The sequence below is a fragment of the Lactuca serriola genome, chromosome 5 (assembly GCF_051521515.1).
Source record: "Lactuca serriola cultivar US96UC23 chromosome 5, Lser_US96UC23_V15, whole genome shotgun sequence".
Taxonomy (NCBI): Eukaryota; Viridiplantae; Streptophyta; class Magnoliopsida; order Asterales; family Asteraceae; genus Lactuca; species Lactuca serriola.
The window spans coordinates 345,135,953-345,208,041 of NC_136412.1; the positions used below are offsets into that span (position 1 = coordinate 345,135,953).

The following is a 72,089-nucleotide window of genomic DNA, read 5'->3' on the forward strand; positions in this document are numbered from 1 at the left end:
TTATTTCTTAAAGATTTATCCTAAGAACCGATTACCCTTCTCCCATTCATTCCTAAGAATTGCCCTAAGGAACTGGCACAAAGTCTAGTGCTGCCAAGGTTCTTAGATTACCTCTGGTGAACATGCATTTCACAATAATTAATGAACACCTAGTTCAAGAACACCTAATGAACACTTAGTTCCAATATTACCCACTGAACACCTAGTTCACAAACACTTAATGAACACTAAGTTCAAATATTCCTGATGAACACTAAGTTCAAATATCTAACGAACACTTAGTTCGAATATCCCTGGTGAACCAAATCACCTAAGGAACACAGAGAATGAAAGCTCTTAGTTCAAACAACACGATAATAAAGTATATCTCGATCCTGCTAAACCACTAATGTTATAAACACATATAAATTATATTTCTAAAACAATATATCCCATCCTGTCGATCCCCACATACTGACCCTATACAATGATCTTACGAGATCTAGCCTAAGGAATTGATATGAACCACAAACTGACGAAGTTGCTTCGGAAATTCCCTGGCAGCAAACGAGGATCAATAAAGACATTAATTGAGGGGAATGGAATAAGTTTCACCACGGACCTTCGTTCGTAAAAGAAAGAACCACAAGACATTTTAAGTCAGGGGTAGTTATCTAGATAACAATGCCTAGGCGTGGTCTGACTATCATGCGGTATTATACCCCCAGACTTTACCTATCCCAACATCGAACTTTGCCTAGCAGTGGCCTGAATACATGAGGTATTTCACCCCTAGACGCACCCTATCCAGCAATATAACATCAGACATACCTATCAGTGGTCTATAACCGACACACTTTATTAGGCAGTCTACGAAGTTCCCTTAATTACTTCGTGAAAGAAGACGCTGACATATGAAGCTTGGTCGATCACTTCATAAAAGAAACGCTGACTCCAAAGCTCTCTCCAAAATAAAAGTGTGGGGAAATACTACTAGAGTACTCCCGTACGTTCCCGTAGCCGACACACAAGATTTGTCAAAAAGACTTTGTACATGATAGTACTTCTGGCACATTATAGTACTCTGGTATGCGAAAGAATCGTACCCGAGAACATAATAGTACCCTGGCACAAGCAGCACCCAAGACACAGAGCTTTGAAAAAGACTTTGTACATAAAATGTACTTCTATACGTAGGATGTACTCCACCGATCATCAATCAAACAACACATGTACTCTTAATAAGAGGCTACCCAATGTCCAAACTTAATTGAACTAAACATCCCTATTTAAGTCTTAATCCATCACTAGGCAAGCCTATAATGCTTATAATCAATTTTCTATATTAACTCCGTTTAGGCAAAGCTAACTAGTGTATACTTAACACAGAGTTTTAAGTAATAATATCATATATTCACATCTTAACACATATTGAACCATAACTGATTTGCACGTTGTATATCATCAAATATATCTAACCTGTATTTCGGACAATAACAAATACTTTACATACATATGTATATTCCATACTTTAGTCAATACACGTATAAAATTCACGTTCCTAAAAGGGACTATACGCATGATACCTTATCGTATGAACACATAATTCAAAAATACATAATCCGTACTCTCGGATCTAAAATTTACCTCCTTACCTAATCCATATTCCCGGATCTAAAACTAACCTCTTGATTTGATCCATACTCTCAGATCTAAAACTAACCTCTAGATTTGATCCATACTCTCAGATCTAAAACTAACCTCCTGATTTGATCCATACTCTCAGATCTAAAACTAACCTCCTGACCTGATCCATACATCCAGATCTAAAACAAGTTTATCTCTTTACCTTTTTATCTCCTGGTCCAACCCATCTTTTATCACCTACCAACAACCTCATCTACTCATATTCTACCCAACATTTTTTTTGATACAAAATACATATATAGTTTAATCATTAAACTTATATAATTTATCCATTCCACAATCATCTCGAATAAACAACGATATATTATACACATAGCACGTATTTCATAGCAAATACTTAATATTTATGCGTAAGAAGAAAGTGACTACACACTCACATGATTAGAAGATGATCGGATAGCACTACGACTTGTAGAAGTAGTATTCTTCGGTAGATCTGGAAGATCTTCACAAAAACCGGGCTCCTCGCGGGCAGAGCTTCGGCTCGAGAATAACGCTCTTCGGGATCCTCGGGGCTTCGGATCTTGCTTCGGGGCTCGAGAATGATACCGGGGCTTCGGGATATGATTCGCACGCAAATCGAGGCAAACACTAAAGAGAAGAAAGAGTTTGAACAAGAGAAAATGGTTGATCTCGGTTTCTATTTATAGGCTGCTGGGTCTGGGATTACGTTGGGCGTAATTTCCAATTACGCTGGGCATAACATGGTTACGCTGGGCATACTTCGACGTCACTTCATGCGTCATTTGGTGGCACTCGAGTATTGGTCAGGCAACTTGCACCCTTCTGAGTATGCTGGGCGTACTCAAATTACGTTCGGCGTAATTTGACTCGTCAAACTTCTAAATTGCGTAACTTTCGCATACGAGCTCCATTTTTGACGTTCTTTATATCCATGCGTAGGTCAGACCATACTCTACAACTTTCATTTAGACTCCGTCGGCTAATTTTGACTTTTATTTTTATTATTTATATTTAGTAGGTCGGGACAGAAAAACTTCGTTAAAAATTCATAACTTCTTCATCCGATGTCCGTTTTCGCTTATCTTTTTATAGTTTCACTACAATTGACGAGATCTTCGATCTCGTTTAGATTGTTTCGGCTAAAAACCGCTCGATCTCAAATCGAGTATTTGGGTTGCATACTGCTAAGCTGAAACTTAGAAAAATCATAACTTCCTCATACAAAGTCAGATTTGGACGTTCTTTTTATGCACACTCACGGTTTAACGAACCCTATGACTTTCATTTAGATCGCTAAGGTTAAATATCACTCTAACATAAATTCACTATTTACGTCGCACTGCGTCGTGCCTGTTCTGTTGCAAAACTTCGACAGGTCATAACTTCTTCGTTATAACTCGGATTTCGGCGTTCTTTATATGCACGGAAACCTTGTAATATATACTATAACTTAGTTGCGATTATTCATTCTAAATAATATTTCATCAAAAATCCATTTTTGACGCCTATCGTCTCTAAATTGACTAGCCCGGATCTACGGGCGTTACAGTTAGTGAGAGTTCCTTCTGCAACTAATAGCAGAGAGTGGTGAGGAAAGGAACGCTGGGAAGTTCCTGGAATATATATATATATATATATATATATATATATATATTGGTATGTAGGATGCCTTATAGTATGAGGAGAGTATTAGATAAGAAGGAGTGAGTTGGAGGAGTAAAGGTAATCCTTGAGGAGGCTATAGATAGGTGTGGAAGTTAGTATAGGGCTCGTACTACTAGAAGCACAAGATTTATACTCAAGACCAGGAAGACCACGATGAATTTAGGAAGTTCGACAATGTGAACCTATTTGTGTGTTTAATGATTGTTATGTGGTTATGTTTCAGCATGGTGTTGACACTCAATGGAGCAGAGGATTCAGGATCTGGATCTTGTTCGGGCACGATCACCGAACCAATTGATGAAGGATTATGTGAATTCATTGCGTTGGAGGTTACTAGAGGCATCCTTGATGTGACCCTGGTGATTTTTAGGTTGATCAAGGAGGGTATCATCAAGCTGATGGAGGATCGTCATCGAATCTTCAGGGCCGATTTGGCTACTAGCCAGTTTAGGGCCTACACTCTCTCCTTCAAGGATTTCAAGGGATGTGGGGCACTAAAATTCTTTGGAGTGAAGGACTCTATTGCCACCAGGCATTGGCTAGCAGATATTGAGTCTGCCCAGATGACGAGCTTCTGCCCCGAAGGGTCGATGGCGAGGTTCGTTGCAGGATGTCTGAGGGAGCAAGCTCATGATTGGTGGGAGGAGGTTGGCTATAATCTGGTAGCCCCATCCATTGAGGCCATGACCTGGTTAGATTTTATAACCCGATTTTGAGTGGAGTTTGCACCAGCTGTTGAGGTGTGTATGAAACAGTGATGATTGTAGACAATTTAGGTAATAGTGTTTTTCAATTGATTCGTATAATGTTATAGACAAAGCGTGCTTGTGGCATTGTCGTCTTGGACACGTTAACAAGAAACGCATGACCCAATTCCAAAAGGATGGAGTGTTGGAATCATTTGACTTAAGTTTAGATGATACATGCGAGTCTTGTTTATTGGGAAAGATGACAAAATCACATTTCACTGCTTCTCGTGAAAGAGGTGAAGGATTGTTGGATCTCGTCACACATGTGTGTGTTGGCCTTTCAGATCTACAATAAGGGATGAAAATTGATTCTATGTGACTTTTACTGATGATTATAGCAGATATGGCTATATCTACTTAATCAAACACAAGTCAGAAACCTTTGAGAATTTCAAAGAGTTTAAACATTAATTTGAGAATCAATTGGGAAGGAAGATAAAGATGCTTAGATATGATAGAGGTGGTGAGTATTGTAGTATCGAGTTCCACAACTACCTCAAGCAATGTGGAATAGTTTTGCAATTGACACCTCGTAGGACACCACAACTTAATGGTGTGGCTGAGAGGTGTAATCAGACCTTGTTAAACATGGTTCGTTCCATGATAAGTCGAGCTTCACTTCCATCTCTTTTTGGGGATATGCCTTAGAGACTGCCGCCCACATTCTTAATATTGTCCCTACAAAGAAATTTTCCAAAGCACCTCACAAAATGTGGACAGGGAAGGTTCCCTCGTTAGCACATATGAAGGTTTGGGGTTGTGAAGTTTTCGTTAGATGAGAGACTCACGACAAGCTTAAACCTCAAAGTGAGAGATGTATTTTTATCGGCTACCCACAAAAGTCCTTTGGACATTTGTTCTATAGACCTAGTGAGAACGTGGTCTTCGTAACACGAAGGGGAGTCTTTCGAGAGAGGGAGAGACAGAAAACTCATATGCAAAAAGGACAGTAAGAGTACAATTGATATTGAATAGATTCAAGAGTCAAACGATGAAGGAACTTCTGAAAATGCTAGGGCTCAAACCGAGGAAGAAATTCCAGTTGAACCAATTACGAGTCATTATGAAACATTCCAAAAATACAAGCAAAAAATTTTTGTTTTAACACATTACTAAAACAATAATTTCAAAATATCATATATAAAACCATAAGTCGTGTGTCTCAAAATATCATAAAATTTGTCTCATATCACAACTGATGTCAAATCATGACAAAATATCAGAGTCTAACTCCCAGGCTAAAACTGTGGTGGGTGTCATGCCATCATCCCGAGCCCTTCCCCTTACTAGCTGAAGTACCTGAAACCAAAACTGAAACCGTAAGCACGAAGCTTAGTGAGCTCCCCCAAACTACCACATACCATATAATAACATATAAAGCACATATTGGGCCTTGCACACTGCATCGAACCGAAGTCCGGAAACTAACCAGGGCCTTGCCCTCTGCATCGGACCGAAGTCCGGAAACTACATCGGATCGAAGTCCGGAACTAACCAGGGCCTTGCCCTCTGCATCGGACCGAAATCCGGAAACTACATCGGACCGTAGTCTGGAAATTAACCAAGGCCTTGCCCTCTGCATCGGACCGAAGTCCGAAACTAACCAGGGCCTTGCCCTCTGCATCAGACCGAAGTCCGGAAACTACATGAACATATCATAACATAATCATATAACTCATATACTGCATACTGCATCGGACCGAAGTCCGGAACACATAACACAAAGACATACTTGAATCACAAAGACATCAAGCACACTGAACTACTGCATCGGACCGAAGTCGGCCGACATTGTGGCCGTAGACCCGTTCCTACTGGAAGGAAAACTCACCTTGTAACGCTGGCTGCTGAGATGCTAAATCTGAAACAGTCTGACTGCTGCTCCGGAACTCCCCGGCTATAAATCCCATAAACACTAAATCAAATACTGATAGTTAATCTCAGGGTAAAATGACTATTTACCCTTGGTCAAGTCAACTTCCTGGTCAAAGTCAACTTTCAGTTGATCGGACTCGCTGAGTTGGGCTGCCAACTCGCCGAGTCCTTATCATCCATTCTAATCCTCTACCCGCTTCTACTCGTCGAGTTTCGCAAAGACTCGACGAGTTCTTCTTCGATACTAACATCGAGTCTAACTTCATCCGACTCGCCGAGTTGTATGAACGACTCGTCGAGTTCTCCTTCATCATATGAACACGTCCAGTCTGTGACTCGCCGAGTCGTATTAACAACTCGTCGAGTCTTTTCTTGAGCATGAACCAACTCGCCGAGTCCTAAGAACGGCTCGTCGAGTCTCATGCATGCTAATACTATACAATTGATTCTAGTCGATTTCAGTGCTTCCAAATCATAGATTTGAGCTTCTAGGGATGGATTTACACGTAAACTTTCCAACTTTATGTGCATGCACAAGAGAATGGGGCTTAAATACCAAAATCCTCCAACAATAAACACTTAGGGTTTGGAACAAGGCTATGTTTGCATAAAGGTGGCTATATTGAGCTCCTGGAGTCCAATAACGTCTAGATCTAAGGTTTCCATCCAAAGGAGAGTTCAAAATTCGAGTTTGACACAAACCAACATTCCAAGAGAAGCATAAAAAGACATGAAAGATGGTTTAAAGGAATAATAAGCAAGGTGATAACTATATTACCAAAATTTGCAGCAAATGGAGACTAGAATCTGAACCTCCTTTCCCTTCTCTTGATCTTCTTTCCTTCCTTTTTTCCAAAGCTTCCAAGCTAGCACAAACACACTCAAACTCAACAATGGGGGCTAGGGTTTACAGGGGAAATACTCTAAAGGTGCAGGAGGCTGGGGTGGGAGCCTATAATGATGTTTAAATAGGGTACAAACCCTGGGATTGAGGGTTTCACCCAGACGAGCGGACTCGCCAAGTCCGAAATATGGACTTGTTGAGTCGCCAACTAAAAACGCATGCAAGTCCCGACTCTACTCGACGATTTCGGTTTCTGACTCGCCGAGTGCCTCTTAAGAAAGGAAAAATACTATATTTAAATCACATAACAGAAATGGGGCGTTACAATTGTCCCCCACTTATCTTAGACTTCGTCCTCGAAGTCTGCTGCTACTGAATCCAAAAATAACTCTAGATAATGCTCCCTCATCTCCTCCTCGGTCTCCCACGTCCACTCCAAACCCTTCCGGAGCTGCCACTGCACCTTCACTAGTTGAACTACCTTGTTCCTCAAGGTATTCGTCTTCCGATCTAAGATCGCAACTGGTCTCTCAATATAATTCAGGCTGCTATCAACCTGAATATCCTCCAATGGCACGATTGCTGACTCGTCCACCAAACACTTCCTCAACTGGGAAACATGGAAAGTGTTTTGGATCTGGCTAAGCTCTACTGGAAGATCCGACCGATAAGCCACCCGACCCACCTGGGCTGAAACCCTAAAAGGACCAATAAACCTGGGGCCCAACTTGCCCCACTTTCGGAACCTGATATCACCCTTCCAGGGTGATACTTTTAGGAGGACCATATCGCCCACCTGAAACTCCAAGTCCGAACGCCTCCTGTCGGCGTAACTCTTCTTCCGACTGTACGCAGTCTGCAGCCTGCTACGGAGCTGTTGGATCAACTCTGTGGTCTTGAGTACCACCTCCGTACTCCCGATGACTCTCTGACCGACCTCACCCCAACAAATCGGGGTCCTACACTTCCTTCCGTAAAGCATCTCGAAAGGAGGACGGTCAATGCTGGTGTGGTAACTGTTGTTATACGAAAATTCTGCTAATGGAAGATACGTATCCCAACTGCCACCAAAATCTAGAACACATGCCCGTAGCATGTCCTCGAGAGTCTGAATCATCCTCTCGCTCTGCCCGTCCGTCTGAGGGTGGAAGGCGGTGCTGAAGTGAAGACGAGTCCCCATCTCGTCGTGAAACCACTTCCAAAACCTGGAAGCGAACCGAACGTCTCAATCTGATACTACTGATATAGGAGCTCCATGTCATGCCACTACCTCGCGCATATAAATATTGGCTAGCTTTTCGGCCGAAATGCTCTCCTGAATCGGTATGAAATGCGCGCTCTTGGTTAGCCGATCCACTATGACCCAAATCAAATCAACTCCACGTGCGGTCCTGGGAAGCTTAGTGATGAAATCCATGGTGATATCCTCCCATTTCCACACGGGAATGTCTAACGACTGCATCTTGTTGTGGGGTATCTGATGCTCCGCCTTGACCTTCCTGCAGGTCAGGCATCTCTCCACGTACCATGCTACGTTCCGCTTCATGCAGGGCCACCAATAATCGAGTCGAAGATCTCTGTACATCTTCGTCGCCCTGGGTGGATGGAAAAACGAGACTTATGGGCCTCATCCATCAACACTTGCCGTACTCCACCTCAGTAAGGTACCCAAACTCTCCCATGAAGGGTCAACAATCCTCGACTGTCATAGTCAAAGGAAGCTACTCGGCCCCCACTCCTCTCACACTTCTGCCTCTCCTCCTTCAGGCCCTCAACCTGTGCCTCTCTAATCTGCTCCAACAAGGGAGTAATCACTATCATCCTCAGACAAATATCCCTGATCGGGGCTGCTACCGCCTTGCGGCTCATGGCGTCGGCCACTATGTTGGCCTTACCCAGATGATAAAGGATCTCACAATCATAATCCTTTACCACGTCTAACCATCGGCGCTGCCTCAAGTTCAAATTCGGTTGATCCATGAGGTACCTCAAACTTTTGTGATCCGTGTAAATGGTACAACGGACCCCAGAGAGGTAATGTCTCCAAATCTTAAGGGCGAACACCACTGCCCCAAGCTCTGAATCGTGCGTCGGATAGTTAGCCTCGTGAGGCTTCAACTATCTAGAGGCGTAAGCTATCAAATGCCCCCGATGCATCAACATTTCTCCCATACCTGTGATTGAAGCATCACAGTAGACTCCAAAATACTCTACACCCTCTGGAAGGGTAAGAATCGGCGCCTCGCACAATCTCTGTCTAAGGGTCTCAAATGTTGCTTGCTGCTCAGGCCCCCAACGAAACACTACCGACTTCTTGGTCAGTCGGGTGAGTGGAACTGCTATCTTGGAGAAATCTTGGATGAATCTCCTGTAGTACCTTGCCAATCCCAGGAAGCTCCGAATCTCAGATGGAGACCTCGGGACCTCCCACTGCATCACAACCTCTATCTTGGCCGGATCTACTAGTGTACCTTTCTGGTTGATGAGGTGTCCAAGGAACTGCACCTCACATAACCAGAACTCGCATTTGGAGAACTTCGCAAAAAGTCTCTCCCTCCTCAGCGTCTCTAGCACCTCTCTCAGGTGCTCCTCGTGCTGCTCCTGAGTCTTGGAATAAACCAAGGTGTCATCAATGAATACTATCACAGACCAATCCAACATCTGTCTGCATACGCGGTTCATGAGATCCATGAATGCGGCTAGGGCGTTCGTGAGCCCGAACGGCATCACCACAAACTCATAATGACCATAGCGGGTCCTAAAAGCGGTCTTCTGCACATCCTCCTCCCTGACCCGCATCTGGTGATATCCTGACCACAGATCAATCTTGGAGAACCAAGATGCTCCCTAAAGCTAGTCAAACAAGTCATCTATCCTCGGGAGTGGGTAACAGTTCTTCACCGTTACCTTATTCAGCTCCCGGTAATCTATGCACATACGATGCGACCCATCCTTCTTCCTTACGAATAGGATCGGGGATCCCCGTGGTGAAATACTCGACCTGATGAAACCCTTGTCTAGCAGCTCCTGCACCTATGTAGACAACTCCTGCATCTCTGGAGGAGCCAACCGATACAGTGCCTTGGCTATCGGGGCTGCACCCGGAACCAGGTCAATCCGAAACTCAACCTGTCTTTCCGAAGGTATCCCAGGCGAGTCCTCTGTGAATACGTCCGGATACTCTCGCACTACTGGTACATCATCAAATGTCGCCTTACCCTTCTCCCGGGCATCTATAACATAGGCGATGTACCCTGCGCAACCCTGTTGAACGTAGCATCTCGTCCTCGTTGGTGAACACAATACTGGTCCGCGTTGTGGCCTCTCGCCCTAAATCACTAACTCTCCCCCACTGGGAGTGCGAACCCTCACAATCTATAGCTCACAATCAATCACTGCCCCATTGGGGCTCAGCCAATACATACCCACTATAACATTATTCCCTCGAAGGGGAATAGGAACCAAATCCACTGAAAACTGCTCATCAAATAACTGCAGCGAACACCCCCTATGTACTCTCATGACCCTGACGGTCCTGTCGTCCGCTATCTCAACCTCAAGTGGATAATCCAGCTCCCCTGGAGCTCTGCTAAACCTCTTGCTAAGCGCAAGTGAGACAATGATCGGGTAGCCCCCGAGTCAAACAATATTGTAGCTGAAATGTCGTTCTCTAAGAACGACCCTATACGAAAACATATAATCATGAGAAACAATCAATATCAATAAAGAGATAAGAGAAAGATACATACCTGCCACCACGTCAGGAGTCGCTCGCGCCTCCTTAGTCGTCATCTGAAAAGCTCTACTCTTCGCCACTGGCTTTTTGCCCGAACTCCCTGTGCCAGATGCCGTCTGTAGCTTCCTCTTCTTCTCCATCTCCAAATCTATCTCTCTCTCTCTCTCTCACGAGCCCTCTCAATCACATCATCTAGCGTTTTACAGCTGGACCGGCTCACAAACTGGCGGATATCACTCCGCAACATCTCATGATAACGGGTCTTGTTTATTTCCTCATCAGTTGCGTACTGAGGAACGAGAAGAGCCCTCTCCCTGAACTTGGCGGTAATCTCCGCCACTGTCTCTGTAGTTTGGGTGAGATCCTGAAACTCCCTGGCTAACTGCTGCATCTCAATAACCGGTGCAAACTCGTCTCTGGACCTGGTAGTAAAATCAGCCCAAGTAATCGCATCAAGTGTTGTGCCATCCCCGATGACATGCCCGAGCTCCTCCCACCAATCACGTGCCCTGTCCTTTAGAAGACAGGATGCTAGTCTGACATTGTCCCTTTCGGGACATCTGCTGGTGCGAAATACGTTGGCGACATCTGCTAACCACCTAGTACTCGCTATGGGGTCCCGTGCCCCATGATAGTCTGGAGCTCCACAAGCTCGGAACTCCCTGAAGGTGAGTGTGCGCGACCCCATCATGGCCACCACCTCAGCACGAAATGTGCTCAACCTCTCGTCCATCAGCTCTAGAATACCCTCCTTGATCGAACCAAATATCACAGGAGTCTGCTCAAGTATGGTGCGAGTAACCTCTAAGGTGAGGAACTCTATGGTTTGCTCATCTAGATGCTCGGCCCCCGAGCCTGATCCTGATCCCTCGTCGGCTCCTGAACTGCCGACTGCTGGCCTAGGACGTAAAACCACCATTCTGAAAACACGCCATGATAAACGTCAGAAACACTGATATATCTCGAGGGATCACTATTACTACAAGTTTCTTGGTCTCATCTCAACCTTCCTTGATTCAAGTACGAATCCTCTTCTTTTAGTAGTACGGGCCCATACTACCTTCCTCATCTATCCGTACTTTCCTCAAGAATTGCCTCGACTCCACCAAGTCACTGCTACTGCTACTGATCTCTGCTACTCTCATCCTAGGCTTGCCCTAGGGAAATCTCTGACTCCGCCCAAACCAGTCCTCAGCTGCTAAAGGCCTCCTTATAATTCCAATTAGCCATCACCTGAATACCATCACATGTGACGAGGCTCAGATAATCCTTCGAGTAAAAGACTCGTCCCTACAACGGTTAGACTCAGACAAGAGCTGCGCAATAGGGCCAAATCCAACACTCTAAGATTATTCAACCCTGATCACATGTGACGTGACGTATTCACCTAATGGCTAACTCTCATCACTCAGAGTCCTACAAAGCACAAAGTAAGTAGCATTCGGACACAGGAAACTACTCAAGCAAATCTATTCTCATAACGAGAAACTGTACTAGCATACAATGCTAAACTCATACTATCATGCATAACCTAAACAGGCTATCCTACTACTGTCTACTCAATACTTAGCATGCAATTCTCATAAAGCTGAAACACATATAGCAGACACATAAGGCATCCTCCTAGATCTTTAGTCCTATTCTAGCATGTTGTTCTACTGAAACTGAAATTGATAATCATAACATAAACTTGTATGGGTAATTTGGGAGTACTTACTTGAGCTCGACTGATCGCATGCACCACACCCTTTTCTCTTTCTCAAAAACTCTTTTCTTTTAAGTTTCTTTTTCAAAAATTCTTTTGGAAACATCTTTCTTTCTGAAAAACTTTTACCATTTCCTTAGTTTGAGTCCAGTCATACCCGAAAGTGTGCCTGAATCCCTCAAACCAAGGCTCTGATACCAACTTGAAACATTCCAAAAATACAAGCAAAATTTTTTTGTTTTAACACATTACTAAAACCATAATATCAAAATATCATATAATAAAACCATAAGTCGTGTGTCTCAAAATATCATAAAATATGTCTCATATCACAACTGATGTCAAATCATGACAAAATATCAGAGTCTAACTCCCAGGCTAAAACTGTGGTGGGTGTCATGCCATCATCCCGAGCCCTTCCCCTTACTAGCTGAAGTACCTGAGACCAAAACTGAAACCGTAAGCACGAAGCTTAGTGAGCTCCCCCAAACTACCACATACCATACAATAACATATAAAGCACATATTGGGCCTCGCCCATTGCATCAGACCAAAGTCCGGAAACTGCATCGGACTGTAGTCCGGAAACTAACCAGGGCCCGTATAACGACAGTATCGGGTAGATTACCCCGTTACCGTTAACGGAATATTCCATTTTATAAAAGTTCCGTTAATTAGAGGTCGCCAAATAAATAAATGTTTTATTTATTTATATTTTTTTATGTCGTTATAGTCGTAATAAAGAAAATAAAAAAACACTTAAAATTACATTTCCATTTAATTGGAAAAAGTTAGTTTTTATTATTACGACCACTAAATCGGGTGCGACCAAAAGCCCCGTATAACGACAGTATCGGGTAGATTTCCACTAAGCTTCAACTCCAACCCCTATATAAGGGAGAGTAAACTCCATTTCCACCTTTTTACTCTCTCTCTACAAATTTTTCCCGAGCCAAAAATCGTCTATTTCGAGCCCCAAACGAGTAGGTAAACTATCCTAACTCGTTGTATAACTTATCTAGCCTGCAAATTCGAGTTTAAAACATAAAATAGGGACAAAATGATGTGTTTACAGCCCAAGAACACTCTTGGACCGTAAACACCATTTAATGGGGTTTTTAAGCCCCAAAACCCTTCCAAATTGCCCCTAAGGCTTAGATATGACTTTTAGGCTTACATATTCGGACTTAGAACACCTTGAAACGAGTTTTTGAAGAGTAAACATGTGTTTACTGTCCAAGAACATGCTTGGGCCGTCCTCTTCATGGGGAGTAAACTCATGTTTGTGTGTTAAAAATGCCCTTAAACACACCAATGGCCTTGGATTAAATTCTAGAATCGACCACCAACAAGCTAGGGACCTTAAACTCAATTAAAACAACTCCATAAGGAGCTTACGGCCGTAAACCCCTCATGAAAGGGTAACTGGGCCGTAAACTCCTATAAAGGGTTTAAATGGTGCCCTAAACTCCCCATTTGGCTTGGAAAAATACATAAGATTTATTCTCAATCACTTAAGCCCTTAAAACACCCAAGAAAGATGTCCTAGGGAGCTTACGGCCGTAAACTCCCTTGGTTGGGGCCGTAAACTCCCGTTTGGTCCATTTAAGTGCCTAAATCCATTCATACATTATATATTTGGATCTAGCAAATTCCACGATTGATATAAGGCCTTCAAACATCCTAGAACACCCTCACCATGAGTTTACGGCCGTAAACTCATGGGGAGTTGTCCCAGGGCCGTAAACTAAGTGTATAGAGTTTACTCTTGAAGATTAAACTCCATTCCTAAGTCATTCACACCCTTAAATGTTACCCGGGACACCCCAAACACTTAACCAAAGTGTTTTCCGCTCTTTAGAGTGCGTATACTTGATTAATTAGTATTAAATATACTAATTGTATGTGAACATATGTTATCATATGTTAAATAGGTCACTAAGTGTGTTCAAGTCTTTATTTGACACCGAGCACCCAACCGGCACCTTCTTTGGATGCACGTACACCAGGTGAGTTCATACCCCTGAATGAACCTTTTAAATGTTTTTACATGTTTTATAGGGGGGAATACAAGTTAAACATGCCAGTTATCATATCAATCACATGTGATTGATAACCCGCATGCACAAGGATTTACCACACTGTAAACTGTTTTACCAAGTAGGATACTATAAATGGCTTTCCAAAAGGTTTTCACTTGTTCAAAACTCTTACTTATATTGTTTTATCAAAGTTCATTTTAAACTAGTTTATGAAAAGTTTCCAAAGAATTTCTAAAGTTTTTCAAACTTATTTTACCAAAGAACACCAAGTTGTGATTTTCTCAAGTATAAAGGTTTTCTTCCATGTTTGATACTCCCTCTTAGTTTAAACTCCTACTTGATAACGCTTTCACTTCGTGATGCGTTTATACTTGTTATTGCCTCTATTTCGCTTATACTTGTAGTCTCTTATGCCTATTAGACGCTCTTACTTCACTTGTTGTCGCTTCTACTTCGTGATACACTTATATTTGGTAACGCTTATACTTCAATTCACGATTCGGTTATTCCACACTATACGCTTATACTTCATGATTTGGTTATTCCACACTGTACACTTATACTTCACGATTCGGTTATTCCACACTGTACACTTATACTTCACGATTCGGTTATTCCACACTGTACACTTATACTTCACGATTCGGTTATTCCATACTGTACACTTATACTTCACGATTCGGTTATTCCATACTGTACACTTATACTTCACGATTCGGTTATTCCACACGATTCGGCTATACATCACGATTTGGTTATACTCCACTATATGTTTTCACTTGTTTCACACTTAAACGTAGTTAGATGTATGTATGTGCTTGTATAGATGCATATAAATAATGATTGAAGGACTTAGGAAGGCTTGTCCGCCCTATTTCCTTTTCTTCGTTGAGATGTGGTCTGGTGGGATCGGATGTCCATCCGAAGGTCGTTTGATTCATTAGTTATATATTATGTATACGAGCATAGCCATATAGGTTTACTCTAGTCAGTTCAGTTATGAGTCTCTACCTCTAGTTCAACACTTATATTGGAAACCCACTACCCACTATTTGGGATGCATCTTCGGGACACGGCCTTCTCCGTCGTCTAGTTGGTAATCAGAGTCTCCTGTAAGGAGAGCGGACATTGTGTGTATAGATCTATACGGGATTGACACCCCCGCACCCTGACTGCTAGCTACAGTCCACGGCCTACCAAGCCAAGGGGTGACAAATGTCACATTTATAGATGCTTACAGGGCGTCAGGTACTCTAGTGTCGGTTAGTATGGTTACGAGTATCCTAAGTTACCTTATAATTCATGGCCTTAAGGTAACGGTATTTTACACTGTATTTTACCAGCAATTTACACTGTATGCTGGAATCCCACTCTCAGAGTCACACTGTTTTTAGACCTTGCTAGCTGTATCTTTCATTTGATACTGTCTGGGGTCTGTATTCACTGTTTTTAGACCTTACTAGCTGTATCTTTCATTTGATACTATCTGGGATCTGTATCCTCTATTTTTAGACCTTGCTAGCCGTACCTTTCATTTGGTACCGTCTGGGTTCTGTGTCTCTCTTTGTTAGACTGAGCCAGGATTATCGTTTGTTCGATACTCTCCTGGAGTCTATGATTCCGTTGCCTTAGTCAGCAGTCTTCACTGCTGAGGCATATGTTATTTCCCTAATTTCTTTTGCTTTCTTTAATAATCAAATTCTGTATTTTGATAATGATAGCGATTAAGGGAAAACTACCTTTTTACCACATAACTCCGTCTAATCTTGGTAGAAGACTGCTTTTATTAAAGAAAATATAGGATTTTATGGAAAAGACACTAATGTAATGGGTACTCTAAAACTACCACTTTTATTAAAGTTATTTGGATAAAATGACACTAAACACTTATGAACTCACCAGAATTTGTAAAAATGATGATACTCGCTTTTCAAATAACTTGTATTGTCAGGTCAACATTAGACATGTACATCCCCGGAGCTGTTGATGAAGATAGCTTAGTACCATGTTGTACTTATTATACTTGTATTACTTTGATGTATTGTAATGTAAACCATGTAAAACTATTACTATTAATGCAATGTTTTGTTGTACTTTGATTACTATAATGCATGTGTTGTGATACTTGACATGACGTCATCCACCCCAAAACGTTTCCTCCGTTCCGGTTTTGGGGTGTGACAGTGTATAGGTTTTTGGGTTTTATTTGATACAATAGAAGGGTTTTTGATCTAATAAGGTCCAAAGAAATGGGTTTTTGGCCCAAGAAGGACCAAGGAAGACTTTTCAGTCCAATAGGGTGTTGGGCCGAGGATTCATGGGGCAAGGCCCAAAACTGATTGGGCTTAGCTATTGGATCGAGTTTTGGGCTTGCATGAGGCTATTTCAACTTGATTCACAAGGTATGCACGTATGTACTCAAATAACATTGTAGTTTGAATTTCACTAATTAGATGCTGCAAGGTTACATAGAGGAATTTTTTGTACATGAATCACCATCTCAACCCTAAATTTGCTAGTTGTGACATATATGATTTGTTGTTTACAAATTGGTTATACATTAATGATACGTAAACGCATCAGTAACTTGATGTTATAAAATGTATTGTTGTGCATGATTTGATGAGTAAATAGTGCAAGCATATAAGAGAAAGTTTATCTGTTCCTTTTTAAACTTAAGGGGAAAAAGCAATATTTTTGGGCCCCTCGGTGATTTGGTGTTGACTTATAGTGTCGGGCCCGACCAGGACTAAATTGATGTGTTCGATTAGTAGTTCTTTTTCATTACAAATCAGAAATCGAGAAACAAAGTATTGGACAATGAGATTGATTATGTTCCATGTCTCATATCCAAATGATATCTTGCAGAACGGAGGATTATATGATCACTTATCTTAGGACACGTAACTGGCTATGTAAGAGTTCGACAAAAGCTTTCGAGAGCTATAATTTTCTAATCAGTTTAGAAGTTATACCGCCAATTATAGTTATTAGACTTATCTAAGTGGGAGACCGTTGGATTAGGTGTCTAAGCCCATAACTTAACAGGATGATTTTTTAGAGAGAGGTTGATTTATTATTTGATTAATAAATTGAAATAAATAATTTGTTAATATTATGGAAATAATATATTAATTAGAAATAGTAATATCTAATTAATATTTAATCAGAAATTAATTTGAATTAATTTAGGGATTAAAAGAATTAATTAAAAGTGTAGGGAGTGAAGTGAAATTATTCAATAGTTGAGCAAGAGGCATTCTAGAATCCAACATAAGGTTTGGATGGTTTTCTTAGGACTTAGGGTTTCTAGAATAATCCATGGTGGATAATCAGGAAAGTGGATAATTACCCAAATTAAGATAAACTTGGATTTGGACTTATCTAGGGTTTCCTAACTGCACTATAAATTGAACCTCGACCCTAGAATTTCCGGCCACATATTATTGTGAAGAGCCAACCGAATTTCTAAGCCTCCCTCCTCTCTCTAAATCTTCTTCTTTTTGCTAGTGTTGGTGTGAACCACTAAAGGCACGACATTTGTGGTGCTTGCTCTCAAGGCTTCAACAACAGAAGGATTTTTCATTGTTATTAGTCAATAAAAATCAATGTATGTTTCTCTTAACCCTAATTAGTCAATTTTGAAAATATGCTAGATGTCCTAGGGTGTCTTATTTGTTGTTCTGTGACAACCCGAAATTTGCATTCTATACAAACCATATCAATTCAGTAGAAGATTAGAACAGTTATAGTGAATTTCCAGACTTTTGGGTATAAGTTTGAGTATTTCAGGATTTACACTTAAGGAGATATCAGGAGAGTGGATGCATTAGGGTTTTGTGCAACACTGTTATTTCAAAACTCTATGATATTAGAGTTCATTTCGTGAATAAAATATTTTCTGCCAAAAATCCCAGGACTATATATAGGATTCTGAACCATATTTATTCATTAGTTACATTTCCAACTAGAGAAAAGCCGAATTCTCTCTCAAGGATTTCGGACTTTCGTTCCAAAAAGTGAGTACTTCTATCTAGTGTTGTTTTAAAGCTTCTTATATGCTTAATACACTAGCAGTCATAGGAAAACACTAAGATCTGAGAGTTTACCGCCCAAGAACGCCTTGGGGAGTAAACTCTTTTATAAGGGTCAAATGGTGCCTCGTCCCTTCCTTAAGTAATGAAACTAGTTTGGACTTGTACCCTAATGTGTTTAGGACTAGAAAACATCCTTAGAACACCAAGAGTAAGGTGTTCACAGCCCAAGAAGTTCCAGGGCCGTGAACTCCAAACAATAGGGCCAAATTGTGCTATAAACTCTTCTAAAGCCTTGTACACTAGCCTAGTTTAGTTCCTAGTTAAATTAGGGACTTGTAAACACCAAAAACACCCTTCCAAGGGAGATTACGTCCGTAATCTCCAAGAGATTTGGTCCCAGGGCCGTAAACTCCTAAAAGGAGTTATATAATGCCCTAAACTCTTCCATAGACCAAGCCATTAAGTAGGAATGCTTATTAGGGCCTTATAGAGCATCAAACATCAAATGGTCATATAAGTATGAGCTTACGGCTGTAAACTCATGAGTTTACGACCGTAAACTCATTTGGTAGTGCCATTAGGGCCGTGAACTCCCTTATGGAGTTTTCCTTGAACCCTACACACAATAGCTTTTCCCTACAACACTTAGATGCAAACCTAGAGGCTAATAACACTTGATAAAGGTGTTTAGCATGTCCTAGGGTGTCTTAAATTATTTATTAGTTGTTTATAGACTACTTTGATACATATATGTGATATTATATGTTAACTAGGATCATAGAGTGTGTTCAAGACTTCACTTGACACCTAGCCATCCTACCTCTTCAGTTCATCCGTACCACTCACAACAGGTGAGTTCATACCCCTTAATCAATGTTTTAAATGTTTTTAAATGCTTTATGGGGGGGGCACAGGTAGAATCATGCTAGTTATTATATCAATCACATGTGATTAATAAGCAGCATTCAAATGATTGGCTACTCATTAGCCGTTTTACCAAACAGTTTCCTTCAAATGATTTTCATAAACATTTTATATGTTTAAAACTCCTTATTAAACTGTTCATTTTACATTGTATGTTTCATTTCAAACTCATTTACAATTGTGTTTCAACCCAATGTTTATTTATACTTAAACTGTTTTATCAAACACATGCTTTCAACCCGTTTTATAGATTGACATCAAGTCAATCTTTTCTTAGATAATAATTATGTTCAAAGGTTTTACAAAACTTATTTTATGCTTTTATATTATCAATTGCATGCCTATATATGTATAGTTATATAAGAAATGTTTAAAAGACTTAGGAAGGCTATCCACCCTATTTCCTTTTCGTGCTTGAGATGTGGTCTGGTGGGATATCGGGTACCCGTCCGAAGGTCGTTTAAATATTAGTTATATATCATGTGTACATATATAGTCATAAAGGTTCTCCCAGTTCATTCAATACCATTGGGTAGCAAGGGTATACTTTCATGTTCATACGTACCAGTTATATTACTAGTAAGCTACCATATGGGTAGTTTAGGAAGATACTAATAGTAATACTAGAACAATGAATCATCCAAAGAGTCAGTTCATACATAAGTCATAATGCATAATGATGAGAAACAAACATAATACATAGTGAAGAGAAACAAACATAATACATAGTGATGAGAAACAAACATAATACATAGTGATGAGAAACAAACATACATGCTAGATAGAGAGAGAACACACGGTACAACTAGCACACGCAGCACATTACAGTACACTACTATATTATTACATGATTATGCTTACATGAATACGTTTACATAGATACGTTTACATGAGTGCGTTTACATATACGATAGTAGGACAGACATCACTAGGTGCTATAGCATGAAACGGTTTCAGGATCTAACTATACCAATGAATCACAACGCATTGTGATAGTTATATTGGGTATAAGTGATCATAGTAATGTGGATGTTTACGGCTTGCAGATATGCAGGGGTCGTGTATGGGTCCCAAAATCCCTTTGACAGGGGAGCGCCTACCTGGGATCTAGCCATCACATTATGCCTTATCCCTCAAATAAGGCAATAGGAGTACAGAAGTATTCACTTATTACAAATACTACAGTACTTATAAGAATTACCCTGGACTTAAGGTAATTAGTACGGTTGTAGTTCGACACTACACCATAGTACTATTTCATTTTCCCATTACATTCACTTCGTGAACATTCACACGACGCACGGTAATGTAGAAACTATATTTTTGGTTAATGATAGACAGATTTGGGAAAATACACACTCTTACAAGAGCCACACACACAGACACTAGATGCCTTGGTAGAAGGATACGATTAGTAGGAAACATAGGGCTTCCTAGGATCATACAAAACATTTTCATACTTACAGTTCATATACATTTTCAAATACTTACAGTTCATATACATTTTCAATACTTACAGTTCATATACATACAAATACTTCCATACAAATTAAGACACTAAAATACTTATGATCTCACCAGTTTTAAAGCTGATACTCTTTTTCAAAATAACTTGTATCCTCAGGTCAACCATAGACAGGTACCGATGCAAGGTCCAGAGAAGATGGTGCTCGTTCAAGACTCATCTTTCTTTTTGATTTATACTTTAGTGTCTATTATATATTGACAGAACACACTTGTATTAAAATTATATTATTAATGCAATGGATGACGTTGTTGCTTGTTTACTGCTTTTCATTGTTGTGATACTGTACATGACGTCCTCCGCCCCAGAACATTTCCGCCGTTCATGGTTTTGGGGTGTGACATGTTCAAAGTTGTATGTCCAATTAGAGAAAACATAGATCAAGAATTAGGGTTGCATGCACATATAGGAAATTATATGTTTTGCATAATACCCATCAGGTATGTGGAGAGGTGATTGACTTGCAGGAAATTCAAGGCCGGGCATCAGCGACCTAATGGCAAAATGGAGTCATTGGATGTTCCTGTTTGGAAATGGGAAGAGATTACGATGGATTTTATCACCAACTTGCCTAGGACGGCGCATGGGGTGGGTTCAATATGGGTCATCGTGTATCGGCTAACCAAGAGCGCGCGGTTTATCCCGATTTAGGAGACTATCTCTGCATAGAAATTGGTAGACATATACATTCGGGAGGTTATGGGATTTCATGGGGTGCCGATTTCAGTGGTCTCTGATAGGAATGTTCGGTTCACTTCCAGGTTCTGGAAGAACTTCCACGGGGAGTTGGGTACTCGGGTACACTTCAGTATGGGTTTTCACCCGCATAATAATGGTCAGAGTAAGCGAACTATCCATAAATTGGAGGATATGTTGCGGGCATGCGTTCTGGATTTTGGTGGCAATTGGGATACGTACCTTCTGTTAGCGGAATTTTCGTATAACAACAGTTATCATGCTAGCATCTGTAGCACCTGGTTCCTGGTATGTATGTCCTATCTAAGTAATTTACATTTTTAGCCTAGGACTCGGCGAGTTCTAGGCCCGACTCGCCGAGTAGAGCCGGGATATTGAGCACATTTAAGTTGGTGACTCGGCGAGTCCGTATTCTAGACTCGGCGAGTCCCCGCTGTCTGGATAAAACCCTAATTTCAAGGGTTTGCACCCTATTTAAACCACCTTATGCGCCCCCAAGCTCGCCCCCTTCACTCTCAGAGCAACCTTAGCCAAACCCTAACCTTTCCCTTTGAGATTTGAGTGTTTGTGTGTGCTTCTTTGAAGTTTTGAAGAAGAGAAGGAGGGAAGATCAAGGAGAAGGAGGAGGACAGAAGTTGTGAGCTCATTTCAGAGAATAGTAAGGTAAAAACTCGACCCCTTCTTCTGTTTCTATGGTTAAACCTTCATTAGAGCATCTTTAAGACTTTATGGAACCATTTATTGGCTTGGTTGTGGTTTAGAGGACTCATTGGTTCGTTTAGCCTTCAGATCTGGCCACATCTGAGCTCTAGAGGCTCAGATCTACAACCTTTGTGGGCCATTTTCATGAACAAGCCTAGATCTACACTTCTAACCCCATAAAAGTCCTTAAATCGCTTGTTTGAGCATCCATGCACGTAAAGTTGGAAGCTTTATGTGTAAAATCAACCCTAGGAACCCAGATCTATAAATGGCATGCACTGGATTCAAGCAGAATCGAGTATACAGTTTTTGCATGCATGCGACTCGGCGAGTCGTTCTTCAGACTCGATGAGTCGAGTCACGAGTCCCTGATTTTCCCCCCTTTTTGCGTGTATGCTGAGTAGAAGTGAGTCATGGGTGGACTCAGTGAGTCGGAAGCCAGACTCATCCAAGGAGAGACTCGGCGAGTCAATGCCCTGACTCGGCGAGTCCAAGGCAATCTTCTTACCTCAAGAACAGACTCGGCGAGTCTCAGCATAGGGTGTTCATCGGATGAAGATAAACTCGACGAGTTGTTCATACAACTCGGCGAGTAGGATGAAGGACTTTTGGTCATCAGTTTAGAAGGAGAACTCATCGAGTCAATGCCTAACTAGACGAGTAGGGTCGGGATTAAGGACAAGCGAATGGGACGGGACTCGACGAGTTGGCAAGCCAACTCGGCGAGTTGGGTCAACTGGAAGTTGACTTTGACTTGTACTTTGACCTGGTCAAGGGTAAAATGGTCATTTTACCCTATGTTCAGCTAGCAGTGTTTGACTGAATGTTTTGTGGGAATTATAGCCGGAGGACTTCCGGAACAGCAGCAACAGCAGTAGATAGTCAGTTCCCGCTCAAATCAGCAGCTACTTTGAGGTGAGTTACCTTCCAGTAGCGGTGGGTCTATGGCCACAATGCCGGCCCACCAGTAGGAATTGTATGTTAGATGATCGTCTTTATGATATCATCTAGGTTTGCTACTACCTGATATGTTATATGCTGGCGGGATATGTTACATGTGATAGTAGTAGAGTTCAATTGTTAGGACCGAAGGATAGGTCAGACTCCCCAGATATGTCTGATAGTATGTGATGATATGTGTATATGCTAGCCTGATATGTAATATGTGATAGTGGTAGTAGGAGGGGAATAGTCCCAGAGTTCGGTTGATAGGACAGATGGGTAGTCAGCACCCCAGAATGGCTTGACACGGGTAGGACGGCACCCCAGAATGGCCGCACGGGTAGTCGGCACCCCAGAATGGCCGCACCGGGTAGTCAGGCACCCCAGAATAGCCTGGCAGTATGTATGTTATGTGATCGTATGATATGTGGTACGATGGGGGAACTCACTAAGCTTCGTGCTTACAATTTACAGTTTTGGTTTCAGGTACCTCTTCGTCGAAGGGGAAGGAGCTGGCGCGGTAGCGGTACATCATACACACACACACACTGTTTTTCCACATTCATGGGATTGTTCTGGGATTCATACTCTGATATTTTGATAGTTCACATGTTTTGGTTTTCAGACATAGTATATGTTTATGAAATGGTTCGATCGGACAATGTTTGTTTGCAAATGATTTTACTAAATATTAATTGAAAAATGAAATTTTTGGACGTGAAAAATGGGTCGTTACAGCATCAATCGACCTCCTTTTGAGATGCTCTACAGGAGGAAGTGTAGGACCTCAATATGTTGGGGTGAGGTCAATTAGCGGGTTATAGGGAGTACCAAAGTGATATTCAAGACGACCGAGATGATTCAGCAGGTTCATGGTAGACTTCAGATAACGCAGAGTCGGCAAAAGAGCTACACAGACAGATGTCTATCAGACTTGGAGTTCCAGGTCAGGGATATGGTTCTCCTAAAGGTGTCACCTTGGAAAGGTGTCATCCAATTCAAGAAGATGGGAAAGTTGGGCCCCAGGTATATCGGTCCTTTTAGGGTTGTGGCTTGGGTGGGCAGGGTTGCTTATCTCTTGGAACTACCCGATGAGCTTAGTCAGATCCATAACACATTTCACGACTCTCAGCTGCAGAAATGTTGTGTTGATGATTCCACGGTGGTTCCATTGGAGGATATCAAGATGGATGATCGCCTGAATTATATTGAAAGATCAGTGGCGATCCTTGATCGGAAGACGAAGGGCTTGAGGAACAAGGTCATGGGTCATGAATTACATTCAGAATGGACATGGGAGCATGAGAATGAGATAAGGGAACATTATCCAAAGTTATTTGTAGCAACGGACTTTGAGGACGAAGCTTGATTCAAGTGGGGGAGAATTGTAGCATTTGAATCCTTGAGGTACTTAATTCTTACATTTTGGGAGGAGGGTCACGATGTGAGCCATAGTGCTCACGACGTGAGTGACCATTGACCATTTGACCCGCATTCTTGAACCTCATGACGTGAGCAAGGCCTGATGCCTTAAAGGACTAAGAGTTTAATGCTCAAATTTGGTCAGAACAGGTCTCACGACATGTGAAATGGAAATCTCACGACGTGAGAAAAGAGTTTGTCCCAAATTGAGGAATCTGGTTGGATGATTTGTGATCGATTTGGCTCACTGAGTGGGGTTGAGTCGAGTCCATTCTCACGATGTGACCAGAGAGCAGGTCACGACGTGAGGGTGAGCTGATGGGAATGTTGACCATTGACCTTCGGTGTTGACTTTTGGTCAACTATTGGTTTTGAAGGGTAGACTAAAGGTTTGCCTTGTATGATTATCATATGTGGTGTAGCATCGATTTAGCTGACCGTGAGAGCAGCAGTAGTTGATTATCGATCGAGAGGTGAGTTTCCTTCATTATACTCGTGGGTTGAAGGCACCAATGCCAACCCACCGAATTATGTTTAAAGGTTGATAGTTGTCTTTGTGACAATTTCCTACTATGCTTGTATGTGCTAGCTGTAGGGGTGGAATAGACCCAATACCGATTGAAAGATACTGAAGGGGGTGAAATAGACCCAATACCAGTTGAAAGATACCGAAAGGGTGAAATAGACCCAGTACCGGTTGAAAGATACCGAAGTGGGTGAAATAGAACCAATATGTTTTTTACTGTAATGTATGTATGGTATGTGGTATTTTAGGGGAGCTCACTAAGCTTTGTGCTTATGGTTTTAAGTTTATGTTTCAGGTACATCCAGCTTAAAAGGGAAGGGCCTTGCTTGATCGCACTACATCTACCCGTGTTTTCCACATTATGTGATTTGTACTCTTATATTATTCACTATGATAAACTTTCGGTTGTTTTGACATGACTACAAGGTTGGTCCACCCTCAACTCCACATATACATATCAACAAATAGCAACAGTCCACATAACAGGAAACTAACTATCCTAGTCTAATTGCCTAAGTGGATACTACCTAGTAACTATATCCTAACATACATAGGATACATATTGGAGTATACAATATGGTGAGGAGAACTCACTTGGACCGAGTAGGTGACTCGAAGTTAGGGTAGCGCTTCGCCTTCACACTTCACAAAGACCTAAATGCATAACACTAAGTTTTAGCCTAGATTCACATGATGAATATAATTTATAGTCTCGATTCCTCACTAATCTGAATGTCTACATCAAGATCTATCAAGTAAGGAACAACCAGGTAGGATCATATATCATAAGTAGGGTCCGTTTGGCATAGATAATAGACTGTTTGGAAATCTCACTTTAAACACCTCACTAAATCCAGCCTAGACATCATCCCGTATGTAGATCAATCCGTATAATGACTTGGAATAATTGATAAATCTTAATTACAGGTTCATAACAATGACTATGAATATAAGTTACACTTAAAGAATAGTAAGTGTAGCCTAACTTACATAGAGTTTCTAGCGAAAGCAGATAATTATGCGGACAGAACTCTAACCCGAGAGCTTCTAATCATCGTTTCTTTGATGTCGTAGGGCCTCACAAAGGTGGCCGAGAACTAGGGAGTAAATGGTTAAAATCTAGGAGAAAATTCCAAAGAGTTCTGGAGAAAGGTATGGAAGAATGAGCAACAAAATAGAAGTATTTATAAGCTGCGAAGGGGCCGCGCCATGCACCTTGTCTAGGCCTGCCGTGCCCTTGGTCAGTAGTGATGACATGGCAGACAATGGGTGGTGACACGTGGCAGGATCTTATGGGAGGGCAGAGGCGCGTCGTGCCCTCTGTGTGGGCGCGACTGCGTGCGAGAAATTATGTGTTCTTATAAAATTTGTATCTTCTTCGTACGAGTTTTGTTTTTGAAAGCTTTTATATACACAAGTAGCTATCGACGAGATCTACAACTTTCATTTTGACTTCGTTGGCTAATTTTTACTTTATTTTTAAAGTTATATTTTTAATACGCTTAGACTGTTAAAGTCCGTTAAAATTCATAACTCTCTCGTCCGATGTCGGTTCTTGACTGAATTTATATAGGACTCATTTTAACGAGATCTTCAACTCTCGTTTAGATTGTCTTTACTAAAAATCGACCATTCTAAATTTCGGTTTCTGCACTGCTACACTAAAACCGTTAAACATCGTAACTTCCTCAACTGAAGTCAGATTTGGACGTTCTTTGTATATACACTCTCGGTTTTATGACTACTACGACTTTTGTTTAGATCACTAAGGCTAATAAGTAATATATTTTTATCCGTATTTTACGGCGCGCATAGTCATGCTTGTTTAATCGTGAAACTTTGAGGAAGCATAACTTCTTCATATGAAGTCGATTTACGGGTTCTATACATATATGGAATCGTATCGATGTTTTCTACATAATGAAAATGATTATTTGGGCACAAAAGTAATGTATTTCCACTTTGTATTCCTTAATAAATGTTTATTATTACAATCTACGGGAGTAGTAAAAATGGGGTGTTACAAACTGGTCCAAATAATGGGACTTTTCTAGATGTAACCGTGTAAAAAATAGTTATAGATAAAAAATGACTGGTTTGAATTTTTTATCCGGGTTCAGGACTTTTTTGTTAAAAAAATAAAATTTGGGACTTTTGCCTAAACTAAACCAAAATATTGGGACTTTTCTGAAGATTTCTCAATTAACAATTATCAAACAACCTTAGTTATTTTGTTCCAAATCGAAATACCTATTTTGTCTCTTTAATATTTTTCTAACATAATGTTTTACATGTAACATCCCAAAAATTCATAGTAAAAATTTTCATTTTTAAATCCATAAACAATACAAACGATTTGTTCCAACACCAACCAAAGTGATTATATCATTTAAACATCAGAGTAAAAGTCATAAATAATCAACGCACAAAACGTCGGGGATGTTGTGTAGTCATGCCGAGCCTAGATATACCTGAAACCATAAACATGAAACTATAAACAAAATTTACTGAGTTCCCCAATATACCACATACTATACATACAATAGAGCAAGCTATGTGCCAACCATAGTCTTATAACTTTCATTATGACATGAGCCGTATCATGGTATTTCCTTGCCAAGTCGGGGGCCAAAACCTGGGTCTTACAAACAAGTGTTAAGAGCCACCTTCTGGTCTTCCATGCAAGTATCACAAAGACAACTAGCATTCTACATATAACTACCAAGGTCCATACCCTAGTCTTGCATACAAATTGTTGGGAGCCATGTCCTTGGGAGCCATGGTCTTTCATGCAATTACCAGGTGCCACCACCAGGTTTTTCTACATAACATAATCCAGTGGGTTGAAATTGGTGCCTTTGACCCATAAGTACAATGAGGAGGCTCACCTGAATCACAAAGCCGACTAACACTCAACTTAATATCGTGTCGACCCACAACTAACTGCTCGTTTGCCAAATGGTGGGTGCTTAACACCTCCTATCAATCCACACAAGGTAAACCCTATGCCTACCTTCTAAAAATAAAATTTAACCAAAAGTTAACCCCAATTCAAAAGTTAACCCAAGCCAAAAGTCAACGGTCAAAGTCAAAGTCAACATCCTATGATGTCAACTATTTAGCCTCACGTCGTGACCAACCCTTGGTCACGTCATGAGAGCTCACTTGGTCCGATTCCAACTCATCTTAACTCAACTTAGCTAACTTAGACATGAAAAGGCATTAGAGCTGACCTCATGATGTGAGCAGTCTTCTCACGTCGTGAGCCCCAAGAAGCTTAACAGAAACGAGGTCATTCAATCCTCACGTCGTGAGCATAGTCTAAAGTCAAAATATAATGATTTAAGTCATTATCCTTTAAGACTTTTAAAACATGTATGTCTAATACATGTCTAGATCTCATTTGAATCAATATTGAAGGAAAGATTATCCAATTTTCATGAAAGGTTCCAAAACCCAACTATTCACTAAATCTGAACTTCATGACACTTTAAAGACCCTTGTAACCTATAAAGTTCCTAACTTTATGGTTTCCATTCATTCAAACTTGGTCAACTAGGGAGAAAAATGGGACAAAACTTAGATCTAGCCACAAACTACAATAATGGTGCAAGCTTTGACACTTACAAGGGTCCAGAAACAATGTGAGGTGATGATGATGATTCCTTGCAAGCCTCTCCAAAACATCACCGTTTTCTTCTTCCTCTTCTCTTCTTCTTTAAGCCAAGAAATGCTTCAAAAAGTCCAAGATTCAATCTAAGAATGAGGGCTAGTGTTTTCTGAGGTGAAAAGGGGGTTTAGAAGCTGATAATGAACCCTAAAATAGGTTTATAGGGGCTTAAATACAAAGAAAACCCTAAAAGATCATGGGCTTGGGTTGCATCAGTTCTCACGTCGTGAGATCAGTTCGAAACAAAATTTACATATTAACCCTCCTCACATTGTGACCACTCAAAGGTCACGTCATGAGACCCCATTTCTTCCAAAAATCAACATTTTAACTCCTTGAAACCTAAATCGGTCCATCCTGGAAAACGGGTGTTACATTACATTTCATTTAAGAAATATTAATCTAACATAAATGGTAAATAATGTAGTTAAACTTGTACCATAATTTATATTTTGATAGAATGCAAACAAACAACAAGATGTGTCGTTAGTAGTCTAACACTTTATAGATTGCAAAACAATAGTTTTTCAATTATGAGATGTAGCCAAGACAACAAAGAACACTAGTAAAAAGAATTAGCTTAAGGAAGTTTTGTAAATTTTTACCTTTAAAAAATGCTTTTTGCCTCCTCATTAAATAATGCTTTTTGGCACTTCACTGCATTCATAACACTGGAATAATCAACCACACAGACACACATAACTGAGCATCAATGATTGAAAAATACATAAAGTTACCATACCCAACCCATCATATGCTTTGTGTAACACAGTTGGTTGAACTCAATTCCGCCATGTCATCCAACAATTTCAAGTTGTTCACCTACACGAATGAAAATAGTAAGTAAGCCAAAAAGAAAGAACAGTTCTTTCATGAACTTAATTTTCTTTGGATATGTACAAAACCAACAAGGATAAATTAGTATACAAGTGACATGCCTTGGGCATGGGCCACTAACCCAAAACCAAAAGCTGACTGAGAGTTTTGGCATAAGTCATCCATTTGTATCTTTAAAAAAATGCAGATAAATAAATTATAAATATTTGTTTTGTAACCAATCTGCCTTAAAAAATAATAAACTACTCAACATACTCTCCTCCATCTACTTGTAATCTCAGAAGGTTTCGGATGCATGCCTATAGTGGAAGCAAATTAGTGATATGTTTTTTTCAAATATATACAATTTCAGTGAAGAAAGTATAATGCAGATGCGTACACAAACTTATGATGTAAATTGTAAGTTACCAATTTCCTTTCTTCAATTTCTCTTGAAGAACGACATTGTACCCTTGTTCTACCACTAACTACCACAACAACAAAATCAGTAACTATGGTGATGAAATGTAGAGGGTTTACACTAAGAATGTATATTATACATGAGTATGGAATCTAGAGGTTATAAAAAAAAACAACCAAACCATGGAACAACAAAAATGTACATTGATTTAGGCAAAATTAATCCCATGTATGTGAAACGTCTGTATTAACTACTTATGTCTTATTTGAAAATCTTCTCCTATTAAACTAATTTCATCCAGAGTTTTTAGAAAGCGGACTACATACTCGCATTGAATTCTAGGTTTTGTTGCACCATTGAATTAGGTGGTAGAGGTGATGTGGTGTTGCACCTTTTTATTTTTCAAAGAGATCAGACTATTAATTAAACATTGAAAAAAGAGTAGTTAGTTACATTTGTTAAATAATGAAAAAATTACCTCGTGTCTATCAGAGTATGCATTCATCAACTTTTTCAGGTGGATGTTATGCATAATCCTGAAGAGCATCAGGAAAATTATACAAGTCTACACAATATTAATTTTACCTTGGAAAATCATACACGTGTTGGGTCTCGGGTTGCTGCAGATAGACATACACTATTATTATGCCTTAAGTTGCTTGCCAACAAATGTAAAAAGAAAAACAATCTATCATATTCATACTCATACCATACATAAAACATTGACCAACACAATTGCACTTGGCATATGATGTTTATGCAAAAAATTGAAGTTTTTCTCGAAATACCCTTGTTGTCCACTAAAAAAATAATAAGAAGAAAAAAAAAGTGTTAGTGTTTCTTCAAGTTAACGATTGTTGTTTTTGGATGAAAAGCTATAAATACATTGCTCTTATGAATAAATATTAAAGAAAAAAAATCTATAAATACTAATAGTAAAACAAAATTTTCAACTAAAATATTTACAAAAACTGCACTGCCTGCTCGCATTTCTTGTATAGATCATGAGAAAGAATGAGATGAAATCCATACTTTCTTAATATAATTGGTTTGGCTAAAAGGTAACAGCAATAAGATGCTTGTTCAAGCATCACAGCTAAACGAAGAGGTTTCTTCAAAAAAAATTATATTTTTTTCACAAAATTCTCATATTTTTATTTTTATTCACAAAAGAGAATTGATTATTACCTTAAACACCAGCACCCTCTTTATATTCACCACGTGTTTCTAACATTTCAATCCACCAAAGACCACCACCATGTGGCATTTCCCTTTCCTGATGTCTCAATTTGCTAAAAAGAAAGTACACTTATTAGATAAATAATTTTTTTGACTAAATAACAAATATAAATTGTAAAGAATTACCAGCCATACTAAATAAGTACTAAAGGCATTTTCCATGCAATATTTAGCATCTTTTAAATAAATAAGCACATCATTTCCTAAGGATAATAAATAAACACAAGTTTTAGGAACAAAGGGGTATTTCTGGAAATGCACAAACAGGGTCATAGACTCATAGTTATAGCTACCTGTAGACCTGTATCTCGTTTCCATGCTTTGTCAGCTTGTAATCAGTGGATTGAAGGCAATAATTTGATAAAGTGAGGTATTTGAGATTCAATGGAACTAAAAGTGTACCTTTAAACATTAACAGAAAAACTTAATAATAACATAAAAAACATCAACTGTTTTTGTAGTGTTAAGGGTAAAAACATGCATGTTATCACTTTGATTCTCGGGAGCTTCTTCTTTGCCTTTTCTAATCCACAAGTTCTGTTTGGTTTCTGAAACATTTTCTTGTTGCAGAGTAATGAACGGAATTTGTCAAAGGAATTGGAATCTGTCATGTATGGTTAAATGACCAAAACACCCTTTAGTGACGTTTTTTTTAATTAATAGAATTGCTATTTACTGGAAAAGATTTTACTTATAAGACAATTATTAAACACTAATTATATAAACATCAAAAATACATACTCTAATTTTCATAAACATAAAAAGAAAAAGTAATCACATTAAAAATGACTTATGAAGAAAAATAAATAATTAATAATATAACAATTGAATATAAATATCTACATTTACAGGGTTGTATATTATGATAAATTAGGTGTGAAAATAAAGAAGAAGACGCAAGATTTAAAAAACAATATTTTGGTTGTAAGGAAAAATTTAGTCTTTTCAATGAAGAAATATATAAAGGAATTCCAACTCTTCCCTAGGAATGGAAAATCCTTTGATTACAGATTTTGGGGGAGTTTATTTTGTCAAACAAATATGTAACTTATGGAATCTTCCATTCCAATTCCTTCAAATTTCTATGGAACCCATGAACCACACATGACCTAAGTTGCTCTTAGGATCAAAATAGAAAAGGTAGGAAAGAAAAACAACATGCTGATTTAGAACAAGTCATGTTAGGAATAACATTTTCGGACGAACTATCACGAACAAAATCCTTCAACTGATGCAATTGAGAAAGGTTAAAAAATTTATATTTACGGATAGTTATTCTATTATACTCCTATAAAATTGTTTTTTTTCCAGAAAGAAGCTCAGCCACATCTCATTCAACTTTATGAAAAGATGGAAACAAATTGTATCACATGAAATGCACTAACATTCAATTCCCATGGATTTGGTTCATGATCAGAAGCAGGGGTAACTGATTGATGTTAAAAAAATCCACAAACTTATAGATAGGATCAATGTCATTTGAAAAAAAACAGCCAAAAGGCCTGCACATTCATTGTAATTAAAGCCATGTAATTGATTGTGGAACTTGAATCGGTTATTCATGCCACAACGTTACACGACTTTTAGTGGAAACTTGAAAGATTAAGGCATAAATAAAATGTTTTGTAATCCAAATAATACTCAATTGTGGAACTGGATTTGGTTCTAATAATAGACTTACTGCTAATAAATACCTATGATGTCTTAATATGAAAAATAAAATAAAAATCAAGTATGATGTTATAATTGGTAACCATGGTTAAACAAGTTTAGATTCTAAAGTAGAATGTATTACTACAGTGTCTTAAAACGGTGGATTTTGAAAATATAATGCTACGATTTGGAGTAGAATGTTGCATGCAATTGGTTAGATTTTGATAGTAAACTATCTTAATAATAAAAACTTTGAAGTTATAATGCTATAATTGGTATCCAAAACCAAACATGTTTAGTTTTTCAAAGCACAGTGACTTAATAGGAAAGATAATAAAAATTACAATGTCCTCATAGGTTAGATTATGAAAGTATAATATTTAATCTAATGTTTTATAGCTTAGCATCTAAATAACATTCAACTAGAACATACAAGCTTATGAGACAACATATATATATATATATATATATATATATATATATATATATATATATGTTAAGTAAAGTAGGGTTTGGTTATTTACCTTGGCATCGTATATGGTCATTTAGAATTAAATACATAAATAAAGATTTACTTACAATCTTCAGAAATTTATATAACAATGGGGAATCAATCTATGTGTTGATAAATGTGTGGCAGGCAGATTATGTGACCTTAATAATAAATTGTGATGACAGTGTGTTGCTGTTAGCCAACCAATATTACAATAAATTAGGCTTTACTTACAACCTTAATAATAACCCGTGATGACAATGTTGTTGTTAGCCAGCCAATATTACAATAAGATTAGAATTGAGTAAAAATGTTAATACATGATTTAACCTCCTCATAAACAAACCAACTACAACTACAATATGTTAAACCTAACACATTCAGACCAAATGACTAATCCAAGATTTTAACCATAGTTATTTTGCTAGTATGACGCAAATCAATGGAAGAGAAACAAAGAAAAAACATTAATTGCAATTTCTTTTTTCACTAATAATGGTATCTTTCAAGAATTACTTAAGTAACTATAAATATCTCAGGGACATCCACAAACTTTACTTCTGAAACCTAAATACTGTATATACATTAATATTTGTTTAAATGCAAGAAATACCAATGTACACTCATTGATTTGTGTATTGTTGCATCCTACTTTCATTTATTTCTATTATATATATAGCATTGCACTTGTAAAAATCCACCCAATTATACCAATGCCATCAAAAACACAAAGCAAAGCAATTTTCATTGCTATGAAGTATGATGTCCTAACAAGAAATATTACAAGTACAACGCTATAAATGCATAGAACTTTCATAATGCAACGCCTTTATAATAATAATAAAATAAAATAAGTTGAAATTACAATGGTGCAACAACAACAGAAAGAAATGGAAGGACAATACTAAAATGTCACAATAAGAAAATGATATAATTGGGTATAATGTTCAGAGCAGAATGCCCTAATAAAAAAGAAAGATGAAATTACAATGCTATAAACATCTATAAAAGTATAATGTCCTAATAATAAAATAGCTAAAAGTAGTATGCTATATTATTGGGTATATTTTTTAAAGTATAATGTCATCATATGAAAAAGTTGAAAGTAGAATACTATAATAGAAAGAAATAAAACTAGGATGCTGAAATAAAACACAAATGAATGAAAGTAAGTTGTTATATATTGCATTTAGCCCTAAAAATAACTTACACCTTAAGTAAATCCATGACATCAGGAGACAAGGGGAGGGTGATGCACCTAAAATCATAAATGAAAGTAAGTTGTCTTTTTCATATGATGAGGGTATACTTTAAAAAATATACCTAATAATATAGCATACTAATCTCCCCCACATATATATAATATTGGACAGATTATATATTCTTTAAAGTATGGAACGAAAACTACAAGGCACCCTCCCTCCCTTGTGCTGAAGGAAGTTTTGAAAATTTTTACCTTTAAAAAATGCTTTTTTCCTCCTCATTAAATAATGTTTTTTTTCCTCTTCACTGCATTCATAACACTACAATAACAACCACACATGTAACTGAGCGTTAATATGACTTGCTGATTGAAAGATACATAAAATAATCATTTATACCCCATCCATCATATACTCTGTTATATAGTTGTGGAACAAAGTAGGCTGAACTTAATTCTTCCATGTCTTCATCCAACAATTTCAAGTTGTTGACCTACACAAATATGAAAATATAGTAAGTAAGCCAAAAAGAAAGAGCAGTTTTGTCATGAACTTAATTTTATTTGGAAAGGTACAAAACCAACAAGGATAAATTAGTGTACAAGTGACATACATGCCTTGGCATAAGTCATCCATTTGTATCTTTAAAAAAATGCAGATAAATAAATTATAAAGTATTTGTTTTGTATCCAATCCGCCTTAATAAAATAATACTCAACATACTCTCCTCTATCTACTTGTAATCTCAGAAGGTTTCAGATGCATACCTAAAGTGGAAGCAAATTAGTGATGTGTTTTTTTTTTCAAATATATACAATTTCAGTGAACAAAATCAGTATCTATGGTGATGAAATGTAGAGGCCAAAGGGTTTACATTAAGAGTGTATATATGAACATGAAATCTATCATACCATACACAAAGCATTGACCAACAAAATTGCACTTGGCATATGATGTGTTCACAAAAATTGAAGTTTTTCTTGAAATACACTTGTCGTCCACTAAAAAAATAATAATAAGAAAAAAAACCTGTTAGTGTTTCTTCAAGTTAAGGTTTGTTGTTTTTGGATGAAAAGATATAAATACATTGCTATTATAAGTAAATATTAAAGAAAATTATCTATTAAATACTAATAGTAAAACAAAATTATCTATTAAAATATTAACAAAAATTGCAATAACAAGATCATCAGAAAGAATGAGATGAAATCCATACTTTCTAAATATAATTGGTTTGGCTAAACCGTAACAGCAAGAAGATGCCTGTTCAAGCATCACAGTTAAATGAAAAGGTTCCTTCAAAAAATTCAAGTTTTTTCACAAAATTCTCATATTTATATTTTTATTCACACAAGAGAATTGATTATTACCTCATCTGAGATACAAAAGTAAGCACCAACACCCTCTTTATGTTGACCACTTGTTTCTAACATTTTAACCCACCAAAGACCACACCACATGGCATTTCCTTTCCCTGATGTCTCATTTTGCTAAAATAAAGTACACTTTTTAGATAAATAAAAAACTTGACTAAATAACGAATATAAATTGTAAAGAATTACCAGGCATACTAAATAAGTGCTGAAGGCATTTTCCATGCAATATTGAGCATTTTTTAAATGAATAAGCACATCATTTCCTGAGGATAATAAATAAGCACAAGTTTTAGGAACAGAAGGGTATTTCTGGAAATACACAAACAGGGTCATAGACTCATAGCTATAGCTACCTGTACACCTGCATATTGTTTCCATGCTTTGTCAGCTTGTAATCAATGGATTGAAGGCAGTAATTTGATAAAGCAAAGTATTTGAGATTCAATGGAACTAAAAGTTACCTTTACACATTAATAGAAAAACTAAATAAGAAAATAAAAAACATCAAGTGTTTTATAGGATACTGAAATAAAATACAAATGAATGAAAGTAAGTTGTTATATATTGCATTTAGCCCTAAAAATTACTTACACTTTAAGAAAATCCATGACACCAGGAGGCAAGGGTGATGCACCTCAAACCATAAATGAAAGTAAGTTGTCTTTTATTTTGTTAAATACTAATCTCCCCCACATAACATAGCATAGGATAGGAGATGCATTCTTGCCTGAAAGATAATATTGGACAGTTTATATATTCTTTAAAGTGTGGAAAGAAAACAACAAGTCGCCCTCCCTCCCTTGTGTTGAAGGAAGTAGTGTAAATTTTTACCTTAAAAAAATGCTTTTTTCCTCCTCATTAAATAATGCTTTTTGCCTCTTCACTACATTCATAACACTACAATAAAAACCACACATGTAACTGAGCATCAATATGCCTTGCTGATTGAAAGATCCATAAAATAATCATTTATACCCCATCCATCATATACTCTGTTATATAGTTGTGGAACATAGTAGGCTAAACTCAATTCTGCCATGTCATCCAACAATTTCAAGTTGTTGACCTACACGAATGAAAATATAGTAAGTAAGCTAAAAAGAAAGAACAGTTTTGTCATGAACTTAATTTTCTTTGGTTCATGATCAGAAGCAGGGGAAAGATTCATGTTAAGAAAATCCACAAACTTATAGATAGGATCAATCTCATTTGAAAAAAAAAACAACCAAAAGGCATGCACATTCATTGTAATTAAAGCCATGTAATTTAAATGGGCGAATGAGCAACAATGCACTTTAAAAACTTACATGTAATAGATGATCAAAGGCTACATGGTCTGAAATGGATACATTGCATACAAATTCTTTATTGAAAAATTGGAACCATGTTTGATACAACATCAGGTTGAGAAGCTGCAGGGGCAAGTAACTAAAAATACTTTTAAAATGATAAAATTTTAACTTAGAATTTTGCGTAAAAACTTACAGATGGGTATAGCTTCTACTTATATATATATATATATATATATATATATATATATATATATATATAGGTGATGGATGACTCTAAGTACAAGTCTGAATCCTCACTGTTTCCTGCATCAGTAATAACCTTTTTTAACTGCTCCTTTGTCAGCTACTTGAGTGAGAAAAAGCTACTAGAAGGTTTTAAATCAAACAGCTAACACTACATGGCTAAATTGGCTAGTAAACGAGTTACTTAATAGGAAAGCATAGTAACACGTGATAAATGTTGTGAACATGTAAACAGATACATTTAATTATGGTTGTCCAACATCTAATGCATACAACATTTGCAATTTGAACTTCTGTAGCCTGTAAACGATATGGAAAGGATTTTTCATTATCACCTTATTAGACATTTTGCATGTATATTAATATTAAGTAATCAGCAAAGTACAGTTTAGTTTCTTACCTTGACTTCTCCGGTTATCCTATCAAATAACCACAAATTAGTAACTGATATACATAAATTAAGATTGGTATGGAAGCTTTACAATCTTCAGAAAGTCATGTAACACGGGGAATCCAACTATATTTTGATAAATATGACAGATTATGTGACCCTAATAATAACCCGTGACAGCAATGTTGTTTTGTTGTTAGGCAATATTAAAATAAGATTAGAATCGAGTAAAAATGTTAATAAACAATCAAAACATGATTTAACCTCATAAAACAAACCAACAAACTATAATATGGTAAACCTAATACACTCAAACCATGACTAATCCAAGAGTTTGACCAGAGTTATTTTATTACTAAATTAAGTGCAAATCAACAGAAGAGAAACAAGAAACACAATAATCATTATGTGATTAAATCTTCCACAAAAAGAGATTTGAGTAAAACATCGTGATCTGATAAAATTGGTTATTCATAAGAACACATTCTGAAACAAGCGATACCAAACACGCTAAATCAAATTTTACAGTGAAAAAAAATCAATAAAAAGATAGAGAAGAAAACCTTTATGAAACGGTCAACAAAACTACAGGAAAACTATGTAGTTTCCTTCTGTTTTTAAGTTGCAATACAGCTTGTGTAGTTAGAAAACTAGAGTATGCTTCGATTTTTCTCGTATCCATACATACAGAGGAGATTACAACATCTGAAATACAGAAAACCCTAGAGAACTAAAATAAGAGGGAAAAGGAATGAAAACTTAAAGATAACTTCTTAGGATTATCGACATGGTTGTGAGAATCTTACGAAGGGTGGGGGTGCTTATTTTATGCACCAATACACCGACCCAAACTTTTGGCATCCCAATTCCAACGGTCATTTATAAAACATTTTCCAAAATTAAAATCTTTCTAACCTACACGTCTCCGGATCGTGAGTTTTGTAAAATGCGGTTTGTTCCCCCCCCCCCCCCCCCCCCCCAACTTCCATATGTATTCCAAATAATTGACATAAATGGTCCCTTGAATATTATAATTTTAACACCCAATTTATCTTATATTTTATAGACAACTTTTCACAAATAGTCTTTATGGTTTTCATTTTTATTCCTTAAATAATCCTTATAAAACTTTCTTTTATGTGAATGATTCCTTTTAAGCAAACCTTTCATACCAATGGTCATTTTAGTTTTAAATTTGTCCCATTAGTGGTCTTTATGATTAACTCTATTAAAATTTTCTAGTTAAACCTATGTGAAATTACTTTTTTGCCCTTAACTTTTTTTTAATTTTAATTTTATTTTTTTGTTATTTAAAAAAGAAATGGGCCCACCATTTAGCCCCACCCCACCACCTCCTTTTTTTCTTATTTATTCATTCATTTACATGCTTCTGGTTTGTTAATTGTTCCTACCCATCGTATCATTCTCATCTCTCTCCCCTTCCTCTTGATAAACCAGACATTATGTGTATTTCCTTTGGTTCCATTGCAATATCACTATGTTTTTTAAAAAAAGTTGTACAATTCTATTGAATATAAGGTCGATACATGCTTTAACTAGTAATTGTCTTGCTCCTCGTGATGGTAGAGATTTATTATAGCTCATTGCAATTAAGATCTACAAAAATAGTACTTGTAGGAGGGAAATCTAGATTCATAATGATAAATATGTCAAAATGTAATACATAAATTGTCATATTACATATAAATATATGCTAAATGTTTAAATGTTGATACATATCTTGGATGAAGAAAGAACATAAGGAAATTTTAAGAACTTAGTATTCAAATATGATGATATAAGTTTATCTAGTTGAAAGAATGATGGATTAAACTGAGTTTAATCAACCAATTTATAGCACAAAAATATGGGTTTTCATCATAAGACTTGGGAACAACCGACAATAATGACATATTTTGCTTATGCGATTGAGAGTGAAACACAATTCTGCTTCTTGGATGACCAACTCACCAATATTCCACTGAGGAATTGACATCCTCATAATGTGTTTTTTTGTCAACTCTACATTCTACATAATATACATCTGTAAAAGCTTGCAGATTGATGTGGTGTTTTGCTGGGTACCAAAGTCCCAAACCCTTTGTGCCCTTCAGATATCGGAAGATTTGTTTTACTGCTGTCAAATGTTATAAATTCAGATAAGCTTGGTACATGGCGCATAGACAAGTAACAAACCTAATATACGGTCTACTAACAGTTAGATAAAGTAGAGAACCAATCATCCCTCAATATTTGGTGCAAACTCGGCTCTGAACCTAGTAGTAAAATCAGTCCAAGTCATCGCATCAAGTGTTGCGTCATCCCCGATGACATGCCCGATCTCCTCCCACCAATCTCGTGTCCTGCCCTTTAGAAGACAGGATGCTAGTCTGACCTTGTCCCCCTCGGGACATCTGCTAGTGCAGAAAGCATTGGCAACGTCCGCCAACCACCTGGTACTCGCTATGGGGTCCCGCGCCCCATGGTTGTCAGGAGCTCCACATGCTCTAAACTCCCTGAAAGTGAGTGTGTGCGACCCCATCATGGTCGCCACCTCAACACGAAGGGTGCTCAACATCTCATCCATCAGCTCCAAAATACCCTCCTTGATCGAACCAAAGATCACAGGAGTCTACTCAAGTATGATGCGAGTAATCTCTAAAGAGAGAAACTCCCTAGTCTGCTCATCCAAATGCTCAGCCCCTGAGCCTGATCCTGACCCCTCCCCGGCACCTGAACTACCGACTGCTGGTCTAGGGCATAAGACCACCATTTTGAAACACATAGCGACAAACATCAGAAATACTGATATATCTCGAGGGATCACTATTACTACAAGTTTCCTGGTCTCGCCTTGGCCTTCCTTGATTCAAGTACGAATCCTCTGCTTTCAGTAGTATGGGCCCATACTACCTTCCACATCTATCTGTACTTTCCTCAAGAATTGCCTTGACTCCACCAAGTCACTACTGCTACTGATCTCTGCTACTCTCATCCTAGGCTTGCCCTTAGGAAATCTCTGAGTCAACCAAAACCAGTCCTCAGTTGCTGAAGGCCTCCTTGTAATGCCAATTAGTCATCACCTGAATACCACCACATGTGACGAGGCTTAGATAATCCTTCGAGTAAAAGACTAGTTCCCACAACGGTTAGACTCAAACAAGAGCTGCGCAGTAGGCCAAAATCCAGCACTCTGAGATTATTCAACCCTGATCACATGTGATGTGACGTATTCACCTAATGGCTAACTCCCATCACTCAGAGTCCCACAAAACACAAAGCAAGCAGCATTCGAACACAGGAAACTACTCAAGCAATTCCATCCTCATAACGAGAAATTGTACTAACATATAGTATAATAAGCTCATACTATCAGGCATAACCTAAACATGTTATCCTACTGCTGTCTACTCAATACTAGCATGCAATTCTCATAAAGCTGAAACACATATAGCAGGCACATAAGGCATCCTCCTAGATCATTAGTCCTATTCTAGCATGTTGTTCTACTGAAACTGAAACTGATAATCATAACATAAAATTGTATGAGTAATTTGGGAGTACTTACTTGAGCTCGGCTGATCGCATGCACCACACCCTTTTCCCTTTTCTCAAAACTCTTATCTTTTTAAGTTTCTTTTTCAAAAATTCCTTCGAAAATATTTTTCGTTTAAAAATCTTTTACCATTTCCTTAGTTTGAGTCCAGTCATACTCGAAAGTGTGCTTGAATCCCTCAAACCAAGGCTCTGATACCAACTTGTAACAACCCGAAATACGACCCATTTTTTTTAATATTACTAAAAACCACAACATCAAATGTTATATAATAAAACCATAAATCGTTATGTCTCAAAATACCATAGTAAATGTATCGAATCCAACTAAGTCAATATCATATCAAAATATCTGAATAAAACTCCCAGGATAAAGTTGTGACTGTGGAGTGTGCCATGCCATCATCCTGAGCTGTTCCCCTTGCTAGCGGGAGTACCTGAAACCAAAACTGAAAACTATAAGCACGAAGCTTAGTGAGCTCCCCCAAACTACCACATACCATACTCTAGTATATAAGCACATACTAGGCCCCGCCCACTGCATCGGGCCCAGCCCGGCATCGGACCAAAGTCCAGAACTAGCTCGGGCCCCGCACGACATCGAACCGAAGTCCTAAACTAGCTTGGGCCCCACCCACTGCATCGGACCAAAGTCCGGAACTAACTGCACATAACATAATCATGTAACATATAATACATATACTGCATCGGGCTCGCCCAACGTCGGACCGAGGTCCGGAACATCTAGCACCTAACATATCCTGACATGCATGAATCACGAAGACATCAAGCACACATAACTACTTCTCGGGACCCTCCCGACATCGGACCGCAGCCTGGAACTACTAGTATCTAAACCGGAAGGAAACTCACCTCGCAAGCTGGCTGAAGAAATGCTACTCAGAAACTGAGTGTTGCTTCGTAGCTCCCCGACTACAATTCCCACAAATACTCAATTAATTACTGATAATTAAACTTAGGGTAAAATGACTATTTTACCCCGGGTCAAAGTCAACCCTCTGGCTAAAGTCAACTCTCAGTTGACTAGACTTGCTGAGTCGGGCCGCCAACTCGCCGAGTCCTGTCCTTATTTCCAATCCTCTAAACACTTCTACTCGTTGAGTTTAGCAAAGTCTCAACGAGTCCATCTTCATCTGACTCACCGAGTTGTATGAACAACTCGTCGAGTCCTCCTTCATCCTATGAATGTGATCAGTCCTTGACTCGCCGAGTTGTATGAACAACTCATTGAGTCCTTCAACTACTAGATCTGAGTCTTAACTCATCGAGTCCATTACCTACTCACTGATTCCACCCTAAACTCTCAAATGGGGCAAATCGAGGACTCGTAACTCGACTCGTCGAGTCTGAAGAACGACTCGCCGAGTCCCATGCATGCCATTTCTATACAGTTGATTCTGCTCGAATCCAGTGCATTCCATTCATACATCTAGGCTCCTAGGGCTGGTTTTTCACGTAAAGTTTCTAACTTTATGTGCATGCATGCTAATATGAAGCTCAAATACCTAAAACAAGCTAAAGGAAGAGATCTAAGCTTGGAATGGAAACTTGGCTCAATAAAGGTGGAAACCTTGAGCTTAAGAGACTCAGGAAAGCTTAGATCTGAAGTCCATTCATCTTATCAACTCTTAATTTGCCCTTAAAGTCTAGAAAGGGCTCAAAATCAAAAGAGCAAGCTTTTCAAGAGATCTAATTGATAATAAGCAAAGATTCGAGCTTGATACCTTAAAGGGGACTGAAATGCAACCAAAAATCCGGATCTACTTGCTCCCCTTGAATACTTCTCTTCTCTCTTCTTCCTCAAATCCCCAAGATGCACTAAAAACCTTCACAAGTGAGAAAATGCTCCAAAAATGCTTAAGAACGGCTAGGGTTTTGTATGGGACTCTTTGTGGGTGAGGGAGGCTGGTCTTAGGGCACATAAGATGTTTAAATAGGGTGAAAACCCTTGAAATTAGGGTTTCATCCAGACTGGCAGATTCGCCGAGTCCGAGAATATGGACTCGTCGAGTCGCCAACTTAAACTGTGTGCAACTCCCGACTCTACTTGACGAGTCGGGCTACTAACTCGTCGAATACGTCTTAAGAAATAAAAATTACTTTATTTAAATCACATATCAGAAATGGGGCGTTACACCATGTAAGTGAGCAACTAAGGCTCATTAAACATGAAAGTCATTTACAGGCCCGGAATTAATGAGATTATATAACATGGGCCCAAAATATATGTAAAAGGACAACTAAGGCCCATTTCACATGTAAGGTATTTACAGGTCCAAATAGCACGTAAAGAGTATCTAAGGTCCGTCGAGCATGTTAATGGGTCAATGAGGCCCAATAAACATATAAAGAGTATTCAGGACCTATCAAGCATATAAATGGGTCACCAATGCCCAATAACCATGAGAATTACATAAGTAGCCCGTTTGTTATTATATTGCTAGTTTTAGCTCAATTATTTACCAAAATGACATAAAAGGCCCACTTTTTGTAAAAATGACATTCTTGGCCCATTAAGCCAAAAATTTACAATTAAAGCCCAAAAAATAACATAAAAGGCCCACCTTTTAGAACAAAACTTGCATTTAAGGCAAGTTTTTGTAAAAATAACATTTTTAACTCACTTTTGTCAAAAATATCATTTTTGGCTTGATTTTTATAAAAATGTGTATTTTCGGCCCATTATAGATAATTTCATCTTTTTGGCCCAAATTTTTATAATTTTACATCTTTAAACCTTCTTATAAAAATTCACATTTTTGGCACAACATTGTTGAAAATGACATTTAAGCCCACAAAAGATCCAAAATTACAATTTTTGGGCCCAAAACAGTGAGAAGCCCAAATAAGGCCCATTTATGAAAATGTTAACATTTTTAGTCCTTTTAAGGTCCCAAATGTCAAAATTAGCCATGTTTAGCAAAAAAATCCTTTTGAACCCCTAACTAACCATGAGTTACATAAATAATCCATGCTTTTGTCATTTTGTCGATTTTAGCCCCTTTTATGAAATTTTTCTTAGACTTAAGTAACTTACATGTATTTTGAACCTTTTTCTTGTAAGATAAGTTGAAATAAGTGTTATGTTATACCAATATCATCATCTTTTAGTAGATCTTTAAGTTCATGAAGTTTACAACACATAAACACATATATAGTTAGAAAAACACACCAATTCATGTATACACACATAGATCTACACAAAACAACTTGTATTCTCCCCTAAAACAAAGTAAAAATCGAAAATAGGGGGTATGAACTCACATTTCTTTGATGTTTTTGATTTTTGGTGAGGAAATGAGAAGATCTTAGCCCTAGTAAGCTTCTTGAGAAGGTTTTCGATATATATGAAGTTCTAAGAGCATAGATCATGAAATGATGTGGGTTAAGAAGAGATTTTTGGTGTAAACTTTAAGTTAAACTATAGAGTCAAACAAAAACTTACCAAGAGTGATGAGCTTTGATGAAGAGTTCTTGATGTGCCGTTAAAACTCATGAAAACTAGGAGGATGGAGGGGGAAAGTTCTTTGTGCTAGAGAGGAAAAAGGATGAGAGAATCTTGAGTTTGAAAATGAAGAGTGATTGTGGTGAGTTACATAAATAATCCATACTTTTGTCATTTTGTCGATTTTAGCCCCTTTTATGAAGTTTTTCTTAGACTTAAGTAACTTACATGTATTTTAAACCTTTTTCTTGTAAGATAATTTGAAATAAGTGTTATGTTATACCAATATCATCATCTTTTAGTAGATCTTTAAGTTCATGAAGTTTACAACACATAAACACATATATAACTAGAAAAACACACCAAATCATGCATACACACATAGATTTACACCAAACAACTTGTATTCTCTCCCAAAACAAAGTAAAAATCGAAAATAGGGGGTATGAACTCACATTTCTTTGATGTTTTCGATATTTGGTGAGGAAATGAGAAGATCTCGACCCTAGTAAGCTTCTTGAGAAGGTTTTCGAGATCTATGAAATTCTAACAGCATAGATTATGAAATGGTGTGGGTTAAGAAGAGATTTTTGGTGTAAACTTTAAGTTAAACTATAGAGTCAAACAAAAACTTACCAAGAATGGTGAGCTTTGATGAAGAGTTCTTGATGTTCCCTTAAAACTCACGAAAACTAGGAGGATGGAGGGGGAAAGGTCTTTGTGCTAGAGAGGAAAAAGGATGAGAGAATCTTGAGTTTGAAAATGAAGAGTGATGGTGGTGATGGAGGCTCTTATGGCCTAGAGTGAGAAGAGAGGAGGGAGAAGGAATAGACCTTGCATGGAAGTATGAGATTGGGTAATTACATAAGGTGTATTAAGCTTAATTGCATGAAGGATATTAATGAGGTGTCAAGATCTTAATATGCCTCCATATTTAATTTCTCCTTTTTTTTTAATTGGGCCGAGAATAGGGGAAAGGAAAAAATGAATTTGGATCTTTTCTTGGTTTAGTTCAAAATTATGAGGCCCACGATGAAGATTTCGGACCATTGGGCCCTTATGAGGGTTCACGGCCCAATAGTGATAAGGAAAATGGTCTATGGCTCAATGAAGCCCAAGAAGATAGTTTACGGCCCATCATGGCCCATGAGAAGTAAGATAAGTCATTCTAGGCCCACATGACCCAAAATACTTTATTTTCATGAATGTGGGTCCAATTAGAGCCCAAATAGGGTTTCTTGTCCCAAAATAGCCAAATTGAAAGTTTACTGGTCCATTAGGCCCAATAAGAGGATCCTAGTCCATAATAACTTTGAACTGGGATTTTTAGGGTTTTAAACCCATAGTTGAATATATGAGATGTATTGTATTAGGTTTTGAACTTCACTCAGGAGTTTTGTTTCAAATGGATGATTTCAATTTAGCATATAGTATGATATTCACTTAGAGTACAAGTCTTATAACAGTTGATGTTTACATGAAAATAGAATTTCCTAGCTGAAAATGCTAGTTGTGACAGGTTGTTGTTATGGGTACATTGGGTGTTGGTACATTGGGTGTTGGTAATTGGGTTGATTTGGTTGATGTGCTTGTTGTTGTTGAACTTGAAAAACATTGTTTTGAGGTTGGTGGTTTTGGTGGAAGTTTTGGTTTTGTGGTTGTGGTTGTTGATAATTGGGTTGATTTGGGTGAGGAGGGGGTTGATTCCAAGGTGGCCTATATATGAGAGGTTCTTGGTGTTGTTGTTGTTGTCTTGGTTGTTGGGGTGGGGTATTGGCATCTTGATTGTTTGGGTTTGGGTTGGGATTATGAGGTGGAGTGTGATTCATGGTTATGTAGTTTTCAAACAGAATGTCTTCAAAGGAATGACCAAAAATTAGAGAACTCGGTTTGGTGTCGGTATCACTTGAAGTATGAACTTGATCTTCTATGTTGATTAGTGAAGAAGAGGAAAAAGCTTGAACGAGTTGTTGTTTTACTTGTTTGACTAACTTTTTCAACCTTTTTGCTTCTTTTTCAATCTTCGGATTGTAAAGTAGTTCACCCGTTCTTGTAGAGCTAGGCATAAACAATAAAATAACAATAACCAATCCCCCCCCCCCCATCAGCGCCAAAACTTGGTAAGAATGTCAAGTCCACCAAGAAAGTTACACCCTTTGTTTGCAAATAAAACGTAATATAATGGTAAAAATGGGTAACGATCCTCGGGGAAATGGTTGTATTCAATCACCAATGCAATCCAATAGAACTAGTGTGATAAAAAATAACTACAATAAAATTAAAAGAGGGTGTTGTGATTGCTTGAAAACTAAAACACTTAAATAACTAAAAAGCATGAAATTAAGCCAGATGATGAGATGCTAAAATATTGGAGAGAACTGGTCAACCAAGGCAATTCAACACAATGAACATTTATGTGTTTATCATTAGGATTCAATATGAAGCTTATCATTCATCCTAAATTCGTTATATCAATCATGAAGTATGATATGCCAAGATTACTCATAGGTAGTATGGAGGTTAGGGAAGCCCACAACATACCTTCTTAATCAACATCAAGGATTCAATTGAAGCAATTGAACCCAAGAAAGTTGATTAGTCTTAAGAATGAAGGAATACCCAATTCCTAGAGGATGTTAATGCTTACACATCCATAAAGGATTTATGATACATAAGCTAGAGATGATTTCTACCATCATAAATCCCTTGTTCTAAGTAAATTTAATGATAAACCAAAGAAATAAACCAACAATTGCGTATTCAAGTACCAAGTTCATGATCAAAGTATTAAACAAGCATAAGAAATATGAACTAGAATCATAAACATAAGATAAATGACAATCAAACATTAATCCTTCAAAACCCACAAATATCCAAGGGGTTTAGCCAAAGTTAACCAAAATAAAGAAACTAGTCACTCATGGCAACAAGATCACAATCACAAAAGGGTTTTTGCATTAGGAAATTAACAATTAGAAGAAAGATAAGAGGAATGTGTATCAAGCTCCCCCAAAATCGGCTCCAATGCTCTTTAATGGTGGAAAATCGAAGTGTGAGCTGCTAGACCTAACCCCCACGATAAATCATGAGCAAAATGACCAAAATGCCCCCAAATTGTGCAATTGCGCAGGTACCCTCGCAAGTGTTGTGCGGGTGAGACACCACCCTCGTAAATAGAGATGCACACAAAAACCAGATTGACCCATAGGATCCCATCCGATCCGGAAACCGGATTTGGTCAAAACTGGTTTTGACCAAATCGGTTCGGATTAAACCGGTGACCGAATTGAAACCGGTTTGGTATTTCAGACCCAGAATCAGATTTACCCTCGGATTGTAAACCGGATTCGACGACAACCGGATCCAAAAAACTCGATTTTTTTTAACGTCAAAAAACGGGCATTTTCGAAAAAAAAAAATTATAACCGTTGGTAAGCTCCAAAAATGGGCTAGTTTGACTATTTTTTGACTTTTATTACCTTCAAAACACATATAAATAGATGGCATTTACTAGATTTCAATGTTACAAAAAATTCTACTACTTTATGCTTCTAGTTTCATAATACTCCACAAAAATGAGCTTGAGAAATTCTACCGTGGATCAAGATTCGGATGCAACGGTGGTGAAAATCATACTAACCACATGGAACAAAGAAGTGTAGGAACATTATGATTTGTGTTTATTGTTGAACGGGAAGGAAAAAAGCGAGATACAAGAAGTGTAGGATGTTTTTGGGAAAAGATGATAATAGTACGTTGAGGATTCATGCAACAAAAACTTGTCCGGTTGTAAAAGGTCGAAGCGATCCGGATCAACCAAACATTACTCCCGACGGGGCGATATTTATTTACAACAATGATAACATTCGTGAAAACTTTTGCAAGTTCGTGATTCAAGAGGGCTTGGCTTTCAACCACTTCAACAACCCACGATTAACAAGGATTTTGTAGCAAAAAATGCAACCACAATACCGACAAGTAAGTCGCACTTCTCTTAGACGCGATGCTTTAAAGTATTGGGATATAGAAAAAAAAGATATGCAATTGAGATTTTTTAGATATAAAAACTGGTTTTTCTTTACCTTGTGATGTTTGGTCCTCCACCGGAAGTTGTCCGAAAAGCTATCTTGTCGTCACGCCACATTAGATAGACGCCACTACTTGGGTAATGAACAAACGAGTTATTGCTTTTAAACTTTTTGCGCATCCTCACACAGGGGCACGATTATTTTCAATTTTAGTAAGCGTTATAGAGACTTATAATTTAAGCGACAAAATTTTCTCTATTTCGTTTGACAATGCAAGTAACAATACCGCCACCACAAAAAAATTAATTGCAAAATATAAACCTATTTTGGATGGCTCGTTTTTTCGTACTCGATGTGTTTGTCACATTATTAATCTTGCGGTACAAGATGGTTTTAAAATGATAGATATGACGATTGAAAAATTCAAAACTGTGCTAACTAGAGTTTTTGGAAAAAATAAAGCTACAATGGACAAATATCGAAAGTGTGTCATTTCCATTAACGTAACTCAATATAGTCCGCATTGGGATGTTGACACTAGATGGAGTTCGACGTGCATGATGTTTGAAAGTTTGACACGTCAAAGAAACGTTTTGCAATTATTTTACGACACAAATTCGAAAGGAAAAAACTTGGTTTTGGATTTTGATTGGGATTTCATGGAAGAGTTTGTGGAACTGTTAAAAGTTTTTAAACAATCAACCAATTTTTTATCGAGCGTGTATTACCCTACAAGTCCGTTGTTACTAAACGAATTATGGTTGATGTGCATGCAATTGGAGCGTTTTGAACAAAGAAGTTAAATATTTGTTTTGGTTACGAGACCAATGAGAGAAAAATTAGTCAAAATTTTCAAAAAAAAAAATGCTACCACTTTTTACTTGCTCCGCAACATTAAACCCATGTATAATGTTACAGGTGTAGAGGCTTTGATTACCAAAATTTCCATCTCTTTAAATTTGCACAAAGATGACTCAACCTACATCTGTAACCAAATACACAATTTTAATAATACTTTTACTAATTTGTTTGAAATTTATGCTACAAAATATGGCAATATGTCAAACACTTTTGCAGGTGTAACCAACTTACTAGTGGTGCATCGGGTAGTAGTGGGGGTCGAACGGATTCTCATATCGACTTCTATAACTACCTTTTGGAAGAACAAAACAAACGAGCATGCACATTAACCCCTAGTAACAAACTTGGAATTTATATGGGGTCAAACTTTTTAAAACTCATGAGTGTACCACAATTTAAAATTTGGGATCTTTTGGCTTGGTGGAGAGAAAAGGAAGCACACTTTCCTATTCTCTCCTTCATGGCCTACGATTTACTAACCGTCCAAGCTTCCACGGTAGCTTCGGAATCCGTTTTTTCTTTTAGTGGTAGAGTTTTATCAAAGTTGAGGACGAATATTACCCCGGTTGTAGTAGAGGTTTGCGTTTGCTTGAAGAATTACTTGAATTCGGTGGAACGTATACGACACTTGGCATCACTAGAAGGCTCACTAGCACAAAATGTTGAACCGAAGATAATGGATGAAGAATATGCATAAGGCTTATCAACACCTCCGGACGAAAACAAAGACGATGATGATGAAGACGAAGACGAAGATGAAGAATATGGTATTGATGAGACCCTAACTATTTGTGTGGCGTTTGAAGAACATTTTAGTGAAGGCGACACGGAGTGGAAAACCACAAAAACTCTTTATATTTGGCTAAATGTTACAACGCCACTTTATTATTATTATTATTAGTTAACTAGTTTCTAAACTCTTTCTATTTCGACGTTTGATATATGTTGTAACTATTTTAATAAACCTATGTTGCATTTTGTGTTATATATGAGGTCCAAAAAAATTTTAATTTTTTTATTTTGCAAAATTCAGATCGGATTAAACCAATTCGGATTCGGGGGAGAGAAAACCGGTTTGAAACCGGATCGGATATCGGATGAAACCGGATTCGGTTTGATGTCATCGAACTGAATCGGATCGGGATCCGGATCGGATAGGATTTTTCGTTTGTGCATCTCTACTTGCAAACGTTGCTAGAATACTATTGGCTCTTTTTTTCTCAACTACACCACCCCATTACTTAAGATTCCCTTGGTCCCCTCCAAACTTCACATGATTTAAATTTGGCCAATCATTTCAAGCTTCAAATGTGGATAGTCCAAGCCGAAAATAAGAATCCAAGAACCATATTCATAAGCCTAGTTCATCCAAGTCTTCAATATTTCAAGCCCAATTTGTGACAACCCAAAAAAAATTCTTCTTGTAGAGTCAACCCTAGTCAATCAAAGTCAAAATTGGGTCAACTAAATTCAGCTTAAATCTCATTCTATTTTTAAAAGGGTTAGATTAATATTTTATAAGTGTTTACACCTTGTATTCAAGGTGTTATATGTTTAAGAGGTGAACAAACAGGCTTCAGCCATGAATGAGGGTCGCAAACCCTCGGACCGTGAATGCATTCTCGGCCACCACCGCCTTCGGACCGTGAACCCTCGCCTATATACAGGGGTGTTAGCCATTTTCTCCTCATTTCTCATCTTCTAGCCGTGAACTCTCCCATTCTCTCTCAAGTATCATCCACAAAAAGGCCTTCTATCACCTAAAAAACATAAGTAACTCACCCCTCTTCTTGTTGTTACTTGAAAGCCCTCTTCCTTTCATTTTGAATCGTTATCTTCTCATCTAGAGCTTCAAGATCTTCAAGGTTCTGGCCGTGAACCATTCATGTTGGGTCGTGAACATTCAAGTGGGCCATGAACACTTCATGTGTTCTTGGGCCGTGGTCAATCCTTAGGGCAGTGAACTCCATTTCAGCCTCCTATCTTGCTTCTAACACTCCTTTGGTGAGTTATTCTTTCATCCTAGCTTGTTTGCTAAACACTTTTGTGGTTAGATTCACTAATTTCATGCCTATATGTATCATTATATGTCATTTAGGACTTGTTTGTGCTTCGGGACTTCACTCGTGAAACTTATCTGTTGGGTCAAAATATGGTTATACTTTACTTTTCTGGGAAATTGTATTTTTCTGTAATATTTATGAATTTATGGTCTAGTTTACGACCGTAAACACCTTACGGCCGTAAACTCATTTACGGCCCATGTGTTATCCGGCCCATATTCCAAGTATAAATAGAGGTGTTAGGATGAGGAGTAGAGATTGATGAACCCTAAGGAGTTTACAGGCAGAGAGAAGAGAGTTTACGGCCAGAGAGCATTTTGTGTGAATCTTTTGTATCCGGATCATCATTATATTCAATAATACATTGAGATTCATCATCTACTTCTTCTCCTTCTCTTCTATTTGATCTAACATCATCTGTTTGATTGGGATTCCGCACCATCAAACGGATCTGACTGATACACATGCAAATTAGGGACTTACAATTGGTATCAGAGTCTGGTTGTATCAGTCAAAAGGATTTATTGTTTCGTCTGAAATCTGAATAATTGTTGTTTCCGGTCCAAGCTTACGGCCGTAAACACCGAGTTCTTGGACCGTAAACCCTATTTTGGGGCATTATTTGATCTTATTTTCGAAATATTTTTGCGTTTTTGGATAGATCTCGCAAAAATAAGGAGGGTTTGTTCTTCGTGTTTTTCATAAAAAAAGGTTTTTGATCGAGTTTTGGAGCTTCAAAGTCGAAAAATCGTTGTTTTTCACGTAATCGTTGAAGGGTTTTCGGCCGGAGCTTCCTGCCGGAAACAGTTCACGGCCGGCTGCGGAGTTCGTGTTTGCGGCTAGGGTTTCCGAGATTGCGGCTCGGCTCGGCGGCTTGCGGATCGAACGTGTACGACTCGGCGACTGGTTTCTTCAGGAGCAGTCAGCTTCAAATAAAAATAGGGACGCGAATTGAGGGTGCCCAGAATCGAACACGGGACCTAATAATATTCAGTCAGCTCTCTTTGCCAACTCGACCAACCGAAGTCTTGTGATTTCCCTTCGAAAATTTAAACTTAAACACTTCCAGCCGCACCATAATTTCGAAATTTGACACTTTTAACCCCAAAAATCAATTTCTTTCAATTTTAAATTTCATTTTCAACCAAAAATTTTAATTTTAATTTTTTTGACTTTTATTTTTGACTTTTTACTTAAAATTTTGACTTTGACTTCAAAGTTTGACCTTTGACTTTAGACTTTGACTTTTTAAAATTTTAAATTTAGCTTTTAAGTTTGACTTTTTAAATTTGACTTTCAAGGTTGACTTTTTCATGTTTGACTTTTGAGTTTAATTTTTTTTATTTTGACTTTTAAGTTTTATTTTAGCTTCTAGTTTTTTTAATCGATTTTAAGGTCTACGGGGGAATTTGAAAACATGAAAGAGAGTCGTCAAGAGACGTTAAGACAAAATTTCAACTTTTTCGATTTTATCCCTGGAGAAACCCTTGAAACTCAGTTGCAGCGATTTACTACACTCACTACTGAGATGAATATAGTCGGGATCTTCTTGACTAAGTCCGAGATAAACAAAAAGCTGCTAAATTCACTTCCGAAGTCGTGGGATATGAACGTGGCCATCATCAAAAAGACAAAAGATCTCAATCATCTTAGTCTTGCTAATGTTATTCAAGAACTTGATGCTTTGAAGTGTAGAGAAACAATGAGTTCTGAAAACATTCCGGTCACTGAAGTTACATGTACTCCAGCTTGTGAAGCCACGATTAAATTTCTTCTGGAACAAATTGATATATTTAAAAGAGAAGTTGAGGACCTAAGATATGAAGGATATCAGCTCAGGAAAGGACAGAAACCCCTGAAGGCTGAGTTAGAAGCAAAAACCAAGGACTTTAGGAAACTTCAGGAAGACTACAGTAACAAATGTGAAAACTATGATTATGTAGTCAAACAAAATGCTGAGCTAGTGGCTGAAGTTGAATCTTTGAAAGGAAAGTTTGAAACCGCCAAACTTGATGTTAGAAAATATGATTTCTCAAGTGAGGTGGTTGCAAATATGATAGACCAAAGCATGCAGTTTAAAAGGAATCAAAACAAGGGTCTAGGGTATGATAGTGTACCTCCTCCTTACAATCATAACTACACATCCATCCCTATGAAACAAGAAGAAATTGACAGGGAGGCACATCTTAAATACGGAAAACCAGCTGGATTTGTGTCAGGAGGAGTTATTAATGTAGAAAATTCTAATGTTTCTACTTCATGTGTAGGTAAAGTAGCAGAAGATGAGAACAAGGAGAGCACTATTGAACAAACCAATGTCTCCTTGAACTCATAATCCATTGCTTCGAATTTTGTTACTCCTAACAAACCTGCCATTGGTAAATATAGGCCACCAATTCCAACACAACAGAGTTCTTGTGGCAAGTGTGCATGTGGGAACAACAAGAGACAAGGCAAGGATACACCACTAGGGGCAGGAAGAAATAACTTCACAGTGAAGAAAAAGACATGTTTTCACTATGGAACACCTGGACACATTGCCCGAAACTGCCCAAATCGCGCATACGTTCCCTACTATGCACAAGGGTGGCAGAACGTGCCAAGAGGGAAATACTCCAAAAGAAACCCCTCAAGGTCACGTTCAGACAATGCCGACTAGAATGCCATGAAGACCAAGAATTCAACTCCCAAGGCCAAGAATCAAACCTCAAAGGACAAGAATCAAAATCCCAAGGGCAAGAGCCAAGAAGGGAATGTTGGCACAGAAGTCTAGTTCAAGATATGCTCCTGTAAAACCAAGACCGGCTAGGTCAAAGTCATCTTGGCGGCCGACTTCAAGTTCCAAAGCAAGTGCCGAGGCACCCATCGGATCGAAAAAGAAATGGGTTAAACCCAACTACAAATGGGTTCCAAAGGCTCACTCTCCCAAATCTCCTAATGCTTCTAACGCTTCTACATCTTCTGTTTGTGATAAACAGGATATGTCATGGGAGAGAGTATCGTGCGTTGATGACAAAGGTCGACCCAATTTCAAAATGGATTGGGTTCCAAAGACCAAGTGATCCTGCTCTGTGTTGGAGCAGTTATGGAGGCATTTCATCAAACTTCAGTTTGTTGGTAGTGGCTATTCCAGGCACATGATGGGGGACATCTCTCAACTGTACAACATTCAGACCTTTGTTTGAGAGTATGTGTCCTTGCGGGAAAGGAAGAAAGGAAGGGATCACATGGGGTTAGTGCTTAATAATATGAAGAATTTTTGGATCTGTTTTGAGATTACGCGTGTTGTTCTCCGACCTTCTGAATGCAGATTCAATCGGTGAATTACGGTTTGCGTTTTCTTCTCTATACCCCTGAGTTTTTCTTAAGCTGAATTGCTTTAAAGACTAATTTTTGTTTTAGGATAGTTTAAATTTGTGCATTTATTTTCGTTTCTCTCCTATGCACAAATCTAGTGATAACAGGTAACCTGAGTCTGCGTAACGTACCCGAAGTTGAAGGGTCTATGCTCTGGTTTGATGCGTTGGTAGGCACGAAAATTTTTAAATGGACTTGACTAGGGAGATTTGAACTTAGGAAATTTATAGACTTGACAAATCTTGACCTAGTTAGATCCATTCAGCGTGACAATACGACGCTCGGATAGGTTGAGCAGGGAGATATATATGGGAATCTACTCGTCACATTAAATGAACCCGTACTTGGAACCGTGGTTTAACTTTTTCTCGATGTGCGGATTCTATCCTTAATTCCAGTTGGATGGGGCGACTGGTAAATTTCGATAAATTAGGTCTGTAGAATATCATTTTCTTTCTTTCCGTCTGTTAGTCATATGTTGTCTCCTTTGCGCGACTTCCAATCCGACCTGGTACACAACATATGCAACTCTATTTCTCTGCAGGCTATATATATGTGAAATACTTCTTATCTGTTAGCCATATGCTGTCTCCTTTGCGCGACTTCTAATCCGACCTGGTACACAGCATATGCAACCTTCTTCTTCTCAACCCCTCTGAAGTAGTTAGCAATAGAATTCTTAATCTCTTCTCTCTCTGAATGGTTGTCTGCTCACCCGGTGTAAGGAGTACTCTGGAAGTTCTTGATGGTTGGGGCATATTAGGAAGCGGGAAACACGTTCCAGTACACTTAAAATTGAACTCATACAGATTGTCTGTAGATCTCGCTGCTCAATATAGGTGGACAACAATATCCCTAGTCGTCGTCAGATGAATGGACCTTAAGATATAGTATCTAAGAAATTAGGATCAAATATAAATTTTAGGTTTTTAAGTTCATCATGTCTTGTAACAAATAGTATGTCCTACATCTGTCACAAATTTTTCGTGTTTAAGTGGACCATAATACCGACGATCGACCAGAAAAAGATGTGAATATGGAAGGTACCGACAAGTGGATAAAGGTTGTCTAAAAACTTTGATCCCAAATCACTCTTAAAGTTAGATATCATTTTTATTTTTGTTAAATTTGTCATAGTTTCTTCTAATTTAAATATTAGGGGAGAATTAAAAATTAAAAATAATGAAAATCAAAAAATTCAAAAATCAAAGAAAAATAAAAAAATATTAAAAATCCAAAAATAGTGTTATTTCTGTTTTATTTCTTGTTCAGAAAAATCAAAAACCCAAAAATATTTTTGTTTCTATTTTAATTTGTGTGCTAAGTTTTCTTTTAGTTTTGTTTTGTCTTGAAAAGTGATTTCAGGTATAGATAAGACTCATGGAGTTTGTGTTGAAGATTTCTGAGCCAAAGCCTCGTTCGTGAGCATCGAAGAATTCGCATTCGAAGGATCAAGAAATGAAGATTATTCTTTCAACATTCTATCTTTCAACCCCAGAAGCAAGGTGAAGCTGAAATTGAAGAATATGTGACAGATTGCATTGAAGCCTCCTCAATCAGTCTGTTGCTATCTTAAACTTGCTGAAGTGATCTAAAAGTTCAGTTCTCTCTGATGTTCTCTCTGAAGATTCTCAAGCTAAAAGCATCATCTTTCAAGAATCAGTACAAGAAGCCTCCTCACCCAATGTGCGATCAATGCCAAATTCTGAAGAAATGCCCAACTACTCAAGATGAAGTCAATTATTGAAGATTCATCAAGTTCATCTTGAAGTCGTGAAGAATTCGAAGATTAAAGCTGAAGCCAAAGCTCCCAATGAAGATTATCAAGAAAGCCAGCTACTTTTTAGGGGGAGCTTGTTGGGTCAGTTAAGAAAAGAAAGCTATAAACCAAGGGGGAGATTATTGGGTCAAATTATGGTTTATACTTTACTTTTCTGGGCAATTGTATTTTTCTATAATATTTATGAATTTATGTTCTAGTTTACGGCTGAGTTTACGGCCGTAAACACCTTACGGCCGTAAACTCATTTACGGCCCATGTGTTATCCGGCCCATATTCCAAGTATAAATAGAGGTGTTAGGATGAGGAGTAGAGATTGATGAACCCTAAGGAGTTTACGGCCAGAGAGAAGAGAGTTTACGACCAAAGAGCATTTTGTGTGAATCTTTTGTATCCGGATCATCATTATATTCAATAATACATTGAGATTCATCATCTACTTCTTCTCCTTCTCTTCTATTTGATCTAACATCATCTGTTTGATTGGGATTCCGCACCATCAAACGGATCTGACTGATACACATGCAAATTAGGGACTTACATTATCATTCAATATCATATCTTCAATTGATTCACCAACATAAGGTGAGTTCATACCCCTTTAATCTAACTTTTAATTGGTTTTACATGCTTTTAAGGGGGGAATACAAGTTGAACACAATTTAATTGTGTTAATAATTACATGTTATATCAATCACATAAAAGATTTCCTTATGCTTTTAATTATTATTTTTACAATAAAGGATTACCAAATACTTCCATAATAACTTAAAGTCGTGTTAACTCTTTTATAAGTCACCTAAACTCTTTCTAGAACACCGTTAAACTCTTTTAAATATTTTTATAAACTCTTTAAACTTATAATTGTCAAAATCATGTTTATATATGTATAGATATATAAATAAGACTTAAAGGGCTTAAGACTAATTAATTGTTTTATTTCCTTTTTCCTTGTTTGGATGTGGCCTTAAGGTGGATTATTTGTCCGAAGGTCGTTTCCTTCTTAATTATATATATTATACATATATGAATATAAAAAGTTATTTCAGTCAATATCATTACTTTTGTATCATGTTGAGCAAAGGGGTACACTCATGAGAGATCATGTTAATAAGATATAACGTATAAATTATAATAGGTATAATTTATGAAACAAACAAGAAATCTATTTTCTAGATAAGTATACGAGGTCTAAACTACTTTGTCAAGAAAAGGGTATAATTCGATCTTTACTCAAACTAAAATGTGATGGTACGTCTTCAGGACATAGAAATACACTTGCTATGTTACATTCTTGTAACCAGAGTCTCCTGGAGGGAGAGCGAACATTGTGTGTATAGATCTATACGGGACCGATAATCCCACATCCCGACTGTTAGTTACAGTTTGGCCGGAAGGCCAAGGGGTGACAAATGCCACGTATTCAGTTTCGACGCCGGCAGTCGTCGTGTTTATCCTAGTCTACCAGTATGGTAACAACTTTATCACATTTTAACCCTAATTAACCAGTTTAATAATATTGTTGTTATTCACCAATAGTTTATTCATTAAAACTAATTTTCACCAACAAAACGGAAAACATTATTCTTATAATTTTATGGATAGTTAAAATTGTGTTAAACTTTATTATAAGTATAATAATACTTCACAGAACGGTTTTATGGGATAAAAACTACTTTTCAGTTGTAAAGCATAAAATATAGGATTTTTTGGAACGTAATCAGTCACTTTTTTAAAACTCGTATAACATAAAGGGTCATTAGTGGTTAATTCTATAATTCCTTAGTTTATACATCAAAGTTATATATAAATAATATCCGATATGCAGTGGAATGTGTGATATCCACCTTACTTCCTGTTCCTTGTTTGGTTGTGGGATTTGGGCAGATTCATACATTTAACTGTCCGTTCGATATTATGTTATATATAACTAGTATAAACTAAGTGATTATAGAAGGAACTATTGTGGTTATCATCTTGTCTCATCAGAAAATATAGGATTTTCTGGAGAAACAGGCGAACTTTTCCAAAAGAACTTAGAGTATACTTTTATAACATAAATACTTATGAACTCACCAGCTTAAATTTTGATCCTCTTTTTCAAAATAACTTGTATTCTCAGGGAATCCAATAGAAAGGTACACTCCAAAAGCTTTTGAGATGACAGCCTAGTACCGTGATGTGTCTTTTATCTTTTACTGTATCTACTCTTGAAGTCGAATATCTAATGTATGAATACTTATGTAAAAACTTATACATTATTAATGCAATGGTTGTTGTACTTTGATTACTATAATGCATGTGTTGTGATACTTGACATGACGTCCTCTGCCCCTGAATGTTTCCGCCGTTCCGGTTTGGGGGTGTGACAGATTGGTATCAGAGCACTGTTTATAGTGAATTCAGTATATCAGTCATAAAAGATATACAACTATAAACACATTGGGATAAAAACACTCTGACCAAGAATTATACTTTAAAATATAACAATATTTTATAAAAGTATAAGTACATGCATAATATATATATATATATATATATATATATATATATATATATATATATATATATATATATATATATAAAGAAGAACAAAACAAAACTATTTGGATGTTGGACATTACAGTTAAACCTGGACAGTTATGTAATTATATCTGGGATCAATATAGCCTGATCAACTATATTTATTTGAGATGTAACCAACATGTGTTTGGGAGTAATTGTGGTGTTGCAACAAGTCTAAAACTTACCTAGGTACCAGAAGAATACTAGAACCAAACATAAAGTTTAAAATACTATAGGAGTATTTTATGATGCCATAGCAACAAAATTGAAAACTTATCAACTCCATGTATCAAGAAGTTCAAGAATCAATCATATAATTAAATACTATAGAAGTATTTTAGGTGCCATAAATAAACTTTTGCAAAATTATAAAAGACCTTTTCTAGTAGGTCTATAATTGCTAAGTGTATACGTTAAGGTTATATATAGTTGAGATTTTATAGACTCGGAATAGGTGATTTTCACTCTACTTCCTATTCCTTATTTGGTTGTGGTTTTAGAGTAGGATCACTTATTCGAAGGTCTATTTGATCTGGATTATATATAATTTGTACACACTATGTAATTATAGAAAGACCCGAAACGATCACCTTCGTAAAAATTTAATTTCATAGATTCTTTAGACATTCCCATTCTCGTATAAACCACTTAGATAGATGTAGCCACTCCAACAATTAATAGAAGAGTCAATTAGGATTCAATAGAGTTTCATTAGGAGGATTTCAAGAAAGAAATAGATGAGGAGTAAAGAAACTATAGAAATCACCAAGTGCCTTACCCAATTAAGGACACCGATGAGAAGTTCGTATGAACTTCCAGGATTCGAACTTTCCATTATGAAGTAATGAGGATCAGTATCAGAATCAGAAGTAAGACAACACACGAATTCAATATACCTACAGAGGAGAAGTACACCATATAGATACCAGTAGAAAACAAACCATTACCGCCCAGATTAGATCAGAGAACAGAGGGAAACCATGTGTGTTGCATGCGAAGTGGTTGAGTGCCTTTTACGTCACATTAATAACTAATAAATTGATACATCCTAGTGAGCTAGTAATTACATTACTCCCATTAGGTATTAAGCTTATCATCTTTTCCCATCATTACTAGTAACAGAAAATCGGATTATGAAATCTCAATTCAGATTGATTATTTCTCAAATTCATAAGCCTAGTTTATGTAGACTCTATTATGAATTTGTAACACCGAAATTTTCAAAAAAAAATTTCATTTAAAATTCGCTTATTTCTTTAACACATTTCATAAAAATCTCATTTTTATTTAAATTACAAATCATCCTTTTTGTTCAATCAATTAATAAACCAGGATCCTCCAAAACAAACGCTTCCTCTGGTGTATACAATCGAGCCGGTGTCGTCCTGTGATTCTGAGGAAACCTAAAACACATAACACAATACATTGTAAGCACGAAGCTTAGTGAGTTCCCCAAAATACCACTCTAACACATATTAGCCACTCAAGGATATAACTTTATTGACCTTCTGGTCAGTGTGTCTTAGTGGGACCCTCCAGTCCCAACTCTCTATGGACCTTCTGGCCCTAACTCTATGGACCCAAAGGTCCTAACTCTGGTAACTCTGAATCTGCATATGACATATCACAACAAATCTCATAACATAAATAGCATAAAAATACACTGGCACATAACTCTAATCCTAACTCTGTGGACCCTCTGGTCCTAGCTCTGTGGACCTTCCGGTCCTAACTCTGATATACACACAACATAAATCATATAGAAATAATGTAGTGCCACACATCGCATAGATAGCATACAATAACTCTGTCACATAACTCTGTTACCACTCTAAGTAAAGTATAGTGAGAAGACTCACCTCGGATGTCTCTGGTAATCTCGCACGCGGATACACTGATCTAGCCTCTGCTTAAATACATAAACAATTATCTCAATCAATAACGGCTCTCTAGGCTAGACTAATCCCTTCCATGTCCTCTAAGAAGGATAAAAGACCATTTTACCCTTCAAATGGTCCACATGACCAATTGTTGACCAAACCCTAAAAGTCAACAAAAGCCAACTCAAGTCAACGGCCAACACTGACCAGACTCGTCGAGTACACAAGGGTGACTCGGCGAGTCCATGTGTGTCTTTTGACTCTTCCACGGCCTCACTCGACCCATCGAGTGAACCTTCCACTCGACGAGTTTCCACTGGATTCGAATCGCGGGCAACCCGACTCGACTCATCGAGTCCCCGCATGGACTCGGCAAGTTGCTCCCATGCCAACACTCATCTGACCTTCTGAGGTCAGATCTGTTCCTCTAATCCATAGATCTGGCTTCCCTACGACCAATAACCACATAAAGGTCGAGGCTTGACATACATGCAAAGCTCACAAGGCTTTCCTTGGAGAAATGGCTCCAAGAATGGCATCAAAGTCTCATTCTCTCCATGAATCAACATAAAGCATATAAAATAAGGCCCTATGGACCTCTATGGGTCCAGATCTGAGATCTCTCACACAAAGGGACCCTATATTCATCACTACAAGCCATAGGAAGGTGTAAAAACCCTAAAATCATCAATCTCACCCAAAACAGAAAAGGGAAAACGATTTGATACCTCTACAATGAAGATATAAGCTCAGAAACTCTGAATCAACAACTACCTTGACCTCCCCTTGCCGGAAATGACTTCTCCCTTGCAATATCACACCAAGAAATGCTTAGAATGGCTCTATCTCTCTCACCCTTCGCTCCAGCTCTCTAGGGTACCTCTCTCTGGACTAGTAGCCGCACAAGAGGGCTATAAGGTCCTTTAAATAGGTCTCAAACCCGGGAAATTAGGGTTTTCCTTAACAACACTGACTCGGCGAGTCCAGATACCCGACTCATCGAGTCCCTTCATTAAACAGATCACCAAGCTGTGATCCTACTCGACGAGTTGAGGCATCAACTCGCCGAGTCTCTTCATATTTAAATATAAAATACTCAAATTTCCATGCCTGGATAACCGGATGTTACAATTCTCCCCCACTTGAATTAGATTTCGCCCTCGAAATCACTCCTTAACCACTCATAGATTGAAACTAGCAACCCGAAAGGCATTACTGAAAAGATCTTCATACTACATCGATATCTTTCTCTATGGACACGCGAAAACACATAAAACTTCCAAACCAAAATTTAAACCAACTCTTTCATCGCTAAAATACTCCTTCCCAACACCCAAAACTCTAGTGGCTTGACCCGCCGCCCGACCACCTACTCGAGCGATCACTATGATATTCGCTCCTCGAATATCAACCCCGCTACTCACTGGCTCTCTGATTCTCATAAGACCACATCCAACAACCGGCTATCGCTCCTTCAAACCAATCATGCTAAATCATACGAATCACGCCCCACAACTAAAAGGGGTTCACACTCCATCGGGGCACATCTATTAAACTGCTATCAGAAACCAACTGAACAAAGAATCCCAACTCTGCCCTCAGACACAAAAGCATAACCATGCTCGCTCAGAAGTGTCCTGAAACATCACATTCATAAATTTCAGCTCCAAATTCCATACCCCTTTTTAACACCATACGAGGTCTGACCGTCGTCTATCCGCAAAACGCTTCTGACGGCTCTGGGCCGTCAGCAGCCTCTGTCTCACCTGTTGAATCTGCTCGGTCGTCTGAAGCACCATCTCTGTACTACCCATCACACGCTGCCCTACCTCTCCCCAGCAAATGGGAGTCCGACACCTTCTCCCATACAACAGCTCAAAGGGTGGCATACCAATGCTCGAATGATGGTTGTTGTATAGGAAAAACTCATCCAAGGGTAAGTATATGTCCCAACTCCCTCCAAAATCCAATACACATGCCCGAAGCATGTCCTTGAGCGTCTGAATCGTCCGCTCACTCTGCCCGGCTCTCCGCAGAAGAGCTCCCACAGACTTCCCCTTCGCATCAACTATCTTGGCCCTGTGACACACAAGTCACAAAATTCTCAAATGAAAACTACAATCCAACCGTAAATTGGCTTAGCCCTGACAGAGACGGAGACCCCAGTCTCGCCCCTGGTTCAACCACCAGGCTCCAACAACTCAATACTAAGGCTACTCAAGCCTAAAACTCTTATGCATCATACACTAATCGGAGAAAACTCCAACATCACACTCTCTATCCGTCTAGTGAGTACTAAGGCTCCCTACAACATCACGACAACCTCTGACTAGTGAGTACTACGGCTCCCCGTAGCACCATAACACCAACTGTCTGGTGAGTACTACGGCTCCCCGTAGCATCACAACACCCTCTGACTAGTGAATACTATGGCTCCCCGTAGCTTCACCCTTAACTCTCATTCTCATCACAACGCCACACTACGTACACTAACTCATGCTCCGTAGACTATCATAGATAGCTACACACACTTGTCCCACATATACATTATAGACTCTGGCGGCAACCGCTATAACAAAATACCTACCTCTGCGGAGATCCACTTTCTTAAATAATCCCTCTTGATGTCAATACCCGAAGGGCTCCCACTGGAACCGTAGATACATGATACACCACTAGTCGTCTCAAACTCAAGATACTAAATAACTCCGAAATTGGGACATTATACCTGGGTACCACGGAACACCATTACAGAACATCACGATGTCCTGCCTCAACCACTGATCTCCTACTCCCAACACCATACAGATACAACAATACATTTACTCTGAACCCCATAAATAATTCTTCATTTTACCTAATATGCAACTTCAGTATATCCAAACACTCAATTAGAATACAAAGAAAGCGCTAACGCTTCAGAACACGCTGATGATCCTCCGAAAACCTTTCCCCTGCTGCAAGAATACACATATCGGCCCGAGAGTTGGCTGCTCGATAATCTTCTATCCACCCCAAAAAGGGGCATATACGGTCCATACTTCGACCCAGAAGTTCTCAACTGCCCATACCATCATTACGAGTCTTCCACTTGAAACGACCCTGACCACCACCAGATTCCTGACCATTGGCCACCTTCCATGGAGACACCCCTCCTTTCTCAGACACATACCACATGCATTAACTCGCTCTGCACCTTTCCTTGATCACCAATGACCCTGGCCTCATGAATTCGAGCCGCAGGTTTCTGTATCCAACCCCTAACCGCTCTTGTACAAATCTCTGGTTCCCTCAATAAAATACCCAGTTCTCCCCTACTTAGGGTTCGAACCATCACTTGTTGACGCATTCATAAGTCTAGTTTATGTAGACTCTATTATGAATTGTTTTCAAATCTTTTAGAAAGTTGGAACATGGTATCCACCAGTCAAAGATAACTTAGTTCGGATGACACTCGGTTTATAACCATTCTAGAAACTTACTTCTGCTCTTTACCAATATTGCATCATAGGGATGTAGGTCGAAACATTGAGAACCATTTAACAAAACAACAAATTTGTATGTATATATAAATGAATAGAATACATCTAGAGACAACCCTCGTTGCTCACGAGCTTATTTTCTCATCTTATAACATAATCATGCCTCCGAAGAAACGTAACCAACCCACCGGCAAAACACCAATCCTTTAGATAGATGCAGCTACGTTTCAAGCTGCAGTCACAGCAGCTGTAGCACCTGTAATGGCCCATCTTAATGCTAACAACGCAAATGTTAGTGAAAATGCTATCGGCAATCCCAGTCGCGGTGATAACCAATTTTAGCAATGGGTGTCTACTTGTAAAGACACTTCGGACCTCAAACCTAATATCCTTAAACGAAAGTTCGAAAATGAGAAAGGGAGTAGTTCCACTCAAGGACCTACCGGAGGGCAACAAAATGGAGCAGCCAGTATCCCCAACAGACCTACTATCCCAACACCGACCACACCATACTTAGGAAACTTCCCACACTGCAACAAGTGCAACTACCATCATCATGGAGTCTGCCGAGTGTTGCATTACAATAGATGCAACATGAAGGGGTACACCGCCCGCATCTGTAGTACTCCGATCAAGTTCATCACTTCAACCACTAATGTCAGAGTTAGTCCAATATGCCATCTATGTGGCGAAATACGACATTTCAAGAGGGACTGTCGAACCGAGAGGAATGATGGGGGAGCAGGAGGAATTTGACCCCAGAGCATGGGGAAGCATCAAAGGACCCTGCTATAATTTTGGTACGCTTCCAAACCCCAATAATTAATTATAATTACTCTCTCTTTCGAACCAAATCACATCACCCGTATAAAACTGAGAACCCTAACAGGTAAGCTATGATGGCTTAGTGTATACATCAGGGTCATTTATAATTAAGATTTGTAGACTTAGAGTGAGTGATCCTGCCTCATTTCCTGTTTCTTGTTTGGTTGTGTATTTAGGGCAGGGTCGCTCAGTCAACTGTCTTTCCAGTCTTAATTATACATGACTTGTATACACCAAGTGGTTATAGAGAGACCTAGTAGGGATCATCTCATGAGAGTTCATTATTTCAAATTATCAGAACCCTCGTATTGTTAGTACTCACCGATTTCAAATCAATAAGGGTTCGCAACAATAATAACAAAATAAAACCAAAAGTGCTGAAAACTTATGTACATAGGATAGTTCATCATCCTAGTAACCATTTCTTCCAGATCGACTTAATATCTATTTCTTCGAGGAGTTCTGACATCATCATCCAACATGGTCTAGCTTGGTCCTTACAATGCAAAATCCTTAAGTTGTGTAAAAGAACTTTTTCCTTAATCAGCCATCAAATGAAATTCTTCAAATCCATAATGCAAAACCTTATATCATCTCTCACTTCAAAACTTCAAAAGTACCCATGCGAGGGGTACCACACCCTTCTATCCTACTCATTAGATAGGAATCTCGAAGTGAAAAACACCAAAGAAGTCTCAGAAGTCAGTAACCACCCAAAGTATCCTCAATAGATCTCACAAGATGACCGCTTGTACCATAAGTTAAGTTCGAGAATAGAGACTAAGAACTCATGAGGTTAATCTGTCACTGATAAGTGTATACGCAAGAGTGGTATATAATTTAGACTCAACAAGATTTAGGATGTGTGATTCCTCCCTATCTATTGTTCCTTGTCTGGTTATGGACTTGGGGCAGAGCCACCCATCTAAACGTTTTGTCAATCTAAATTATATACGACTTGTATACACGAGATAAGGGTGGATGAGCCAAGTATGAGTCTTTTCATGAGCTTCAGAGCAATAGTTTGTAGGCTTACTACAACAACAAGAGATACCTAAGTGGAAGTGGTAGCAGATTACAATGGGTTTCATAATCAAGTTACCCAAGGCAACAGGTGGACTTGATACCATTTTGGGTGATCGTCGACAGATTAACCAAGTCCGCACACTTCCTGCAAACTAAAAGAAACAAGCAAAATAGAGAAGCTAACTAGAACATGTGTCCGAGAGATTTGTTAGACTGCACGGTGTTCTAATATCTGTTATCTCCATTCGAGATAGTAGAATCACCTCCCAATTCAGTCAGTCACTTCAGAAATCTATGGGAAATAGGCTAGTCATGAGCATAGCCTACCATCCACAAATTGATAGACAGAATGAGAGAACGATTCAAGCATTAGAAGTCATGCTGAGAGCATATGTGATCGACTTTGGTAAAGCATAGTATACCCATTTACCAACTAGTCGAGCCCTTTATCATTCTAGCATATAAAGTTGCTCCATTTGAAACCTTCTATGGTTGCAAGCGCAGATCCTCTCTGTAGAAAAATGGGCCGTTTTCCAAAAAAGTTTCCAAGAAAAATGAGAATTTTGAAAACGCGTTTAGTTACAAAGAAGTTGAAAATTTTTGAAAACCAATAATTACTGTTTTCCACATTTTTCTAATTCCAAAATATTTCTAAAATATAAACGCACACGTACTCTCGCCTCTATCTACCCCCACCTTAACACCCTAATACACCACACCCCTACCTATCCACACCCAAACCCACCCACTCCCAAGCCCATCCCCATACACACACACGCATAACCACAAACACACAACCACACCCACCCCCACAAACACACGCACACACACAAGACACCCACCCCAACCCCCACCCACCCCCACCCCACACCCACACCCATAACACATACACCCACACCCACCCCATAACACACACACCAACCTACCATCACCATCACCACCACCACTACTGCCGCAATCACCACCACCACCGTCGCCATCATCGACACCACCACTGTCCCCCGCCGCTGCCCCCACCCCCACCCTACCAACGCTACTGTTTTCTAAAAATGAAAATTGATAGAAATATACACATCTAAACACGTTTTCTAATTTTTTAAAACTGAAAATGAAAAACGAATAAGTCGTGTGTGTATATTAGAAAACGCGTTTAGATGCGTATATTTCTATTGATTTTTCATTTTTAGAAAACGATAGCGGTAGTAAGGTGGGGGTGGGGGCCGCGGTGGTGGTAACGGGTCGGTGGTGGTAGCGGCAGCAATTGTGACAATGGTGGTGATGACGGCGTCAGTGATGATGGTGGTGGTGATGGTAGGTCGGTAATCATGGTAGTGGTGTTAGGTAGTTGGGTGGGTGTGTATTTGTAGGGGTGGGTGTGTGTGTGTGTGTGTGTGGGGGGGGGGTGTTTGTGGGGTTTGAGGTGGGTGGGTGGGTGTTTGTGGGGTAGGGGTGGGTATATGTATGTGTTTGTAGGTGGATGTGTGTTTGTGGGGGTTGGGGTAGGTGTAGGTTTGTGTGTTTGTGGGGGTTGGGTGGGTATGTGTGTGTGTTTGTGGGGGTGGGGTGGGTATGTGTGTGTGTTTGTGGGTGGGTGTTTGTGTTTGTGGGGGTGGGTATATGTGTATATGTGGGTGGATGGGTGTGTGTGTGTGGGGGGGGGGGGTGCTTGGGAGTAGGTGGGGTGGGTGGGTGTGTTTGTGGGGGTGGTGTAGGTTTGTGTGAAGGAGGGGGGGGGGGGGGCTTGGGAATAGGTAAGTCTGGGTAGGTAGGGGTGTGGTGAGTTGGGGGTGTTAAGGTCGGGATAGGTAGAGGTGGATGGGTTGGGAGTGGATGTGTGTTTATATTTTGGAAAAATTTTGAAATTAGAAATATATGGAAAACAATGATTATCTGTTTTTCAAAAATTTCATTTTCCGTGAAAAATTTAGAAAAATAGACGAACTAAACGCGTTTTCAAAATTCTCATATTTTTTTGGATATATAAACATTATGTGGTAATTATGTTTTCCATTATATATATAAACAAAAAAAATTATAAATAATTGAATATCAATGAGTTGGTCGATTCAGTGGCTTGACATCTATATGGATCTCTAATTGTATATCTTGATAATAACATGCTTATGGCTTAACCTTATCCACCTGTCACACTTTCAGACCTACTAACATGTTTACGAATTAGGGAAATTATTAAGTAACATATACAAACAAAATTATTGAGATTTTACAAAGTACTGCTGGCAAGCAATCATTGTTTGGAGTCAGATATAAAAAACTTTTTGATTGCAGAAAACCGACTCCGTTTTGCTTCCCATATGTTCCCAGCATTACTGTTAAACCCTATAAAGATGAAGAAGGTGAATAATTTAAGCAAAAAGGGTAAAAAAAAACACGGAAAACGAAAAATTTAGTGTTAAACACCAGAGGTTATTTTTTTGAAAAACAGCAATACTGAAATGCAGTGAGGTTTAGATGGGATAAGGAATCATAACAAAGGAAATTGTTAGGACATGCTATAGATGACAAATTGGAAGACTGTTTATGAACTATGTAAAAGTAAAACCATGCACTAATACGTATTAATTAATGTCATAATAGGTAATTAAATTTAGGAATAAATAGATATTTATCTAGATCATAAATTTCTTATGTGCTTACTTCTCCAAAACCTGATATAAATCATAATAACTTTTAACAACAAAGTTGATTCTAATAGCTAAAAAATGCATGTATTACCAAAAGCATGTTGCTTATGTATCATAGTTTTCTAGATGTTCTAGGTTTGAATAATTTATTACATTAACCAAAGGAAATCATAAATTACCTCTTAGTGGTATGCATCTCCTTATTCCACATGACTAATCAAAGGTAAGCCGACAAAATCAGAACAACAATTGGATTCTTGAACTCATCTTTCGAACTCTGCAAATTGGGCTAAGTAATCAGAAAGCCAAATGGAAATTGGAAAAGGGCATAAAAATCAAATAATAAAAAGGAGTCAGAAGCAAAGACTAAAATAGGATTCTCATATCAATGTAACCTAATTTATTAAACCAAGCATCATAACATATTTAGAATTTGGAAATGGCATAAACTCAGTTTATATTTGATTTATTATACGAAGAAGTTCATAACTGTTAAAAAAATGGAACTAATGATTCACCTACGAATAAAACCCAAATTTTTGCAGTCAGAAACCACATGGTCTATAATAAATGAACCACATGGTCTATAATAAATGCAAAGTGAAAGTGTCACAAAATAACTATATAACAGTAAAAAGATTAGATGTTTCTTTATTTGGGTTAAAGTGTAGAAAGAGATATCCAATAAAATGCATTAAAAATAGTATTTTAGTGATGGAGTGGCTGTGACTTCTCATGTCAAAGCTTTCCGACTCATTGGAATGCAGCAACGACCTCCATGTCTGCAAAATCACATCTAAAAAGTTTAATCGATATTCAAAAGTATATAAAAGGTGGTAAAAGAATTGAAGTTACCTGAACAAAGTAACCACGTTTCACTTTTCCATCTTCTGCATTAAAACTACAAAATCAAGAATTGAAACTGCAACTAAGTAACAAACAACGTATCAGAATAACCTGTAGCAACCAAAACATCCAGAATTTTAGTAAAAAGAAAAACGATTTTCAAAATTTTAATAACATCATATACAAGAATTGGAAATTAAGGAAAGATCATCTACTGAAATCAGCAAAAACTTTTCGTTTAAATCACTTTTGGGACCAATCAGTGATATAATAACATAAATCTTAGACCACTTAGCTGCTTCACCAAATTCTTGAAAATTTTGAGTGGATATCCTCCTTAATAAATGAAGGTTTTTTTTGTCACATGTCAATCTCTCATGAGTTTTGACACTTGTCATTTTTTGTATTTTTGAAATAAATATTATCCACTTGTCAATTTTTGGTTTGTTTCAAATTTTAAAATTAAAATCATATACTTATATATGTAAAGTATTAAATATCATATATATGATATTAAATTGCAATAAATACGTTTCTTTCTTTTTTATTTTAAAGATTTACATTAAAAAATATTTTTTGTTTACACTTTAATGTTTAATATTTTTTTAAATCAACCCGTGTAATACACGGGGCTCACACCTAGTGACGAATAAAAGAATGTAAAAGTCCATCCAATTAAAGATTCCACTGGTAGGGATAAGTAATCAGAAAACCAAATGGAAATAGGCAAAGGGTATCAAAATTAAATAATAAAAAGAAATCACGAGGAAAGACTACAATCCATATATTGGAATTTTAGAATTCGTGTGTTCCAATTTATACAAAGAGGGTGTTTGGCTTAGCTTTTGTGGGGCAAAAGGACTTTTTACAAAAGTTCTTTTTTAAAATTTGTTTGGATTAGCTTTTGAAGGGAAAAAAATCAAAAGTTAAAGTGTTTAGTTTAACTTTTACATGTAAAATGACTAAAAAAAGACATATTTACATATTTACATTGATTTACTACTTTACATATATTATTTTATACTTAATTTTTTTAAACACATTATAATTTTGTAACCATTTTATTAGAAAATATAAAATATAAATTTCTTTTAAAATATTTTTAATTTTTTAGATTAGACTATGACAATATTAAAATTACTATGTTCATACAAATTGTAAATAATTCATAAGAGGACTTTTGGATTAGACCATGACAATATTAAAATTATGTTCATACAAATTGTAAATAATTCATAAAAAATATCATACATAATATTACATTCATCTTCGCAATGTGATTATATCTTGTGCAATAATATCTCGTATCACTGCCACATATTACATTCATACTTGGACCTTCTTCGTAAACATCACTACCGGTATCACTTCGTACGATATTGTAGGATTCTTGTCGTGCCCTATTAAACGTTTCATCAGACCTACCGACCTTTCTAATGTAGTTATGGATCGCCATCGATGCTATCACAATTCTCACTTGGTTCTTGTACTTGTAATTAACATGCATGTCTCTTAATAACGCCCACCTTGCTTTCCACACTCGAAAAGTTCGTTCAAAGATATTTCGCAATGATGAGTGAAGATAGTTAAATTTCTCTTTCGGTCCACGAGGTTCAAGAATAGCAGCCGTGTGTCCACGTCGAAAATCTGGTAAATGATAACGAATATTTGTGCCTTTGGATGGAGCAAGATACCCTCTCGTATTTGGATATCCAACATCAACAACGTAATATTTATCTGTAAATAAAACAAACACTTATTATTCGTTTCAAACAAGTAGTAAAAACATAAAACTTGTGTTCCAAAAAAAATACTAACCATCCGTTGGATAGGGAAAATTAAGATATGGTCTCTGTAAGACTTCATTGAAAATT

General features: G+C 37.9%; 1 protein-coding gene and 1 long non-coding RNA gene across 11 annotated transcripts; both read right to left on the minus strand.

The window, feature by feature from the left end:
• Positions 1–27,168: 27,168 nt before the first annotated feature.
• On the minus strand, positions 27,169–30,821 carry LOC145052075 (uncharacterized). Of its 5 annotated transcripts, none has more exons than XR_013683961.1 (6): positions 30,657–30,821; positions 30,426–30,567; positions 29,927–30,014; positions 29,453–29,846; positions 29,316–29,367; positions 27,169–27,511 (listed from the first exon to the last, which is right to left on the minus strand). It is a non-coding gene; the product is annotated as an uncharacterized LOC145052075 (long non-coding RNA). The 5 variants fall into 5 exon arrangements; XR_013683962.1 differs by having other exon boundaries at positions 29,453–29,718; positions 29,803–29,846; positions 29,927–30,567; XR_013683959.1 differs by having other exon boundaries at positions 29,453–30,014.
• Positions 30,822–31,122: 301 nt separating this feature from the next.
• Positions 31,123–37,362, minus strand: LOC145052076 (uncharacterized). Of its 6 annotated transcripts, XM_078999883.1 has the most exons (14): positions 36,886–37,362; positions 36,742–36,807; positions 36,264–36,637; positions 36,097–36,173; positions 35,905–36,024; positions 35,751–35,797; positions 35,446–35,535; positions 34,934–35,027; positions 34,789–34,855; positions 34,545–34,590; positions 31,668–31,790; positions 31,480–31,588; positions 31,313–31,389; positions 31,123–31,239 (listed from the first exon to the last, which is right to left on the minus strand). In XM_078999883.1, the coding sequence occupies exons 3-8, from the start codon at positions 36,286–36,288 to the stop codon at positions 35,015–35,017; spliced, it is 372 nt and encodes a 123-aa protein (XP_078856009.1). In that variant the 5' UTR covers positions 36,289–36,637; positions 36,742–36,807; positions 36,886–37,362; the 3' UTR covers positions 31,123–31,239; positions 31,313–31,389; positions 31,480–31,588; positions 31,668–31,790; positions 34,545–34,590; positions 34,789–34,855; positions 34,934–35,014. The 6 variants fall into 6 exon arrangements, with proteins under 6 accessions (XP_078856009.1, XP_078856011.1, XP_078856012.1 ...); XM_078999885.1 differs by having other exon boundaries at positions 34,543–34,590; positions 36,264–37,362; XM_078999886.1 differs by lacking the exon at positions 35,751–35,797 and having other exon boundaries at positions 34,543–34,590; positions 36,264–37,362.
• Positions 37,363–72,089: the final 34,727 nt, after the last annotated feature.

Coding starts and splice junctions, on each gene's coding strand:
- LOC145052076 (XM_078999883.1), bottom strand. CDS start 36,288: ATGGAAACAATATGCAGGTGTACAG. Junction 36,174..36,263: donor AACAATATGCAGGTGTACAG/GTAGCTATAGCT, acceptor TATTATCCTCAG/GAAATGATGTGCTTATTCAT. Junction 35,798..35,904: donor ACTTTTGTATCTCAGATGAG/GTAATAATCAAT, acceptor ATGCTTGAACAG/GCATCTTCTTGCTGTTACGG.